At 36.8% G+C, this 72,089-nt stretch overlaps 2 protein-coding genes across 11 annotated transcripts; one reads left to right on the top strand and one right to left on the bottom strand.

Moving 5' to 3' along the window:
* Positions 1-24,416: 24,416 nt before the first annotated feature.
* On the bottom strand, positions 24,417-38,270 carry CEP44 (centrosomal protein 44). Of its 9 annotated transcripts, none has more exons than XM_039700324.1 (12): positions 37,972-38,270; positions 37,105-37,187; positions 36,351-36,493; positions 35,603-35,750; positions 34,530-34,676; positions 33,527-33,634; positions 31,959-32,102; positions 31,392-31,601; positions 28,746-28,815; positions 26,760-26,887; positions 26,470-26,507; positions 24,417-25,673 (listed from the first exon to the last, which is right to left on the bottom strand). In XM_039700324.1, the coding sequence occupies exons 3-12, from the start codon at positions 36,437-36,439 to the stop codon at positions 25,565-25,567; spliced, it is 1,191 nt and encodes a 396-aa protein (XP_039556258.1). In that variant the 5' UTR covers positions 36,440-36,493; positions 37,105-37,187; positions 37,972-38,270; the 3' UTR covers positions 24,417-25,564. The 9 variants fall into 9 exon arrangements, 8 of the variants coding, with proteins under 8 accessions (XP_039556258.1, XP_039556259.1, XP_039556257.1 ...); XM_039700325.1 differs by lacking the exon at positions 37,972-38,270 and adding an exon at positions 37,515-37,643; XM_039700323.1 differs by lacking the exon at positions 37,105-37,187.
* Positions 38,271-39,853: 1,583 nt separating this feature from the next.
* FBXO8 (F-box protein 8) lies at positions 39,854-58,126 on the top strand. 2 transcript variants are annotated; one of them, XR_005626626.1, is made up of 6 exons: positions 39,854-40,215; positions 42,375-42,501; positions 49,162-49,280; positions 50,782-50,978; positions 51,702-56,901; positions 57,201-58,126. XR_005626626.1 is itself a non-coding variant. In XM_039700321.1 (5 exons), exons 1-5 carry the CDS (start codon positions 39,887-39,889, stop codon positions 51,887-51,889), a joined length of 960 nt encoding a protein of 319 aa, XP_039556255.1. In that variant the 5' UTR covers positions 39,854-39,886; the 3' UTR covers positions 51,890-58,126. The 2 variants fall into 2 exon arrangements, 1 of the variants encoding a protein (XP_039556255.1); XM_039700321.1 differs by having other exon boundaries at positions 51,702-58,126.
* The last annotated feature ends 13,963 nt before the right edge of the window (positions 58,127-72,089 follow it).

Raw genomic sequence — 72,089 nt, 5'->3', positions numbered from 1 at the left:
TGGATTAATCAAACATATTCTATCTTCCACGCGCTGTCAAGTTGTTTTCATCCTCACTACAGTTGTGGAGACATATAATACACAAACCAGCCGTATTGCTAATCAGTAACATACCTGTGTAAAGCACTAAAAGCCTCAATACTTCCCTGAAACCCACACAGATTTGGTTGTGCCAGCCAGATAAGAAATAGGCCAAAAGGACAAAGATAAACTTGTTAGGCCTCCAAGACTGTAGCATGGATTTTGTGCACAGCTACAACACAGCAAGGTATTCCAAAGAGATAAACACCATTACATTTTACGTGGTGATGAAAGATGGTTCCTTCTTACTGAAGAACCCCTCCGTTTTTTTCCACTTCCCCACGGCTATAATCAAATCAAGTTGTAGGAAGCCTAACTAAGTCTTCACATTCTGGGTTTTCATTATTGCTATCCTCAACTTGGACCAAACCACCTTAACAGCCAGTTAATGGGATTTTAAAACACAACTGAGTTTGTTACACTGTCAGATTGCGTTGTGTAGCAGTCATCTGGTTTGAATCTGGTTTGAATGCAATACATTCCTCAAAAAAAAATTCCAAGAAACTTTCTATCACTTCTACTTCAATGATAATTTTACAAACTGAAATCAACAGAATTTGTACACTAGAGGTTCAATATGCTCTTAATGCCCTATTTGGACAGCACTGACTGTGGTTTGACCTTTATTCTTTTCCAGCCTTTATAAGTACTTGGGAAAACAGGTGAGGGAAACTTATTTTATTTAAATTCCAGAAAATTAAATAACTTATATTTTACAAATCAGATCACTTAACAGCAAATACTCAAGCACTGTGTGCAAAAAGCCACCTGGAGCACTTATGAGTGAGAAGTTTTTATTATACTGAATAGAGAAAGATATCATCAAGTTAACTCCATGCACTTAGTAAAAAACACCAAAAAACCCCAAGCAACATGCAGGGAAGAGTTTCAAATCACAATTTCTATTATTTAAGAGCATCCTACCTTGCTTTTAAGCTTGTAACATAGACAGCAGTTAATAACAAGTAGAGGACTGAATGCATTATGAGGGCTTTAAGAATTCACACACAGATAAATGGGTATCCAAGGAAAAGACCAAAAGTCTCTACACAGAAATTCTGATTATACAATAATGCACAGAAGTCTGCTTTCAAACATTTGGTGAATGAAATTCAGCCAAAAAGTAGCATTAACTCTCCAGCTTACAAGATTTGACTTTATCAGATGTTTTCAAAATATAATATGCTCATTGCTTAGAGTGGTTATGTCTTCTAACCACAAAACAAACAGCAAGAAAACAGTTAAATGTATTTTAAATAATTATACTAAAACCCAGTGGTAATGGAAGCTACTGAAATTCTGTATCACCAAAAATCTGAAACACTACCAATAATTACACTAAGAAAACAGTTAGTAATTACTTTGTAATCATAAACGGCTAATTTACCACTAATCCTCTCTTGGGTTTTTCAGAACTCTTGAATTCAGGAAAGTGAAAAAAATGCACCTACACTGCCACCTTGTGGAAAATATCCATTTTCCATTGATTAGCTTTCCTGGATAAAACACCCCCTCAAAAGGAAATTTCCTTTGCTTTTAGTACACTGCTCTTACCTATCAGACTGGTAAACATTTTAATTTTTTTAATAGGGCAGTATCAGTTTAACTTCAACTAATTTTTCTATATAACATAGAAATGATGAGACACATTCTGCACCAAATTAGTACTTCAAAGATCAACTCAGATAAAACCAGCAACTCAGAGAGAAAAAAATCATAGTACAGTGAATGCAGCTGTGACCAAATGGAATGTTCTCATTTTCCAGAACCAGATTTGTAAAATCCCCCTTTCAAACACATCCTCTCACTTACAATTTAAACAGCACCTGCTCAGCATCTCAAACAATGCCCCCAACAACACCTGTACAACCTTCTCACCCTGGGAGGAGCTGTCACTGAGCAGAATTCACAGTCAGAGTGGGAATAGCTCCACTGCAAACATGAAGGAAGCACTTCATCACCCTTTACAGGTTAAAACCCACTTCCATTCCACTGTAGGCTGCAAGAACCACAAGGCAGGTATTTTTCACTCAGGGGTGGTAAATGAACATCAATCAGTTCCAAATGGTGTTATATCAGATAGACTCAGCAAAAGAACAACTTTCTTAATTTTTTTTTTTTAATTGAGATGGATGATCTTGAAGGGACCACCCATAAAAGTTAAAAAAGCAAAATACCATAACACAGGATACAAAACTGTGCAGCATGAACACTAACTGCAGCAAAACCACAGCTGGGATCTAGTCTGAAGTTTTGCAAATGTGCTCTGATGCCCTTTTTTTTTGGGTTGTGAATTTGATATACTTAAAAAACATGTATTCCAGTCTTCCATGTTTTTATCTGGACCTTCTCCATCTTCAAGCAATCTTCCTAAATAGGCTCCCTTATCCGTCTCTACCACACTTTCACAGGCCACTATGAATATGAATATCTCTTGGTGCACATTATATCCCCCACACAGCCATAAAATATATATTGGCATTCTTGAGCTCATGAAGATTATACAGCATTTTACTAAGAGAGTGTTCCTCTATTTTCAGCAGGAAGACTATTGAATTCTAAGATCCTGAATGCCACAAAAGAGACAATTTTGGTCCTGTTTGCCCCGAAAACACAAACAAGTCAATTTTTGTCCATCATGTATGGGGCAGAGAAGATTACTGCCCAAAGTGGGGTGGGAGACATGGAAGAGGTTGTACTTGATGGAAAATTGCCAATACAACCAATAAGACCCTCCTTAATTATGATGAACCATAAGAGAGTCACTTAATAGGCCTACCCAGATCAGAGATAATATTTACTACTGGAAGAGCAAAAAGATCTTCTGTGTCAATAAGCAGAGAGTTCAATATGTAGCATAACAATTAGCTGCTATGACATAGTATTTTATTACATTAACAGTGATAAAGAGACCTTAAAATCTTAATAAAATTCTGCCCACCTCAGGGTGGTAGACTTCAGAATGAGAAAAACAACAATAAATTTTCTGACTGAAAGCTGTCAAGGCTATTACAGTCAGAGTTGGATGTAAAACTAAAGTTAGAATCATCCTTATGACATATAGGAGGACCACATGCCTGGAAAAAGGTGAAATTCCCAATCACAAAAATCCAGCTGTTTTTTATTTCAAACACACATTTAAAAACCAAAAACAAAACCCAAGAAACACCCAAGTAGTTCTCTATCCACAACTGCTGGTTCAATAGGGAACTTCAATGAATTCATTTCTTTTACAGCTGCTAAGCTGAGCTGGAGCTTGTATTAGCAACAAGGATAATTCTATCAAAAACATGCTGGTTTTATCCTGCAAATATAAGATCATCTTCTGCATAGCCTATTAAGTTAGCCTGCCTGTTAAATTTGCATGTCTGTTAAAATGGAGATGTTGATGTGCTTTGAAACCAAATGGAAAGGTAAAGCTAAGCTTCTGCTCCCAAAGACAAGAACTAACTGTAAAGCTGCTGAAATTTTTTGATTATAAGAAATAACTTTAAATGGTCACTTATCTAAGGATGTGAATTAGTCTCTACACATCCTGATCTTCTTCCCTCCTCTGTCCTCAGGCTCTTCTACAAGGGCAGCTGCAGCACCACATTCTGAAACCCACCAAGTCAGAAATCCTCATCCCCCCTGCAGCAAATCCAGTTGCGAGAAACAATAACAAAATCATAGGAAGGTTTTATGCAATAAGTTTACTTGTTTAAGTAAATATTATTCAATTAATAATATGTGAATATTGTATAGCATGAAGTTATTTTTCACAGACACTTTGGGGAATGTACTGTTGTCCAAGATAGGTCAACACCCAAAACAGCCTGGGATTTTTGGCACAAGAGAGGAAAGTGAAGTGGAACTTGATTGTGGGGGAGTTTCAAGTAAAGATAGAATAAATCCAGGTAGAAATGAAGGAAATTCTGAACCCACCTGTTTATTAAATTTTAATAAATGGTAACAAGCATGAAAATAATTAATTAATAGAAACAACCAATCTTTTAAAACAGTGTATACCCGTCAATATATATCTGTACATTTGGTCTAAGACCAAACATACTTTCTGTACCTTAACATGCCAGCTCTCTCTGTCTTTGTCTTGACCAATGTATAGCATGCCTTAATATTGTACAAAAAAATCTTCATAAAATAATTTCCACTTCAAACACAGTACTTGACACTATATAAGCAAGAAACATATGTGTAGCATACCAGCACAGAAAATGGTAGGTCGGCAAATCTGCAGCATTCTCCTGACGGCCATTATTATTGTATAAGCCCAGTATTCATACATAAATATTTGAAGATCTATTTTTATTGCCTTAAAGCTGAACATCAGAAAACACTTTAATATTTTAGATCTCTCAACTCAGTGTGTTTGAAAGGACCATGTCTCCATGAGCTATTCAATAAGGATTTTATGTTAGTTCACAATTTCTCTGTATAATTTAAACATCCACCTTTAGGGAATTTTGTGCCCCTTTCCCCCAGAGTACACTTGCATAATTTCTCACAGATTCTTGGGAACTCATAAAAGTTTTATATATGCATGTCAAGATAAAAACCACTTTCAGGTAAGTGAAAGGAGTGCCTGCTCTGAAAAGCTGTAGACATCGAGAGCTAAGCATTTCTGAGCTGGTTTAAGGCCTTGATTTTGCATTTATTTATATATGTATCTCAGGAAAATTCCTATGTGTTGCTTATATTAATGGAAAAACTATACACTCAATATCTTCAGTGCTATACCCTTGGACATTGAACAGGTTTTCCGAATGCAGGATTTTCTTTCTTTAAAAGATTTATTTCTAAAGCATTCCTCCTAAAAGTTTGGTTTTGCTCTGGTGAGGTTGATAAATATATCTTGACCCTTCAAATTCTCTTAAATATTAAATGACTGTGGTGCCCTTTTAAGGAGAAATTGTACAGTTTATCCAGAGTCAGTGATTAGTTAACATGACAATATCAGCACAGACTTCAGTGGTGCAGTGTCAGGACTTATAACAGCAGTCATTCCTGCCTTTTCTGTGACTTCTGAATTAAAATTATTTTATTGGCAGTTTTCTCACAAAAAGTTTCATTTTTGCATATTAAAAAATGCTTAAAATGTTCAAAACTTTCATCAATAATATAATTAAGTATATCCTACAATGTTAATTTTTTTGGACACCATTCAAAAGACATAAGATCACAGTATTTTATGCTCATTAAATATTTAAAATACCAAGACAAAAGTTTTTAGACTGAAGTGTTTATTCTTCAAATATATTATTCTTTATTCTTTCTACATATGCAAATTTATCTGTTTACCTCTCTTCTTTACAGTATAGCCTGAAAAAATGCAGAGAGCTGTGAATGAAAAGACAAGAAGAGACCAAGCAGCAGTGATAATTCTGAATTACAATCAATACCCCTGAAATAAGTTTTCTTCGTGCCTCCCTCCCTTTTGAATGTTGGTTAACATTTCTTGAGATGTCCAGAAAATGTGTCAAAACACATTTATGTGTCTGTATCCCTGAAAGAAATTACAAACATTCACTGTCTTGCTAATGAGTCCTCTTTTGAGCCAAGGATATGCTCATGCAATAGTGATACATATCAGACAAAAATATTACATAAAAAATAAACTAGTTGAATTAAGGATTGTACAAGAGCTCTGAAACTTTAAAGAAAATCCAACAAGTAATTTCTTCAAATAACAGGACTTTTAATTAATATACCCTTACATACCATTCACTTACTATGCAAGGAATGACCTGTCTTAAGAGTTTTTTACACATAATAAAAGACGGAGTTAAATCTGTGAGTATTGGTACTTAAACATCCCTATAAACTTGTGCAAGGCTGAGACAGCTATAAAAACTCTGTTCATCACTAATAAATCACTCCCTTTCTTTATCTTAATAGCACCAGCATAAAACCAAATGATAACAGTTCCTGTCCAGATTTACAGTGATGTAGCTGAGGTCAGCACTTGGATCCATATGTTTTAGTGAGTGCTTATTTCTATGCGTACTTAAAACTATCAACCACATAGACCTAAAGAGGCTGCAAACAAAAGAGAAAAAAGTTCCACTTATAATTTGTCTATAATTTATAATGCCCAATACAAAGCATCTGTGAACAAACACAGAGACAGGTCTCTCTACAGCAGAGAGTAAATATAAAGTTTGAACTTTATATTTAAAGGCGTATACTGAGCAGGGGGAAAGGAAGTATAACACAATATGAGAAACTGGCTTTCACAGCTGTCCTGCTCTGCCTCTGAACAGGCAAGTGACACTAGACTGCAGAAGAAAGAAGGATGTTCGATTTCAAGAGGTCTGTGGAATAGAAAGCAGAAGACCCTGTAGCTCAGCTCTAGAAAGAAAGTCAAACAGTCATATTGAACACAAATAGATCGAATCACCAAACACCACAAAACACAAAACTCCTTTGAACATGCACCAATCGATTGCAGAAATGCTATTGTTTAATTTAGGGGGGAAAAAAAGCTGTAACTTTTTGTTAGGAGCACTGCATTTCATTTCACTTGGGATAATGGAAAGAGAAGAGAGAAAGGGAAGGAGACCAAAACTATTTTTCTCTGTACTCTCTGGTAGGAAACTGGGGATGTGTTCTCTGTGTTACCAACAGAGATAGATCACACATCCTCTAAAAAGGTATTTGTCTCTATAGCTTATTTCACACTCCAGCATTGTAATGCAAAGTACCACAGGACACACAAGCAGAACTTAAATAAAATCAAATTGACAAATTCATTTTAAGTGTTCTGGTTTAACACAAAAGATTTATTCTGGTGTGCCATCAAGAAGGTCCTTCTTTCATAAGTTTACTGCACAACTACATTACTACAACCAACAAATGGAGATAAGGTTCACAATGAAAAATGTGACTGACTGTATTACTACATATCAGCTGTTCAATTCTAAGCTTGTTTTAATAACCTCTTCTTTCTTTTTTTCTTTTTTTCTTTTTTTTTCTTTTTTTTTTTTTAATCCACGAAGAACGTAAGTCAGCAAAGCCTGGTGTGGAATCTGAAAACACTCCTGGAAGGAAAGGAATGCACAACAAATTACAATTTCTGGAGTATTGAATTTGTATCCAAATCAAAGCTTCTCGGCATCTTATTTAAAGACATCTTGTCCAAAACTTTCTTCACACATCTAGAAGAAAATTCTGTAAACACATCTTTCACGTGTGCATAGAGAACAACAAATTTCAATTTATTTAAAAAATATTTTTGAAGAAAGATAAGTTTTCTTTTGCTCTCAAGTTTACACACAGACCCATGGTATTTTCAACAGGTCTTGTATGTCTACCCTGACTAGGCTACAGACTCAAAGTACGGCGTAAAATGTTGTCAAGTAGAATTTCCATATTTCTTCCCAAAATGCATTCTGTTTATAATGAAAAATAGTCAAAAGGTCTCCGAGCCCTCCAATGGTCTCCTCACCAAGCTGACATACACCCTTCCACACCAGTTTCTCTGAAGATGGAAGGATTCCAGAAAGTCTCCAAGGACAGATTTTAGAAGGAGGTCCTAGTTAAAATACTGGCAGCACATATATTTGTCTTTTTATGGCAACCACTTTACATTGTTTAGCACATTTAGCAGGATTTAAAGATGAATTTAATATACTGACAAACTTTCAGAAAAAGCCTGTGAGGTGGAGGGCAGAAAAATGGTGAGAGATGAAACATATAGTCACTGCCAACAGGTCTTGAGCAAGCACTGCATGAGCAGGTGAAAAAAAATCTAGTGACTATGAAGAGCTTGATGACAGCTCTGGGTCTGCTCCCCTTATTCAACTGTTTCCACTTATATTCACTTCTGCATCTGTTATATATTATGGGGTGTTTTTATTAGCAGCTTTGGATCCTCTGAAGCAGGTGAGCATGTGTTCAAAAGACAACTGAAAGAAAATAAGACATTAGAAAGAAAACAAGAAACAGTTCAGAGAAAAGCAGAACAAAGTGTGATCTTTGCAAATAAAGGCAGTTTCATTTTAATTGTTTGTGCCATTTGAATGGAGACAAAATTAGTAAAACACTTTAAATTTAAATTAAATCAGGGAAAGTAGTTGATGCATATAATCTCTCTTGGCAAAGACTGCTCAAGAAGAACAACAAATATACACACTTACCACCTGCAAGTATCTATCATAAAATGATATTCCTTAAGTAATTTTACCCGTTTTTCCATCCTTCTTATTTAAGCAATTATTTATAACTCACTTGCTAATCTTGCCTGTTTTCCTCTGTATTTATGTGTTGACAGACGTCCCAAGTCAGAAAAGCATTTGAGATCCAAGTGCATGGTGGCAGGGAGAATAGTTCATTCCCCACAAAATGTCTTCCTTGAATATGAACTCTTTGGCCAAGGATGATGAAATTATGTTTTTGTTTTAAAACTGTTCTTGGAGGAAAAAAAAAAGAAAAAAAATAACCAACAGACTGTATCCAAAGTACTTATCTCTTGGGCTATATGTAACTTGGGTTGTTTGTTTGTTTGTTTGTGGTTTTTATCTATATTACCTATATTTTAATAACTTATTTGCTGGTTATGAAAATATGCAGCTTTACATTTGAGACTATATAAAAAGGTATTAATTTTTTATTTTTTTTTTACTGTTGAGACTACAAAATTCTGATAGGGACTGTGAAGCAATTCACAGTCCAATAAATTGTAATTTCACATCTAAAAAGTTTAGAGGTGCTGCAGAACTACTTAAGCACTTGACCAGCTTCTCCCTCAAAGGAATACAAACATCTGTATTAGAGTGTAGTTACATGATTCATTGTCTTGTCTTCAGACAGTAAAGCCAGTTTAAGATGTTCCCATGCATTTCCTCCCTGACCCCAGCCATTCCTTGTTTCCTTTAAGCTGCTCCCTGAAATAAACCAATAATAAAAAACTCTCGGGGAAAAAGAAAAAAGAAAAAAAAAAAAAGAAAAAAAAGTCTTTTGCAAGCACTTTCTTATTATTGGAAGGAAGGTATTTTTCTCTTAAAACACATGTGGGGATGACATCTCTAAAGTAATCCAGAGGAAATTGTCTGGGCCACAATGACAAAAAAAATCCATGAAACTCTGGTCTAGTCATCAGGAAGCTCTCAGAGAGACAGTTTACATTCCATTTGCTTTTCCCAAGACTGCTTACCTTCTAGCTGTACATATAATGCAATAAGTGAAAAGTTTTGTGAAACAGGAAAAAAACCACCAAATCACATTTCTTATAAGACCTGTTCTATAGACTGGTGGTCAAGACAGTTCCTGAAAGTAGAGACACATATTTCCATTCCCACCACTGAGAAAACTACTTGTCCTAAGCCATAACACAAAAGGCAAGTCAGAATCAGAATCATTTAAGCTGCAAATGACCTCCAGGATCACCAGGTTTAACCTCTCACCAATCACCACCCTGTCAATTAGACCAGAGCACTATGTGCCACATTCAGTTACTTCTTGAACACTCACCACCACCCTGATGGTGTTGTGTTCCAACACCTAACAATCTTTTCCATGAAGAAATTCCTTCTAATGCCTCACATTAACCTCTGCTTATGCCGTTTGAGGTAATTTCCTCTCGACCGATCACTTTTTCGCTGGGAGAAGAGGCCAACCCCCACCCGACCACACTCTCCTTTCAGGGAGCTGTAGAGAGCAATAAGGTCTCCCCCTGAGCTTCCTTTTCCCCAGACTAAACAACCCCAACTCCCTCAGCCACTCCTGACCATCCAGCCAGTTTTTAACCCAGTGAATTGTGCATCTGTCCAGTATGTGGGATGCCAGCTTTTTCCCAGCAGAATCCTGTGAGAGACAGTATCAGAGGCTTTGCTGAAGTCAGGTATACAATATTCACAGCCTTTCCCTCATTTAATCCTGCCACCAGCCTCGCTTGATCAGTGCAGTAAGGGCTCCAAGGACATCTATCAGACCAAACCCCAAGGAAATATGTGTAAATGAGCTGGCTGGTTTTGGATAATGACCGAGTGAAAAGCTTCTCAGCACTGGTTAGAACTGGACAAAAAGAGATGTTCAAGTTTATCGAGCTCTAGATTATATGACTTTATATTTTAATAATTCTTTTGAATTCTGGTGGCACTTGAGAGACAGCTCTGTGCTTGGGCATCCTTATTTAAGTTGATCATCATTTTGTTCAAACTACAGTCACAGTGTAAAATTAAAAGTACAAACAATTACAACATTATAGTGTATATCAAAATAATTTATAGCACTTTTGCTGGCATGCAGTTAGTGCAAAAGTTTTCAAGGGAAACTAGAGTTGTTTTCATTTTTTGTCACTTATTTGGCAAATTTACAGATACCTCTGATTAAATTTAAGTGGGTCAGGTTTGATAAAAAAAAGTTTGGCAGCTGCTGAATGTGGGGGAGCTAAAACACTCAAACTACTGACAGGTATTGAGTCTATTTGGACAGATTGGGTGTAACCCAAATTGGAGCATGCAGACTGTGACCACCATAGGGTCACATTGGCTGCACAGGAGTAAAACCTGTCCAGAGCACAAACTAGGACAGGGGCAGAAAGGATACAGGTTGAGGAGACAAGATAATGTTCATACATGAATATGAACATGAGTCATGGGGATTTAGGCAAGAAACAAAGAGTTTATAGTCTCTTTAGATAAGATTTGTTAACTTTTGTTAGGCCAGTCTAATACCTGAAAAAATGTGGGTTTCTCCAGAACATATTTATTGAGGCAGACAAAAATAATGCATCACAGCACTGTTATAAAAATAAATGAAAATTCAAATACATAAAAATCTCCACAAAATAAATGAAAAATTAAAGGAAAAATTTTGTCATTTTCAAGGAAGTTACAAAAGCAACTTTTGCTGACTGTCTTAATAGAATTTTCTTGCCCCTTTTGTGTAACCATAATTCATCACCTTCATTTTGAGGTGCAAAACATTTCGCACAGCTGCAGAAACACTGGAAACACTTGTTGCTTTCAAGTTCCTGAAGATATTTTAGACAAGTATATCTCAAAATCTCTTTTCATAGAGAAAAGATCTTGAATAAAAGAGATTGTCCCAAGACATGTCTGTTTCTTATTAAGAAGGTAACCCATCTTGCTTAGTCAAAATATTCAAATCCATGAATGGACACCTCTAAACGGTGCTGTGGTGATTAAATCTACATTCTGCTGCATAGAAAGACAAGCATTATATTCTTAACAGATGTAGTGTTGGAATGGTTTTATATTCTTGAGAGAAATTGCAAAGTATGATTTATCACCATGATTCAAGTGAAATGATACTGAATGGAGTGCTGTCAGTGATGAACAACAATTCCAGCTGATTGAAATTTTCTAAAGAAAGCAAAAGATGGTATCATTTCACTATTTAACAGTTTGGAAAAGAAGGCTGGAGTGCTGAAACCTGCCAGAACTTCTATAACTCGTGGCCTTCTACTATCTACTTTAAGCAAGGGAATTACACAGTGTAGATTATGGGACCTGAGGCCACACAATGTAATTTTCACCTCTGAGAAAAGATTTAAATATGTGTACAGCATTATGCAGACACAATTTTTCTAAATGATATAGCATTACTATACAGAAGTACTCAAAGCTATATGTTTTCCGATCCTTGCAGCTTGAAATCTAGATTTGTAACATACTGGGTCTGAATCTCCCTGGCACAAGAAAAACCTAACCAACGGGCAATTTTCAATGAGGTATTTCAATTGAGAAATACATCAGTTTCAAAGTCTGTGACTGATGTACATAACCTGTCAGGCTTTAAAATATTCACATACTTATTCCAGTGAAATAATTTCTATGGGGACGTAAGGTCTTTACTTTTCATACCAGATCAGCAGCAAATAAAGAAGCAAACTTTGTTCACATTACTATAATATCTCACAAAAGTTTTAAAACTTGACTACTTCTTAACTAAAGGAGAATAAGTAATTTCCCAAGAACAAGTATTTAAACTTACTCCCCATTCCCCCTCCTTTTTTTTCTTTTTGACATTTTAACATTAATATTTGAGGGGGTTAAGTTCTAGTCAGCATTGCATTAACTGTTGCTCTAACAAGTGTTAATGCAGTTCCTGCCTTTCCTCTAAAGAGCTATAAAAACAAAGTACTTTCAAAATTTAGGTAAAGACATAAATCTTGGCTCCAGGTGTTCCTGAATCACTCTATAATCTGAAATGAAACTAGTCTTGACCAACTCTGTGCAAAGTTTGAATGCAGCATAGATTTGTACCAAGTTGAACTACCTGAAGAATGAGTATGTAAAACCAACCAAAACTTACTGACATATTTACTTTCTGGAAGGCATGTTAAATGAACTTTAATACCAGATTTGAAAATCCAGCTGTAAAACGGGTATGCAAACATGATTAATGAGTGCTGAACACCATCCAGATCACATACTTACTTGTAAGAACTACAGAAAGCAAGAAAAATTTCCACCCTTAAGTAACAGTTCAATTTAAATTAGAATTGCAGTTAGTCTTCCATTTTAAGCCAGTAGTTATTCTATACTTGCCATATATCAGAAAAACCTGCTTAGTCAGAGAATAAAACAGTTCAGTACACCAAACATAAGCAACAACCTTTTCAAAGATCATTCCCGAGTCCAGAGTGCACAACTTCTTCACTGCCAAACCCACCACAAATCCTTCTGAGTCTGTACCCACTAATTATGTTTCTATTTTCAAGGAATTTCTGAATGCATCCCCTACCCCCCAATCACTACTACCACTCACTAGAAAATCCTCCCTCATTATCTTGACTGATTGCTTCAATTAGTGAGCAACTCAGTCACTTACATTATGTTCTATGTTTCAATTCCAGGAAAGTAAACCTTCACTGATATACTTCAGGTTTACTTAATTAGAAGGAAAATTAACTTAAATGCTCTACAGACACAGTGCTGGGTTAGACTGCCTGAATAGTGCTGATAAACTGTTTGCCAAGACCTTCCCTGATCACAGATTGCTTTCTCTGGTTGACAAGAAGCTCAATATGACCCAGACATGTGCACTTGCTGCCCAGAAACCAAGCATGCCCTGGGTTGCATCAAAAGAGCTGTGACCAGCAAGCTGAGGGAGGGGATTGTGCCCCTCTGCTCTGCTATGGTGACACCCCACCTAGAATGCTGCATCCAGCTCTGGGATCCCAAAATAAGGACATGGACCTGTTGGAGCCAGGTGGAGTGGAGATTACAAGGCTGCTCAGTGGACTGGAGCACCTCTCCTATGGATACAGGCTGAGAGTGTTAGGCTTGGTCAGCCTGGAGAAGAGCAGGCTCTGAGGAGACCTTTAAGCAGCCTTCCAGTAGCTCAGGGGGGCCTGCAGGAGAGATGGAAAGGGACTTTTTGCAAGGGCATGTAGTGACAGGACAGGGTGGAAAGGCTTCAAATTCAAAAAGGGCAAGTTTAGATTAGATATTAGGGAGAAATTCTTCACTCTGAGGGTGGTGAGAATCTGCCAAGTTTCCCAGAGAAGCTGTGGATACCCCATCCCTGGAAGGTCAGGCTGGATGGGGCTTTGAGCATCCTGGTCTAGTGGAAGATGCCTCTGTCCACAGCAGGTGGGCCGGATCTAGATGATCTTTAAGGTCCCTGAGGATTTCTATCTACATGGTTGAGAAATTAAGGATTCTCATTGTATATACTCACTTTTCAAAAAAATATCCTGCGTTAGGACAGCACAAGAAAGATCCACTCCGCAAGCAAATGTCAATTCAAACTGTTCTCAAGAGTTTTTAGATAGTGCTTGAAACAAAGAAGCAGGGATCCCTACAAAAAGGCTACAAGAGAAAACACAGGTTTTTCGCAATATAAGAAACCCATAAAATTCAAATTTTAACAACAAAATGAACAACAGTGTAAAACATCTTCAGATTCAGCAATAGTTATAAAAACTAGGTATTTACTTTAAAGCTTTTTAACAGTAGCACTATTTAATAAAAGGGAGAAAAAAAGAGACAAAGATCATGTTTTTGCGGGACTCCAAGACAACTCTAAGATTCAGGAGACTATCAGTAGAATATCAGTAATTATAAGGTGACATCCATCATGCTCTATAAACAACTGATAATTAATGGCCCTTCTTACGCTTTTTCAAGTAAATGAACTGTCCCATCTGAAGTCAAGAGCAGCAGTTAAGCTTTCTGTTGAGGTGACAATGATTATCCACTGTTTTGTTAAAAACAGCCCTTCACTTTACCGTTTTTCCCTATTTGGAAATGCAAAATGAAGTTCTATTTCTTAGCTCACAGCTTTCAGACAAACCTGAGCTTTGAAAAACTTCTAGAAGCATCTGAGTACCTAAAAAGGTGAGAATCTAAAGGAAATAAAACCATCCTGTGACAAAGACTGAATTAGCAAACATACAGATTACAGCAGAGGAAGAAGTCACTAGGAATATAATGGATAAACAGTGGAATCTTGACCATTTTAGAAAAGGAAGGAAGGGGATTCTGCTGGCTTGCTGTAGTACATAAGTATGGAAAGGAGATCAGAAGTCTTCTACTTATCTCAGAATTATTAAATGCTTAATTGCTTTACAAGTGAAAACTAGCACTTTAAATTTGAACAGTTTTAAAGAATGGCACAATACATTCATATGCAGAAAATTTTTATAATGTGAACATAAACAACAAGGCCTAATGAAGAAGAGTTAATCAGACTGCATAAATTAGGTTGGACAGATTATTTCTATTGTCACAAGTGTGGCCTACCAATATATCAAAGAAGTGCTGAAGCTTTGTCTAAGCAAAAGCAGTTTGGACCAGGTGTCCCTCATTATGGGTTTCTAGCTTAGCTGAGGGTTAGACCTCAAGTCTCTGCTGACAGATGTTTGAGTAATACTTTATTTGGTTGCTTTGCAAGAAAGGGCTTAAGTGATTGCCTTTGCTGACAGAAATCTTAATATTAACTTGAATTTGCAGTGATACCTGTTTCTCGCAGGTCATCTGATGCAATTTTAGCTATGTAAGGAGCTTTGAATCTTCCTCAATTTCTTCAGACGTTTCTGTGTAGCCCTAAGGTCTCAGGCAGACAAGTTGTTAAAGAAAGGGCCAAAAAGGCCCCAGAAATCCAAAGAAAAAGGAAAAAAATTCCTTAAGTCCTTCATACTAAACAGACACCATGGTTAAGTGAGCTGTGTGGTCAGTTTAAGGTGTTTATCTTTTTAATGGAGTCTAAATGTAAAATCATTCCCTCCAAGTTAAAGTTGCTATTAAGAACCAAGTAATAAGTTATGTTACACTACTGACAGTATGAAATTCAATTCCCTTTGAAGGATGCTGCACTCAAAGTTGTGCTGCAATTATGTGATAGCTATGCTCATTCCCTAGAATCCATCAATTTTTTTCTGTGACAAATATCTAATTTTCTTCATGTCATATAAACATTAGGTATACAATACCCCCAAAGGACTCAAAAGGAGAAGCAGAACCATTCTTCAACATCTTCATTTCAATGGGATTTTTAGGTTAGAACTTCTTTTTAATATTATGCTTCCAATATTCTCCATTACAAGTCACATTTCATATATACCTAATATGCCAAAAAGAACCCAAAGTTTGACTTAAGGAAGGTAAAAAAGAAAGGGAAATATAAAATTGTTTTGTTTGGATAAATCAGGAGGAACAAGTAAAGAAAGATAAATATAAGGATACAGAAGTCTGCTATTTCAAAGAGGTTCTGATGATTGCAGACATTCCTGAATTTGGGGAATTTTTCTTTCAGACAATTCTCAGAAATTTCTAGAATGACATTTTGTTAAGAGTCAGACAACAAAAAGCTGAAGAAAACTTAAAAGAGGCTTTTAGAACAAGATTTAATGTGTACTGCTCCTACTGTTATAAAGTAGAAATATAAAATCCAAATCTAATAATAAATGTTCTGGAAGAGGTGGTTATCTTGCGGCATGATTATTTTGGCTAATAATATTCATCCTGTTAAGATGAGAAATGCTGAAAAAATATTTACTGAAAATACTGAGTGAAAAAGCAATTTGCTGAAATAGTTCAATGCTGACAAACTTTAAACAAGATATATGACAAATCTGACTTTGCAATGAGTTCTAAGTTAATGTTCTCTCTTCAAAAAGAGATACTGGATGTGCAGTATCTCACTGCACAGAGGCAAAATAGCCCCTTTGGAAAATATCAGAGACATCACATTTTGCTTTGAAGAATCCAGGTTTCAAACAGAATATGGAAGACAAGGATGTATTGGTATGATTATACAGAATCTCAAGCTAACATCTACCTGTCCAAATAACACTGGAAATATTCAGGTTCCTTTCCATTGACCTCTTCCTATTCTGCAAACAATGTTTTCATACTTGATGTTTGCTGTTTATGTTTTTTGTCTCTACTGTTTCCCTCCAGTAATGCTAATTATGCAGATGTAGTCACAATCTTACTAGTATGCTTATTTACAGCTTCCATGGAATATTTTCCAGATTTACCTTTTCTAGACCATGACCTCTCTCATACTACACATTCTGCAAGAGCCTGCATAATGTCCCCTGTGGACATTTTTGAAAAATTATCCTAATTTATACAGAATTTCTACCAGTAGAATGGAATTAGATAACAAGAACAGCACTTTTGTCATGGTACTTGACTGAACCTGTTAATTTATTCTCTCCCTTGTCCCTAGATTCACTGGAACACAAAATCCATCACAACTATATGTCTCTTTCTGAAATTCAAGGCATAAAAGAAAGTATTAGCAAGTAAAATACTCACAGACTGACCTGACACAGTAATAAACACCATTAAAATTTTCTTCTTTACTGAAGATAAAAATTGCTTAAGGCTAATGCTATTCAAAAAAAGTTAACACAAGGGCTTGAAGTAGCAAGTATGTGTTAAAGCCATGTTACAATAATACAGCCAGAACAGTATTTCTGACATTTCTTAATGCTCCTGCTTTGGGATATTTTTTTTTTTAATTTCACATGATCACAAAATTAATTCTGCTATTCTGCTTATAGTAGAGTATGGACAGTGTTGATCTTTTTCTTTTTCAACAAAATGCAAATATATAAAGACAAAACTAGAAAGGAGAATCAGCTTTAGCATTGGTAGCAGAAGCAATGAGCTTGCTCTTCTCTCTTTCCCCAGATATGTAATCCAGACATTAAACTGAAGAAGCAGTTTCTGAAACAGAAAAGCATAGCTTCAATTTGTAAAGAAGGGAAACATTAGTAGGCCAGAAACAAGGAAGGGAAGTGAAAGGGGAGTAAAACTCCCTTTCAGCTACAAAAACAGTTCTTACTGAACATGCAACAAGGACCAAATGACATACATACTAATAATAATAGCAAGAGAGCCGGAATCATGTGCAGTAATGCATTCCTCACTGACGTCAACAAAATCCTCCCTAGCAGGGGAGTAGATACACATTTAGAGATGCAAGAAATGTAGCCCAGCAACTTCTATAGAGATCTTAAGGCCATATTTTTGGATATCTTTTCTTAGACATCGGGATTAGAGGGAACGTAGACTCAATGTTACAAATAAGGGCCCACATAAACAATAAAAATTATTGTTCATGAATATTAAATTGAATTTATCCTATAAAAAAACACATAATTTTGAAATATTCTCTCTATTGCAGGCAGCTTTATAATTTTAAAGATTAAAAGCTTAAGATTTTCATATAAAGCTTTATAATTTAACATCTTTATCTGAAGTTCATATTTCTAAGTGATTGAGAAATTTTATGTGGGAAAAAAGGCAGATCGTCACATTATTGGGAAGTTTGGTGTTTCATCTTTTTCAAACACAAGGACCTTGTGGAGCACCATTGCTTCATTATTCAAAGTTGTTCTTATCTTCTCCATGACTCACAGAACTGCAGCTAATCCGTTTCCTGATAAGAGAACATTGGCTACTGTTATCTGGAAAAAGCAGCAAATGTCAATCTTTCATGAAAAAAATGTAGCTTAAAGACTAAATTGTTTACATTATAGTAGACAAGTCCATCCACATTTTCCAGTAAAATACACCAAAATAGAAAATATGTATCCTACTTTATATGTTTTATTTAGGATCTCTTTGTTAAGAGTCAACTTTTAATTTTGTGCAATGACTAGCACTGGAGCAACAAAAAAGAATGACCCTTTACCAAATTGTCTGACTTAATATTCAGATTTAAAAACATTCAACTCTTGGGAATGGTCCTTCAAAGGGCCAGGATGACAATGTTTGTAGGCCCCTTCCAATCCAGGATATTCTGTGATTATTTTTGCTTGAACTACAGACTTACTTTACATGAAAACAGGATATTATTTCGTAAATCACTCCAAACACTACTTCAATTTTTTACAGGAAGCATTGAGCCCATTTAAAAATAGAAACCTTGAGTTCAGGTTATCCTTACCTGATTTTAACATTTCTGTTAGAAACTAGTATCAATTATGTTTCAAATATTTTATGAATATTTATAAACATATTCATCCCTTCAGTTCCCATAGGTAGACAGAAAAGCACACATAAAACAGTCATGGTGGGATGCATGAGACAATTCAACTGCACAACATGAACACCATTTAACCTCAGCTCTCACATTCAGTTTGTGATGTATGTGCTGCTGTCCAGGATGTTAAGACTGGAGCCACCAAACCAGCCCGGTTATCAGCAAGAGCGCAGTTATGCAACAGAGATTGGCGTGTTCTGACTCACAGACTTCCTGGGTCCTGCAGCCTCTGCTGACCTCAACATTAGCCCCAGCAACAAGTCAGGACCTGAGCTCCTCAAGTTACTGATAACTTAGGAATGCTCACACTGGCTACAGTTAACAATTTTATTTACATGGACTTAGAGTGATTACCTGAGCAGCCATATGCTTCTGAACTACAGCTGTGGTTCAAGTGTTCACATTAAACCTCACTCAGGTAGACAGAAAAAACCACACCAGTCATTCTTCGCTCCCCTCCCCCCTCAAACATTAAATGCATAAGCATAACAGAAATAAATACTGTTAGCATGCCTGATGGGACTCAAATGGAAGACACTGTAAATGAGGAGCTAAATGACAGCTTAATTTAGACAGACATTTTAAAGTTTGCTATGTGCCAAAGTGCATTGCTGAGACCAGTCAGCACAGGTCTGGAAGGTCTATTACCAAAAGCTCAAAAACCCTCTCTGACACCTGTGCAGTTTTAGATAACCTGTCAAGTTGTCACCTCTCATTTACAGGTCTGTGATTTGCACAAGAGTCAAGATACTGTCACATTCCATCTCATTTTATTGATTAAACGTTTATGTAACCATTTGCTGAAGCAATGTTGCTGTCTATGCTGGTTCCAGCCAGGACAGAGTTAATTTTTTGCAGTAGCAGGGAGTGGGTGTGATTAGGACATGGAGGTTACTCTATATCACCTTACCTCATTGCTGAAGGCAGGGAAAGGGACACTTGTCCAGGGAGAAGGGGTTCCTTCTAGGCTCAGTGAGCATTTTGCATGGAATCACTCTCTTTTGAACCCTTTGGTTATTAATCCTGTTGCTATTACTGTTTTTCTTATCTCATCACTGTTTCTAGTAAATTGTTCTTTTTTCAGTCCATGATCTTTGCCTTTTTGCCTCCCATTCTCAACTTCACCCCACCCAGCAGGAAAAGCGAGAGCAAAACGGGGAGAACGAGCAGCAGTGTGGTTTTGGACTCTCAGTGGGGGCACTGAACTGGGGAACACCATTCCTAAACCAGGACAGCCTTAATTGGTGCCCAATGTAGGGCATGAAGAGTTGAGATAACAACAGATCTGCCCAGAGGTTGGAAACAATTTTGATCTAAGCATTAGTGTATTAGGTATGGAGCCACTGGTCACAAGGTTGCTTGGTGTGTTCATATGGGTACGGTACCTAACCCTGTCTTATGCAGATGACCACCATACTACAGTGTATTTTTCCTACTCATTTGAGCTGTTTTAATTTCAAATGGTTCTCAACATGAGTATACATTTAATTAAATGCACCCCACTGGCATTTTGTGTTGCTTGGTTGTCAGACACATTACATTCTGAAGGCAACTTTTAAAGCATGACTTATAAAATATGTCCTGCTGATACCCATTTTTGGATCATGCAGAGCCTTTCCCTGCTTCCCTTGTAGTTCCATTTTTATCTCCTCCAGAGGAATTTCCTGTGGACCTTACTTCAATAAGAGGAAAGTTGTCCATATTCTGGGTTTTGATATTTCAAGGCCTCACCTCTATGAGGACTTCAGTTTGCTCTTTACTCAAGACAACTTCTCTCCTTAAGCAAGAAGGGATTCACAGACAACTTATCTTTATGTATTGCTAAGGTGAAACTACACCTGTACAGCAAAGCTCACAAACCCTACTAGTACCCAGAACACCTACAGATCACTGGTGCTGCTTGTACTTACTACTAGATCAGTATTAGCACGTATTTATGTCAATCTTTAAAATGAGGGCAAAACCATCAGAAAACTCACTTAAAATCCAAACACTTATCAAAGACATTCCTGCAACAAAAATACTTTCACTTAAGGCTGAAGTCTTTAAAAGAACAAAGAAACAGCATTAATCTCAGTGCCTTCTCAATCATTAGCTTGGAAAGAACATAAGGTAATTTTTCTAAAGTAACATAACTATTGCATCCCTTCCCTCTGTATATTTTATATTCAAGACAACTTATGATCAACACAGTCAAAGTCAGTTTCAAACAAAAATATTTACCTTTTGAGTATGACATTCAATCACAAAATACTTAAGAGTAATATATTGTTTGCTGGAATATCTTCATGAAAAAGGCATATATAATAATAATAAATGTTCCAGCAGTAATACAAGAAAAAACCTACCAAAAAAAAATTGAGTTGCTGATCTTTGTTATATCTCAGCTTAAAATGCAACTTGATAAAGCATTCAGGCTAGTAATCTTCTACCATATCAGCACCTATTTTTCTGTAGTTCACACAAAAGCACAACTACTTCAACTGAAATTATCACAGCTGTCAACCACTTTTATAACTACAAGGAGCTGGATCCTCGGTTACCACCAATACATAAGCTCGAGTAAGTTCATGAACTTATCCTTAGTTCCTTCAATAGGTTCCAATGGGATGGTTTCAATTACAAGAAAAAAAGAGACTACATTTTTTTCCATTGGCTTTTTTCCTAAGTAATTCTTAAAGTGGGCATAAACAATGAACCAAAACACATCATACTCAAGAGAAAAACAAGGGGAATCTCTTAATTTTGCAGTTGGAGTAAGCAGGCAAAGAAATTACCTCAGTGTCTTATGCAACAATACATGGACAAAGACTATGCAATGCCAGACCATCAGTCAGCATGACAGGAAAGGTGTAGTGCTTACATTCTATTAGATCACCAGTGGAGCAAATGAACACACTGCTAGAAATAAATGAGGAGTCTTCCTGCATATTGAAACTTCCACCAGTGGAGCAAATGAACACACTGCTAGAAATAAATGAGTCTTCCTGCATATTGAAACTTGCTTATATTGATAACAATGAAATGCTTCAAAATCCATGAACTATATTGCCTAGTTTATCACTACAGTTAAACAAAGGTTGTAAGGAGAATATGTTTCTCATTTTTATAATACAGTGATTGCCTATGTGAAATATTTTAAACGTGTTACATATTCCTACATATTTATTCCACAATACAAAAGATTACAAAGAATGTTCCCCAAGGATTGGGTTTGTATTTGCCTTTATATTTTATGGTCATTTTACACAGCAAAGAATCGGTTGAGTTTTTCAGGTATTTTTGGACATAAGAAAAATATGCCTCTAAATCCAAGAAAACTGGCCATGGGCATTTTACACAGCAAAGAATCGGTTGAGTTTTTCAGGTATTTTTGGACATATGAAAAATATGCCTCTAAATCCAAGAAAAGGGCCATGGGCGAAAAAAAACCCAAAAACCAAAAGCATATGTATTAAACAGAGCTATTTTGGCTCCTGAAAACTGACCCAATTCCAAATTGTACATTTAGATTTCCTTTAATCCTATTTTCCATGTTTTTCTCAGACACACATTTGCCCTTTCAATCAATTCAAAAATACACTAAACAAGCTCTCATGAATATGTACACTGGGACTTTGCACAGGAACTTCTTCACTTCTACTGCTCTGCAGACTCAGAGAAAGATATCTTTCAGCAGTAAAACACCAACTTGATCCATTATCTCTCCTTTTGCAGTTACTTGTTGACAGCATAGCAGGCTGCTCCAACTGAAAGTTCAGGCACAAACATTTGGATGCAATGTCATAAGCTGATCACAGAGCTGACGTAAATGAGGAAAAAAAAAAAAAACCAAAAAACAAGACCACCCAAAAAATATACCCAATACCCCTCACTATTTATTTTCAGAAGGGTATATTTAAGTCACATCAGTTACAAAACACAGTTGATAACACAGACAGATGGGAATGATCAGCACTGGGAGGAAATCCCTTAAGCTGCCAAAAACTTCAGCTTTGTGAAACTATTCTCAGCATTCGTGGAAAGTATTCAAGGCTCTCTAACTCTTAATCCCAGTTCATATTTCAACATGCACTCAATGCACTGCAGCAGCACCAGGTAAGAGAACAGACACGCAAGTGTGAAAGTTTATGAAGACCTAGCAGTATGTTTTAGAAACAGAATTTCACCTTTGATTGAAATACCCTGAGGCATAATATTCTTTGACACTGCTTATGCTAAAAATTTATCTTTATAAACCTAACACTGGAAAAATTATATTTCTGTTGATTTTGAGTCTAACAAGTGATTTTGCTTTACAGCAAACACTGGAAAAATTATATTTCTGTTGATTTTGCTTTACAGCATAAGTAAGTTTTCTTTAAAATAACTGCATAGGGAAAGGGGAGAGGAAAACCAACACACAATGCTGCATTAGAACATCAGTGCTCCACACCTACTGCTAATTGTTGTGAACCTGTAACTAGAGCAGCTTGCTCCTAGAGAATAAAAAGCTTCACCACTTCCAAATCAAGCATCTGCTCTAAATTGTCTAAAGAGAATGAGTTTTGCAATGACTGATACAGCTTTTTTCTATCAGATAAGGTCACATTGCCTAAACAGAGATACTAACTTTACTACTCCTCATTAAATAAGCCATACGATGCTCAGGGGAAGGAATATCACAGTTTTGGAACAACTTCTTTTCCCCATTTGGGTCACTCAAGTTAAAAGTGTTTTAACCACTATCCTTGTATTGACTGCTCATCTGGCATAGGTGACAAGAGTGCATCATCCCCAGTATCTTGCAAAGACCACAACACAGATCCCTATCACACAGAAATCTGCTTACAGATAGCAGAGGCAAAACACTATCATTAAACCATTTTTGGAGATATAATACTTTTCCTGAGGAAGCATAATTTGCTGTCTGAGGATTGTAAGTTATTTTCACCACACAGTTAAAAAAGATCCTAAAAAAAAAAACTGAACAGAAACTATATGTGGTATAAAGTGTTTGAAAAGATAACTGTAAATAATTAGCAAATAAATAATTTTAAGGTAGAATATATTACAACTGCAACTGCTTGCAATAATGCCTAACAAAACAAGTAGTTGACAGAAAAAGGCTGTTTCAAGACCTGTTCACTAGGGATTAGTAAAGATTTTTAAGCACCTGTAATACAAAGTAACTAAATAATTTCCACAATTAGTAGCTTCTAATATACTTTGTTCACCTTCCTTTCCCGTTTCTCCAGAAGAACTAACCTTTGCAAGACAATAATGCACTGCTCAAACTTCAGTTTTTCCTTATCCTTGATTTTAGCTTTTCAGTACTATGTATGTTGCTGGAAGAAGTAAATATTTGAACAACTTAGGATTTTTCAATTTTATAGCACTAAATAGAGATGATATTGAATTGCACACACAGAGAAAGAGTTTTTTCTAACACTTGCAGCATTCTCCAGATTCACTCAATGATAAATTTGAATTTATCTCTGTAATTTGAATCAAGTATACTAACACTTCTCATTTTTTCCATGACATCAATAAACAAGTCATTCCTCTTGTTCCTGCCACAAACTTTATCAAATATCACAGAGAATAAACATCTCACTGAACATAAAAGCATCATTGACTTCAAGGCAAAGAGGAAAAGTAAGAGAGAGATTATTCAAAATATTTGATCATAGCGACTTAAAGCAGACAAATATTAATTTTTACTTCTTGGATGACTTTATAAAGATTTCCACAAGATGGTGCTGTAGTCCTATTTTAAGACATTAATTGTTCTTACATTTAGATGGAAACCTCATTTCATTTCATTGTTAGAATAAAGAACAGTGATTTGCAAGGCCTATTTTCAATTAAGGAGCAAAACACATTCCTACAATCCAATCTTTATACATTCTTTTATTTTTAAACAACTGAAAAAGTAAGTCCAATCCCAGAAGTCTAAAAACCCCAGAACTAATTTATATAACATAACAGATCGTCACAAGCTCTTCTGTTTCTGTGTAAAATAAAGTCCATTTATACTCCATATGGTTATAGGAAAAAAAAAATCATAATTATTGTAAAACATAGAAATCACTTTTTACAGCATATTAAACAGCTGCTTTTACCTTCATCTGCAAACTCTGCCCCCCAAAAAATTCTGATTGGTCTGTAATATTAAACTCCAAAAATCTTTTCAAGTGAAGTATTAAAACACAAAGGAACCTTGATATGACAGACTACCAATTTAGGAAAAGCAATAAACAATTAAATAAATCTAATCAAGCCTCACACATCTTTGGTTTGATCATATGTTTATGGAAGTCTAACATCTACTTATGTCTCTAAACAGAAATCTTAATATGGCTTCAAATAATGAAAATGTTGTGTTTCTTTGTATACTGACTGGTCTCCATCTGTGCTGCTGGTCTTAAAATGTGTTGGGTAAGAGCACTAAAACACTCAACACATCTCTTGCAGTCAAAGTCTGTAGACTTACTTGCACATTTTTGTGTTTAGGATCAAACTGACCCTCACTTTGTCAGTGTTAATGGAAGCCATAAAGTGTTGGTGCTCTCCAGCTCAGCATGAAAACTTATATTTAAAAATAAAAACCCAACAAAAAAGGTACGTATCTGAAACTGTGTATGTAAGTTTTTTATTAAGACTTATTCAACAGTACAGATGGTAAGATGGTATGTAAGAATGCCTCTTGGGTGTAATATGCAAGCTCCAGCTGGAATGTTTCCAACAGGATGTAAACCACAGTCCCCAAGCCCACACTTTAGAAAACATATTACTTAGCACACTGCTAACAAATGTCAACACAAGAATACACTGCTGTAATGACTTCAATTTACAAAAGTGCAAGGAGGGGGGAAGAAGCTATTTGAACAGTCTTGAAAACCAAGAATTGTGGTTGTGGGGAGGGAATCAATACACAGATGCATGAGTAAAATATTTATTCAAAGCAATAAAGGCACTGGTGATCATTACAAATTCAATATATTAAGAATTGAACACTGTATAAACATACAGATTATTTCGGGTATCCATAGGTCTGCAGAGACCAGGTCTGAAGACCTGTGCTTGCAGGTATTCCTAGAGGTGGGCTTGGCATTTTGAACAATTTGAAGGTTTCTTCAATTCTGAAAATAAATTTTGTTTACATACACTTAATAAAACAGGGTACAAAATAATTGACTGGCTTTTAACTTCCTAATTATCCAAAATACTAATAAGCAACATGACCCCTTACGTTTTCTCTCATCCCTCCCTTTTCCTCTGCAATTGGTTTCTATTTTAAATGCCTACCACATATCAATAAACCTCAAGAAGACAAAAAAAGAAGTAACCCACACAAGAAAATTAAAATCACAGAAAAGGCTACAGCTTTTTATAGGCCACACGCTTAGAGAAGAGAAATCTCTTGCTAGAGAAACACAGTAAAGCAATACATTTCTCTTCAAGTATAATAAAAATATAAGAAAAAACTTTATTCTAGATCTCAGAATTAATATCAAATAGATCTTAATACAGTTATTATAATGCTTAGGCTGAAATTAGTTTTACTTTTCCTTAAATAATAAAAAACAGTTAAGATAACAAATATTTTTTAGGAAGAAAAATTGCAAGTACCAGGGAATTTCAATCAGAAATAAATAATATTCCTATTTCTTATCAACGAAATTCTAAACACTCTTTAATCTCTAGTTAACACTATTAAGAGTGCTTTCTATTGCTTTTTAGAAACCAAAACAGTGATTCATCCCACAAATACAAAACTGTAAGTGGATTTATTATCCAGTAGAGCCATAAGGAAATGCCACACCTGATGCAGAGACCTTTGAGGTTTGGAACACATATGTACATTCTCTGTGTGCCTCAGTCCAGCACAGCTCCCTCCTGGGAAATAAATTCCTGCTGCCCTTTCCTATTACTTACATTTTACTTATCTTTTCCATTCTTTGTCTTATTGTCTCCTACAATTTAAAAGCAACATAGTTAGTGAACTCTTCAAAGCTTACATTCTTCAGATGTACTTTCAACTTAAATTCAGAGAAAATGTGACTTTAAGCACTGTTTACATATGAAAAGTATTTTTATGAAACAGACCTAGATGTAGTTTTGCATAGTTTCCTTGTTTTTCTATCAGTATATACAACTAAAACCAATGCTTACTTGTTCTCTTGACCTCAAAGGAAATCAACCAAGCATTCACCAGCTTTACTTACCTTTGAAATGTCTGTCAGATCATGAGAATTAATGGCCATGTCTTTGGGAGACTGGTCTGTGGATAACAGTGAACTGCATCCAGACGACTGAAGATGACTCTCTGGCATCTCCTCATTCCTCTCTGTATCTATAGAGAAATGCTCAGTTTTATGTCACCTTTGCCTTTTTGCTCTCTTTTGCAAGGTCAGCTATCAAATAACTTGATTTACAGTAGGCAATAACAGAAGAGAATGCATTGTTTAGAGAGGGGAAAGAAAAAGCTACTAGAGAGTCCAAAACAGGCTTCTCATTTTTTAAAACAAGTGCAATATGACACTATGTATAATATATTTAATATACAAAAAGCAAATTCCAAAGATTACTAAGAAGATTAGAGTAAAACCAAAACTTATGAAGATCTGATTACAGTGCCAAGCATTTAATAGTAATTACATATAGTTTACATTATTTTTATTGTAAACAGCCACCAGTTCAAACATGTCTTCAATTTGTGCTAAGTAAGCTGTCCTCTAAGTAGCAGAATTTTTGTCTTTTTTTTTTCATTTGGAAGGCTGTGATATTCTTTGCCATTTTAGATTATTGTCAGCGAAGAGAATTTAGTATCTTGAAAACACACATGTTCCCATACCCATTTTTTATTAAGTCACCATCTATATATCATACCTTTGGAACAAACGTAGCTACACCATTTTGTATCTAAAATTCATATTAAACTGTTTTAAATACCTAAATTTAAATACCTAAAGTTAATAATATTTTATTTGGTACAGCTGTGATTTCTGAAGAGTGCTACAACCAAAAAGAGCCTGAAAGGATTCCAAGTACTATACTCTCAGATAAAAGAGTTAAGACTGTCCTCATACCTTTTATGTCTAAAATTTCCTGAATTTTAGAAAAGCAGGAATAAAAAATTCAGAATTTGGGGACTCTGAAAATTCTCTTTCAAAAACCCGCCTGTTTACTTATTACGAAGTCCTTAAGTGTCAGTAACACACCACTAAACTTTCACAGAAGTAAACAGGTTGCAAGCTTTCTGAGTCCTGTAAAATGAAGGTCTCTTTTCTGAAACTCCAGGATAAAAACAAGCTTTGATAGAACCAAGAACTGCCTTCCTAATTTCCATGGAAACTGGATTACTGTGTCTCCTTTTTAATTACAATTCAAAAGCCCAACACTGGACAAAAATGCCTAATATGTGAGAATGGAAAATAGAATATCCTCTTTACCACCGGTGGTAGGAATAACAGCTGCCACAAGGGAAACAGGCCAAATCAAGGAAGAGAACAGAGGGAGCTAATAGAGCTAAGAGCTACCATTGAGGAAGACAGAAGAATTACTCATGGCCTGAGCAGTGCTTTTAACTTCTTTCCCACTCAAATCTGTTTCATTTACTTCTTGTAGATTATCAAAATTAAGCAGAAGTTGGAAAGGGAAGAAAAAGATTTTGACTTTTGCTTCAAAACAAGAAAGTTTATCAAAAATGCCAGTTGGACAGCTGCTAACTGCTTCAGAGATGAAATACAGAAAACGTTCAGCAGTGAGTTGAAAACCAACAAAGATTATGAATCATGATTTGTCTGAGCCCCATTAAAAAAGAAAACAGCAACCTAAAAGATATTAGTGGCAGCAAAAAGAACTCCATTTGTGCTTGAGAACAGCGCATTTTTAAAACATGATAAGAGCTTTAAAGTCCAGATTGACAGACAGTATTGTTATTCATAGCTTTAGTTACAGAACCTTAATTAAAGTTGCATCTTTGATATTTTTAGTAGCTATTTTAAACTATTACTTACTATGCTATAGTAATTAAATCATCTAAAAAATAAGTTAGAAACTTGAAATGATGAGGAGGTTAACTTCTAATCTGCAGTTTTAAATTCAGAGGTCACTAAATTGCAGTTACCTACTTAAACTATTTTAGTCAAGGTTAGCAAGAAGTGTTTAGTATATTTACATTAATTAAAAGGAAAATCATTAATACTCACCAAAAGAAACTGGAATGCTACTAGAAGTTCTTTTTTGATTTATATTGCTGAAGTCTTTAGGTAAGTCTCTCTGAAATACAAGTTTACTGCATTTTAGGCATACACCCTGTTTAAATCATCTTCTGACTGAACAAAAGTATATGTAAGTACTTGGTATGCATGTATTTGCTACACCATCCAGATATGCTGGCACTGTACCAACATCTTCACAGGACGAAAAAAATTCAACATTTCTATAAATGCACTTTGTCAAAAAACCAATCCATATAATGGCTTTTTTTTTTTTTTAAATATCAATATTGCTGTTCATGAAGAGGTTGAAACCAGGCCAAAATACAGTCCATATAACACATTTATGAGTAGAATGGACAATCAGAATTTTCTTAGCCTGTACTAATCATTTCATCTCAACACTGGTTGCCATTGCCTGGTTTCCCAGGCTCCTAAATGAGAGAGGGCTCTTTTAAGAAACATTCTCAGTTTAACTTGATCTAACTTTAAAAAGGTTGTTCATAAGCAAGGAAACAATAGTATTTTTGAAAAAATGCAACACTCAAACAACATCTAGACTTTTTTTACCAATGAGTTATCATTATGATTTGACATCGCAGCCTCCAAAATATGTCACTTTATACACTGGAGTAGCTACATCAGCTAACAGAGGAATACTACACCCAAATAAATGAATGAAGGAGAAATAGTAGGTATTATATGGCAAAATTCTGGGAAAAAAACTGTATTAATCTCTTATCTCTTAAAAAATACAAAAATAGAATCTGCATAGACTATGTCTGTTCAATTCCTTTCATTGAAATGGATTTGGTAGCTTTCAGACTTTCCCAGAGCTTAAATGCACAGCTGCTGCTACTCTGGCAGCAGCAAAAGACAGATCTTAGTGCTCCTGTTATGTTGGCTAGATGCCAAAAATTTCCTGTAAAGTGCAAGAGTAAGAGAGGAGTAATTCTGAACTGTCTCTGTATGTGTGAAGCACGACTTGGATGCAATTTCATTAAACAAAAAAGCAGCAATTCTGTGGCCCAAAGGATTATTTCTTAGCAGTTTTCAAATGTCTATTGCAAAACAGTTAGCTTTGAAGACTATGCATACATATAGATAGTCTTATATATTTGTATATACAATGCCACGAACTTGTTTCTGCAGGTGAATTCTTTCATAGATAGTCTTATATATTTGTATATACAATGCCACAGAAACTGTAACTGAACTTGTTTCTGCAGGTGAATTCTTTCGTTAACGTGCAGTACAAAAATATAGTTATCTCTGGAAATTTCTGAGTACTTTTTGAGAGCATTTTCCAAATATTGATCCAACCATATGAACAACTGCAATAAACATGTTAGTGAAGCAGTAATAAACCAAATTTTAAAAACAAAAGAACAAGTCTAGTCTGAAACATGAGCTTTCCCATGTGCTACAGTAATTTCTTGAAAAGAATACATTTGAAACAGGAGAAAAACTGTCTGTGGCTGTTCACCTGAAGGCCTCTTGAGACTGCTGCCAGAAAAAAACCATTATCATTGGTGGTATTATTTGGATACACGTCTACTGATCTATAAGAATCTGGTTTCAGATGGTAAAATCACATGAGCTACTACTGACCTAAAACTTTTTTTTTATGTGATTGAGACTATCTATCCTTACTAATTGAGCTACAGCTTTTAGAAATAACCTAGTGATCAGTCTGAACACCTGTCTATTTCAAGACTTAGCATAACCACTACACTTGCAAGGCACAAAGTAAAACATGTAAGTATTATCAAACATTCTAATACAAGTATTAGAAGCATTTTCAAATTTGTGGGGTCAGCAAAATGTACAGGGCTCCTGGTTGTGAACAAATTCAATAGTTTTACAACTGCTAAGAAAAATGCAACATCAATCAACTATTTTCCACAAGGATTTTCAACTTCTGGAAAGCATCTGACAGTATCTGAAGGATACACAAGATGCATGAGAGAATAAAATTTTTGGATCACATGACTAACTTCAAAGTGATGCTATGGTTCACTGCAACTCAAAATATTTACATGTGTACATATATCAAAGTACATAATGTGCACACAAGGAACTTTCAACAACATGAAAAATAACCCAGTCTTAATGCAACAAGAGGCTTTATTTGCCATGCCAAATTCAAAAGTGCAATGAACATCAGTGACAAAAATTAGGAAGTGGAGGAAGAGAGTGGGAATAGGAGAAAAAACCCCATTGATTGGACTAGAAATGTCAAGGACCCATAAATTACACATTTCTTAAAAATAAGAAATAACTCTTTGATTAACCCTGTATTTTCCACTGTGCATGCCATCTATTTTTGTCACTATTTGTTGTAGGGAATGAAGAGTCCATGTTCAAAAACGTTCTTCTATAACTTTAGTAGTAAATAAAATGACACTGAATCATTGCTAATGAGAACGGATGGAGAGCTTTGGTTCATAGAGTCTCTGAGAATAGAATTTAACAGTTAAGAAAAAAGCCCCATCAACTTCATAAACAGCATCTGCATTCAGACTGTACCTTTAAAACCAGTGAAAAAATCACATCAGGAGGCAGGGAGGGCAGAAACAGACCAACAAGACTGTTTGGGTAATTTTTGTTATAGAATTAAAAGAGAAGTTAACACACCTTTCTGGATTGTAACAACAGTTCTGTTTCAAGAAGCAAAACTCGATTCAGTAAGTTATTCCAGTCCTTCTCATCTATGATCACCTTTCCTTGCAGCTTCTCTTCTAAAACTTGTAGTTTATCTTCCATCCAATCTAGCTTATTAAGCTTTTCCTGGAAATCTGCAAGCTGATTCTTCAAAAACTCAATTTGTGAGTTTTCTTCTATGTCCTGCAAATACCGATAAGAACATATCCTCTAATTTCAAAACAGAAACAATTCATAGCTTGATAAAACAAATTAAATACAATTTTCAAGTTCAGTAGCCACATCCTGCTACATTAGAAATTTTTTTTTTTGCAGAATTACCAAAATAAGCCTACTCAGGGAACACAGCTTCTAAAATAAGCTGTTGACAGAAAGTGTCTTGAAAGAGAGTACAATTTAACTGACTTCCTTTTTCCAACTTTTTCAATACATTTATTAAATATCAGCTGCATGCTCCTGAAGCATAGATATAATGTAAAAACCTTTATCATTTTAGACAAATCCTGTAATAAAAAGACATCTTAAAATAGAAGTTCTTACTTGTTCACAGTTAACTTCCACAATATCATGATCTGGGCACAATTCTTCCTCAGTCTCTCCCTGTGCTGGAAGAGGTAGTGGACAAAGATCACGACTAACTTCATTTCCTGAGTGCCGTTCGACTAGAGGCTTCTTCTGAGTATGCTAAAAAACAAACAAACAAAGTGCTGGTGTTATTTGTAACAAGAATATTTCAATTCATTAGCAAAGTAATAACACATAAGATCTACTATTTCAATATTTATTTAAATGTAACTATCTTATCCCAACTGGTTACAAAATACAGAAAGGAAGAGCAGGCAGTTTAATTTTTCTAAAAATCACACAGACTTGAAGGAACTGTAAAACAAATATGCATGCACTTTACCATATATACTGTGTACCTTGTTTCCATAAACAGTAATCAAGACTTCAAAGTCCTCCCTTAATTTAAAGGTTGTTAGATTTCTAAGTGTGGACTGAAAAATACGTTATTACCTACAGTGAATTTCATGTATGGACAGTTTCTACATCAAAACCATGACTAAAACATTAAGAACAAAAAAGGTTTAACTAGGAAGATGAGAATTCTTCCTTCTTCTTGACAACTGTCAGCAAAATAGCCCTATGAGATATTAATTAGTTTCCTTTGAAGGCTTCCCTTAGAGAAAACAAGGAGAAATTTTGCAATTCCTACTAGGTGGATTAAATCTTATGATACTATCACAAGATGAAATACTTAATGATTAAGAATGCATAATTACTAGTTCTGTGCAGCATCTTAACATGGACAGATTCCTCAATGTTTTAGTTAAGCTGAAACTCTCCTCTGCTAGGGAATTCTTAAAACACATGTATCTATCCCATTCAGTGCTATTATTAAACAACTAGAAAAGATAGAGAAGCCATTCCAAATACTTTCTTCATGAAGTTTTCCTTGATAAAAGCAGTATTTTCCTTACAAATAGAAACCACCAGCTATTAACAGGCAGTCATAGACCTAAAAGTTTTCTACAATTTTATTTTGCACCCTTTTAGCAGATAATATCAGGAAAGCTGCCTCCTTCACATGTCAAGAGTGGCATAATGTATAGACATTTTTACTTAATGCATAATCATTTTACCTTTGTCAAACCAAAGCCACAAGGAATGCTACATTATGAAAATTTCCTGAACAGATTCAGATAAAACACCAAACAGTGTTTTGAAAGCTGTGTTGAAAACACGTACTAGGCCAAGCACACTTCACTCTTCAAACACCATACAACTTCTTTGTCCCATTGTATCTTTTTCCATTGCTCTCCCTTACACTTGATATAATTCAAATTTGCACTAACAACAGCACTAGGTCATTACCAGCAAGACTCTGAGATCAACCACTCAGTTAAAGAGAGGCAACATCCTCTGTATTTCAGATATTATTTCAGCCAACCACACTTTGGGGAAAAACAAACAAACACCAGCCCACCTCAAAACTAGTTTGATTAAGTATTAAAACTTAAATGAAAGAAAAAAAATTACAGCAAGAGCCTGACTTACTACAAACAAGACTAACCTTTAGACATAAAACATAAAAATTATTTTCATACCTGTTTGGAATTCAGAGCACTGCGACTTGGATCAGCAAGACCTTTACCACAATTTGACCATACTTCAATTTTAAAAGGTTTGATTTTTTTTCTCGTTTGGGATTTAACCTCCAAAGTGAACAGAAAAAAATAACACAGGAAAATTTTCAGGATTCCACATCCCACTTTCTAATACCATCACTGACTGACAGGAATATTTCATGGCGTCCCCACACAACACATTTAAACCTCTGTAGTACAATAACATCTAAAAAAAAATTAAATAAGACCCCTATTTATAGAGAATACAGATCCAGAAGTAAATGCCATACTTTTATACTCATTACTACCTATGCTAGGTTGCATCAATAGATGGTTATAAATAGAAAAGACAACTTGCAACAGAGTTGAAAGTAAAACAAATTTTAAAAATGTAGTTATGTCTTCAAAACTGACAAATTAAGTATGCAAAAGTCCTGCAGACTTGTTACAACCTCAAAGGAAACAAAATCCTTTAAAATATAAAGACTGGAAATTCCTTTCATTAAAACAGAGACCAACACACTACACACACTGATAAAAAATAATGCCATTACAAGTATTGTTAATGAAAATAATCAGATTTGAGAAACAAATAAAAGTGTCATTTTTGAATTGTTACAGAAATTCAACATATGAGATGATTTTGTTTTGCCTTTAAATTTATCTGAAAAGTTTATTAAGTCACATGTTCACTGCATCAAGAAGTGTAAAAGAAAATATATAACTTACTGTAAAAACAACAATTAGATTTTTCTTCATTCTAATTTTTTGTCTACTACTACATTCTAATTTTTTTTTATCCTAAAGTATTGGCAGCTTCATGAAAGCATTCAAGCATCTTACAATGGAACTTCATACTAAGTTTCCATTATTTGGTCCATGAGCAATGCTGCATCTTCAAATAGAAGCTGAAGACCAGTTTATCTGCAGCCCCAAACACGTCAAAAGAAACTTATAGAAAAGGTAACCATTTGATCAGTACCTTACTAGAGTTACTCAACTCCTTATGTTTCTTCACCACACAGTTGATAATGTCACAAACAATTTGCATTTTTCTTTCTGCAAAGCCAACCTGAAGAAACTGCTCTTTTGTTAAAATTGGTTTATACTGAAATTGATCTCGAAGAAACTGCAACAAAATAAGAGTTTACTTCACTTTAAAAATCACCTCACAATTTGCTGTAGAAATGGCATGCCCGTATTCTTATTTTACTACAATCTTGTCTTTCATTCAATTATTTTTATATGTAGCAATAAATAAACAGCTGTTTCTTTTAACTAGGCCTTAAACATCTCTCCTCTACCATTCACATCACTCTTGTAAACTTCAACTCACAGTCTTAAGATTCAAGAAATAACTGACTATAGAAATTAATACTAAAGAAACTTTAAGACATTTTAAAGTGAATTTACAAAAAAAAGTACATTAATCTCAACAAATACATCAGAGGGCTACATAAGGCTCCCACAGAAGCCTGTAAAGCAGCCTTTCAGACGGAAAACCAGTCTGAATAAGACACTATTTCTTAATTCATCATTCCACCTTTCATGAAAACATGCTTTTGTATATTTTAAGGATAGTTCAAAATTATTTTCAATCAGTTAAGAATTTGATTCTGATTTATAAAAGGTTAATATTCAACTTTATGTATTAAAATGGCATATTGTTTCAAAATATCTGTATTTCTAAACTGTGCTTACATTACAATTTTTTGAGTTCCTTGTGATTTTTTGGTGGTTAAGATTTTTGCCAAGGTCACTTCTATAAATCTTATTGTCCAATAAACATTTCTGTGTTCTTCAAAACTAACATCTAACAATATTACTGTTTCTGCAAATGTCTCAAAATTGAGATTTGGCTACCACCACCCATTCTTATTTTCATTAAAACCCAAAAACTTGCACATTTACTACTCACCTTAAATCCTAACAGACCTAGAATTCATGATCACAACCAAAAACTTTAGCTTTCTAGTAAAGCTCATAGTAAATGTTTAATTTCTGTGAAGTTGTACTCAAACCCATGTTTCTTTAGCAAAGAACATGAAGAGATACCTTATAAACAGCTTCGATAAAACGCAAGTCACTCTTGGCTGTCAGTTCCACTTCACACTTTACCAAAAGCTCTGCTATGCAAGTTGAAAAAGATGTAAAACAATAGCTGATGATAGGTAAAAATGCAGCTGGATCACCCTTTACTAACCTATAAAGAAACAAAAGTATTTTACACAGCAGAAGGTAACAAAAGCTTTTCATTACATGAATTCCAACATTTAACCTGAAAGGAATAAATACACAGAATGTTCTATCTAAATATATTTCATTTTAAGGCTTGTTTGTCTGGACATCTCTCACTCAGCCATCTTTGCTGTTATCTCTAAAATGCTCAAAAAAATGTTTCTGTGATCTAAATATAATTTAAACATTGTCAAGTCTAAAGCCCACCAGCATTTCCAGCTCAACATTCAGATCTTTTTTTTTTTTGTTTCTAATCTTTATAGGATGAAATTTCCTGAAGGAAGTTTTGCAAGCACTTCCAAGGAAATCCAAACGGTGAGATTAGCCAAAACAAAGACAAGAACAGCAGAAGAGGAGCAAGACAGTAATACAGCCCAGAATTGTTCTAGGAATTGCTGAGAAGAGCAAAACTGCGTACTTTTATATTCCAGTTCACACAGACCACACCCCAACTTCCCAGTCATATTCTGCTTATCACTGGGTGCAATGCTAATACTTATACATATCTTGTTTACACATCTTGCTGTCATCATGCATTGGCATAAGCTTTCACACTGACACTTACACTGTATAATCCACATCTCTTGGATAATTTAACAAGCGAAGTCCTTGTTCGATTTTTCTTAAACTTCCATTTAGGTCTCCTGTTGCCATTATTCCAAACGCTAGTCTTCTTTCAGATTATGAAATAAACGTAAAAAAGTGCATCTGTTCAAAAAAAGCATGTACACAAAAATTACAAAATGCAATAATCACTTAAATTCAACTTTCTGCTAGAACCTGGGAGATAATTACCTGCCACTATCTTCACTACATTTCTTTTCTTGCTACAAAACAATTATTTTGAAGCCTACCAATGCAAGCAGTGAAGAGATACGGTCACACAGCCTATAAATGAAACTATGGTCTCAAGAAACACTTAAAGCTTCCATTTACAGGGGGCTAGGTTTGTTGAAAGTGTTTTTCTTCTTGTGCTTCTATGGTGCTTCTTGTGCTTCTATCAGCAATCTTCAAGATTAGGCTCTTCCTATGTGTTCTGCCCTTGTTAAAAGGATTTTCTTCCTACTTAATCATCAGGTTCTTTTATTTTAATCATTAGGTCCTGGGTTATTGGTTGCACTAAACAGAAGTACACAATACTTACTTTTCAAAGCTTGGAAAAGTTTAACCAATTATTTGAAAACTGAGGCAGCTATGCTTCCTGCATTATGCTACAATGTGATCCATTCTGTGGTTTTGCAATTTTAAATAGCTATTAAGACAAACATCAAAGAACGTGACATAAAACTGAAGTCCTAATCTGCAATGCAAATACTCACAGAAGACACTCTCACAGGATTTTGTCTAATCATATATAGGTTGTTTCCAAATGTATCAACAATCCTTTCTTTTTACACCGGACCTGTGGATGTAAAAACTGGTAACTACTATCACTACACGAGATCATAAAAGTAACAGTCAAGTTGGCAGCAAATCTTGGGAAGGTGCACACAGTAAAATAGGATACATAGCTTTTGTCTGCATAAATCCATAGCAGAAGTTACAGGGTGCTAGCTATCAAGAATAAAATCGAGTATAACAAAGTTTAAAGAGACAATATAGAGCTTTGAGGAAGTGGCTCAAAGAACAGCTCTCAAAACTGTGTATGACATTCAAAGGATCAATGCAAAAAACTAAACAAAAATACCAAAACAAACAGAAACTAAAAAAACTACCCCAAGCAAGTTACCAAGTATGTCAACACTGTAAACGCTGTCTTTGAAATGCCCAACAACCAGACTTTTGATTTCTTCCAACTGGATCTAGGCTCTCCTGTCGCGCAGGGCGGGGAGCTGGGGGAAATCGCAGCATTCCGCCGAGCTGTACAAACGTCACCGACAAATGCGGGACCTCGGCGCCGTGCCCACCGGCTCACCAGCGAAGGGCACAAGGGACTGCGCGTCCTCGGCTGGTTGCCCTGGGCACCAGCGGGAAAAACGCGTGTCGCAGCCAGGACACGGCACGGCGGGCTGCGGCGAGCTCGCCAGAGAGGCACCGGGGCCAGCTGCCCACCGCCCTTCCTCGCCCCTACCACAGCCGGAGACCGGGCCCTGCCCAGAGCTCGCCGCCTCCGCAGAGAGCCCGGGCTAGGAGCCGGCCGGCACGGCGGGGACAGAGCCCGCCCCGAGAGCGATGCTGACGCTCACCCGTGCGGCGGGAGCCCCGCTTTCCCTGGCAGCGCGCCGGGCTCCGCAGCCGCTCCCGGAGGCGGCGGGCGCAGACCGAATCTGCCGCCGCCGAGCCCGACGGGCACTTCCGCTCCCTGCGCGTCCCTCCCCGCGGACGTCACTTCCAGCAACAACAGCGGACGTCAGAGCTGCCGGGCAGGAGTCGGGGCGGCGGCGGGCTCGGCCTCCCTGCCGAGGCTCCTTCCCCGGGCCTGTCCGCCTGTCCCCGCCGCCGGGCCCGCGCAGCCCCTCCCGCCCGGCGCGGCCCTCGCACGCAGGCGGGCNCAGGAGCGGCTCGGGGGCGGCGCGGCTGTGGAGCCGCTCGGGACGCGGTGCGGCCTTGGGCGGCTTCGGGCCTCGGCTCCCGGGGGCGGCTCCGGGCCTGCGGGACGGGCTGTGCCTCCACCCGCCGGCCCGGTTGCCCGGAGTCGGGATTGAAGGGTTTTCCCCTTACGGGGTCGGGGACCAGCGGGCCTCGGCTGCAATACAGCCGCTAGGAACGAAACTTCAGCTTCGATGGGCTTGCATCGAAGGAAGGAACGTTTTCCTGTTGGAATAATCGTGGCTGCAAATCAGCAGCTGTAAGGCTCAGTTACTGTAAAGTGGAGAGTGTTTATATCTAGAATGTGTGTTGGTTTTTATTGAATAAAGTAGAATCCAATACTAATGCAGCATTAATCTAGATTACTTTTAGCATCCTATCATGCTTGTCAACACTGCAAAAGAATTTATTATGCAGTAGCAAAGTAACATGAGGAAGACACAATTAGAATTTAAACCAGACTTTGACAGATAGCAGACAGAGCTAGAGAAGATCAGCGACAAATAAACAAGCTCTGTTTTTACTGTGGTAGCTACTCCAGCCAAGTTATCAAGAGGGTTAAATTACTAGATAAGATTACATTATTAGAAGTTTGAAAACACGCATTTGAGTGGTATACTGAATTTGAAGATTGAAAATATAGATTCAAAATGATTTTAAAGTATAGTCTTTGACACCATTACTTAAAAGGCTGCATAACAGTGGGTTTGCTCATCTTTTATTGTGAAAGCATTCATCCTGGATTTCTACAAAGCTGAAAGTAATTACGTGATTGGGAAAATTATATGTGTTCTAACAAATGGCATATAAGCTGCTGAGTAGCTACACAAATAGCAGAGCTTGTGGATTTTTGGCAGCTGGTTCTAGGCTGCTTTAAATTCTGTCTCATTTTGTTTCTTCTGTGAATTTTCTTCTATTGTCCTTAAAATAGAAAATATGTTTTAAATTTATTTTTTTTACATTACAAAAGGGCTTTTTATACTATTTCTGCAGTGATATTCTCTGTATAAGTATGTGTGTATCTTGTCATAGCTTTATGTTATGCTACTGCTAGGTAAGAAAGCTTGAGAAGATACTTATTCTCTTGTTTCTGAGCGCTCAAAATTCTTACTGCATTATCACTGAAGTCATTAAACTTTGTTTCAGTGTCAGTGACTGTGTTATCCAATCATTGACTCTAAAGAGTCCTTCATTGACTCTAAATAAGGTCTTTTTATGAAATTTTGAAGGAAGTCTGAAGATTCCGAATGTTCTGAAGGCTAAGGTTTCTTAAGTTCCATGTGATATAGATAATATTTGGTACTCTTTGAAGAAGCTTATTGTTAACTTTGTAGCTCTTCAATCATGGAAATTTAAAAAAAAAAATCTAGGTTTTTTTAATGCATTTTGTTTTCAGTATTTTTCAGTTCCCCTATGAAGACTGATTACCTGGTCAACATACCATTGCCAGAACTCACTTTCTACCTATTCAGATCAGTCCTAAAATTTTACTTACATGCTGAGTCTGTCTTACAAATGTTTACAAATAGCTGTCAATGTCTAATTTGTATTTTATGTCCAGCAGGCTCGCAGATGGGTCAGGGACTGTGGAGAATTGCTAGAAACCAGCAACTGCAGCAGCAAGGATACAGTGGACAAGGCTATCTTACCAGAGAGCATGGTAGGAGGATACCTGCTAACAATGTTTCCAATACAAGCCATCGCAAACAAGCTCAAGGAGGCATTGACATCTACCACCTGCTGAAGACGAGAAAATCTAAAGAGCAAGAAGGATTCATTAACCTGGAAATGTTGCCACCAGAGCTCAGTTTTACCATTTTGTCATACCTGAATGCAACTGATCTCTGTCTAGCATCATGTGTCTGGCAGGATCTTGCTAATGATGAGCTCCTCTGGCAAGGGTAAGCCCGATAAAAGAACTATCACCTGGGCATAGTAAAAAGTATTAGATTTTAAATTTTCCTCAGTAAGTGCTTTTTGTCTTCCTAACCTAGCAAAGGTTTCCTAAGTTAAATGAGATTTATATAGAGCAAATATATATCGTTTAAAAATGTGTTATTCTGGATTTCTAATTAGTATGGGGTGTTACTGGAGATTACTGCATACACAAGCATGCTTGGAACAAGTATACATGTGTATTGTTAAACACCTGGTGTTTGAGATAGCACGGGGTAAAAACAGGGACCTGTCTTCACTTTTGTATTAGCTCACAGCACATCTCAGGTGTTTGTATCATTACTTCTCTGAACTTTGAACAGTTGTCTAGCTTAAGCAAGCAAACCTATTCAGCCAGACTTCCAAAGGAGGAGAAGTGAGAACTCATCTACTACACTTGAAGCAAATTAGGTGTACCTTTTTTGGAAGACGGTTATGGAGGGAGGAAAGAAAATGTCGTTTTTTCTCAAGTGAAATTTCTTCAGCCTAACACTTGAAACATGTTTATATATAACATACGCAGAATTTGTATGTCTGGGAAATAAATAAAGGAACATTTTTAAGATAAAATAGTGTAATATCAAAATGTAATTAACATATTCTTTGGTATTTTATGTTTTACAGCACTAGGAAACAGTTATGAAATCATACTTACCTTTAGAGTAGGTAGTCAACAAAACTTTTCACTTTTTTCACAACATTTTCTGCTCCCTTATCAGACAGTATTACTACTGTAGCAGTTGGGTTGCTGTTCAGATTGTTTATTTACCTTTCATTATGCTCTACATCTGTTCCTCCCCTCATCTGTTTCCTTGCCCAGCTGAATTTGAATTAAGCAGCTTCCCTTCTTATGCTTTTGAACCTAGCAAAAGGATAATGTAGCGTAACTTCTTAGTCACAATTGTTCTGCTGTTGGGGACTGTTGTATTGACAGGAAACAGGAATTCTAGTGAAGGATACCAGTAAGCTTCTAAGTTTACCAATATGCTTTGTACTGTGCTCAGTTCTTGGTATCAAACCAGCCTAAATAAAAATAAAATCCCTAGACCAAAGCTTGAAGATAGTAGAGCTTCTTAATTACATGGAGTATATATTCTTAACATGTGGGGTGGAAATACATATTTTCCTTGAAGTTCATTCTGGGAAACAGTTCAACCATTTTTGGTGCGGTCTTTCCAAATAATACTCACATTCATACCACATTTCTTTTGGTACTGAAAATGTGTCCTGATTTAGCGATAAATAAAAACCTCAATTTGCATAATCTCTGTAAAAATCTTCCCTATTCCACACGTGTAAGGGTGTGTTTAAGCTTTGGCAAGTACTGTGGTTGCAGTTCCAAACTCAGTCCAAATAGGAGCCAGATTCCAGAATTGAAAACAGAATCTTTGCCATGTCTCCAGTGACTACCTGCTGGGTCCTAAAAATTGTTCCTAATTAGTTACAGGGCAGGTGTGTTGAAGCAGAACTACCCGTTCAATAACGAATCTAGAGTCTGTAGAAAGGGAGTTGCAGATGGTATCATCAAAGAAACTGAGATGAGGGACAGATATTGATGAAACTGATGTGGAGTCAGGGTGGAATAAAAAGTAAAGAAGCTTAAAAGTTATAGAAGATGGAGAGGGAGGGGACTGGATCTAGTTGTTAGGACTGGCCAATTAGGACAAGAGGAAGAAGAGCTGGGTGAAGAAGGACAGATGGGGAAAGTGCTGAATTATTGGCATAATTGTGTGCAGATACAGTGTCCAATTCACTAGGACACAGGAAAAAAAACACAATGTTTTAATCTGTCATAGTACCCCAGGAGAACAGCTTGTTGCTGTTCTCCAGGTTCTAGGAGTGCCAGAGGTCTCTGCTGTGTGGTTGTCATTATAATGCCACCTATTGGGATATGTTTTGATATTACACTCAAATACACCAAAGGCTGTATGAAGAAAACGTTAATCATATAATTGAAGATTTTAGAAAAACATGGCAAAAAGACTTAATAACTGTTACAGCAGCCTACTTCTAACTTTTCCTATGGCTCGAGTATTAGCTTTGCAGTGTTGATTACATTTTGCTTCTGTAAAATCCATGAAATTCGGAAAGGAATTTTTATAATAGATTAATTCTATTTTCATAGGTTGTGCAAATCCACTTGGGGTCACTGTTCTATATACAATAAGAATCCGCCTCTAGGATTTTCTTTTAGAAAATTGTATATGCAGCTAGATGAGGGCAGTCTCACCTTTAATGCCAACCCTGATGAGGTAAGTGAACTGTTGCTGACAGTAATAAACAGTTACAATAATTGTGATTGGGTTTTTTTATAATTATAGCCATATAAAAACAAAGTTTTGATCATTGTTTGTTTTACTGTAGGGATGGTTAATACTGAGCTACAGCAGTATTCTGGTCTCTTTTTTTGAGTATTGTACCTGTGTACATCATTTACATGACTTGCCTGTTAAGTGCTCTGTACACTTCTGTGGATGCCAGAAATTCATTACCACGTATTAACTTAGGAACAAGGCAAATATCCTAACTGAAGAGACAGAGGTGAATTGTAAGAGCATAACAATGAGCTTACATAAATAAAAATGTTGAAATGCATAGTATGAGTTTGGTTCCGTTTAGGCAAAGCAGGATGAGGTATAAAGTCTGATTACTTCTATCGCAATCACATTTTCTTGTAGGGGATTTTCACCTATTTCCACTATCAAGGAGCAAATCTTGAAATATGAAAAAGATCTACTGCTGAACTATCCTGAAAATCAGTTTGATTTAATTTCTGTAGGTGTTTGTTGTGCATAATCTTTTCTTCTAGAGCAACATAAATTTATCTTTTAAAAAAAAATCCCTTGTCAGACTGAAAGGTTTCCATATATAAGTTCATGTAACTAACTGGAAAAGTCAGTTTCTGCTTTCAGTCTGTCAACTTTCAAAGAAGAAAACAGTTTGAGAGTAGACAGCTTTTGCCTGGGAGATAGACAGTTAATGCCCAAGTGGCAGAGAGAGCCTTTTGTGTATGAAACAAGACTCCTGCTTCATGTTTCCTAGGAAGAGAGTGTACACAATACTGAACAAAATGCTGTTAACTTCCTGCATATAGTTACACATATGCATGGAAGTGGTAATTGAGTAAATCTCAAGTAGAAAAAAGATTGAGATATGAAAAGAAACACTTCTAGAAGCAAATTTCACGTAGCTGAAATGATACAGAGTGAACTTGTGACCATAGGGAAAAATAAATAAACCAGTTCTCTGAATCATTGCAATAATGTAATTTCGTTTAAGTTCTTGCTTTATCTCATATTCTGCTTGATTAAGAGACCATTACTTTTATCACTCACAGATAGACTATTTTGTAATTTTCAAGACATCAGCACCTGGCCACTTGAGTGATTAGTATTGTTTTCTGCAGAATTTTCACAAATTTGGTAATAAATGTGAAAGTTTTCAAACTAGATGCAATATTTAGGTAACTTACATGTTTTCAGTAATATATCAAGTATATTGCTAGCAGCATTGCCCGTCCAAACTAGCTCAGTTTACAATGTACCATTATATTTCAATCTTATTTATAGTAATCTTGGTATATTTAAAGCATTTGGAGCCTTCAGAAAAGGCATGTAATAGAAGATTCATTGTTTTTAAAGGCAATTAAGATCTGCAAATTAGAGCTAACTTATGGTATACCTAAAATAGTTATTAACTTTATTCTGTTACTCTTGCTTCTTCATTGTGGTTATATTTTACAATAGAAGTACAAACACTCTGCTTCAATGAGAGATGAGAACCTCAGGGTATCCTAAGGGCTCTGTTCCTCTCTCCCTGTGGAGCACCGTAGCCTGGTAGGAATCATTCAGGGCCTGAGTTTCAGGAGAATTCACAAATACTGTTGCTTTTACTGTTTACAACTGTGATATTGGCAGAATTATTATTATAAGGACACTGTGACTGGAACGTATGATATGACATTCCACTATTACAAATTGTGTCTCCGAATTTCCTGCCAAACTCTGCTTTACATTTGATAACAGACCTGATCAAAGTACTATAAAAATAGGAATACTTACAGCCACAGGAGCAAGATTCTCCAAAGGACACCGCCCATGTCATGAAAATGGGTAACCAGGCTCCACAGCAACAGCTCCAGAGCTAGCGGTGGCTCACGGGGTAGGGAAGAGCATCTGCACACTTTGTGGTAGGATTCTCTGGTTAGCCATTGTTGTGTGCATGGTGTTGTGATATCTGCTGTAATTTAACGTGTTGATTGTGTGCATGAGCTTGCATAATTCATAGCAGGTGCTCACATTCTGCTAAAAGGATGTGCCTAAACACATGACATGTAATCTGAAAAAAAAAAAACCTCCAGTGCATGTTTGGGATGGGCTTTTTTTGGGGTTTTTTTTGTTTTGTTGGTTTGGTTTGGTTTTTGGGGTTTTTTTGTTGGTTGGTTGGTTTTGTTGGGTTTTTTCATATGGCACCACCATTGTAGACAAGATTTTGTTGTTTCTTTGGTGAGAGGGGATAGTTTAGAGGTAGTATTAGCACTCAAATATAATTACGTTGTTTAATCTGCCACCTTGGTTTAAAGAGTGTATGGTGTATGTGAAATGTTTCTCATGCAGTGCTCATTTCATCTTGTGTGCTTATGACTCAGAATTTGTAAGCAACCAGAAGTTATTTCCCATTGTTTTGTATCCAGTTTGTAACTCCCTACAAAATATTTTGTCAAGTTTATTACATGGATCAATGCTATGTAGCTAAAATTGAAACTAAAGGTACAAACAAGAATCTTCTGGTCAGGAAAGATTTTTTTTTTTTTTTTTCATCCTTAATGATGAAAGGATGGTTCTTAGTGGTTCTAACTGATCTATTTAATAGCATTATTTTTATGGACCTTCTGGAATCTACTGTACCCAAACTGTCTTTAGTGAGGTCAGGATTTCCTTTGCATAGCATAATAATAAAGTACAGTAAGACAGTGCTTATACTAAACCTGTCTTTACACTATTCTAGTTGTCTCATTCTGCAAGCTGCCCTTAGTTTTTGACAGGGAGGCCAGGTTTTTCTAACCTTTCCCTGGTTATAAATTGTTAGCTACCTGTGTAAAGCTACCTTACCTGACTTTTAATTATAGATAGTCTGTGGATGATGGATTGTTCACTGTGCTGTATTTGTAAGCAGTTTTTTGAAACTTACTCTGTTTCATAGTGACCTACTAAGCAAGCCAGTTTTGAGATTTACTGGTCTGAGAAATAGTATAACTGTGTGTATGTTGTAGAGGAAAGAAATTCTTTTGTGTGATTTATCAAAAAAGTTGGAAAGGAGTATTGAGCTGAAACCTTTTGATATTTCTATGTTAAAATCAGAGTGGTTTAATCTTGTAAATTATTAGTTATGGATTCTGTGTAACATGAAAAATACTTCCTCAGTCTTTTTGCGATTTCTGCTATCCTGTTTGAATCAGTGAGACTGTATTTTAAAGACATACAGTGAAAGAGACACTGTTTGAAATGTATGTTACATATTGTGTCCACATTTGTTTCCAAATGTCTTGAGTCCTAACTTAGTAAAATGGTCTTAAAAATTTGTATTATACAATAGTTCATCAATACTCTGCATTGTTCCAGAAGATACACCATTAGATTTATTAAGATAGTGTACTTCCCTAGAAAAATGAGAACAGTAATACCATATGTATCTAATTATTATTTACTAATAATGTCAACGTTACCTAGAATAACCAACAGAAGTTGAGACACTGCTATACTAGATACTGATTCCAAAATTTCTGTGCCATTAACTTAGGATATGTCTGGTTTGTTTTGTATGCATATCTAAACAGAGGTGTCAAAGGCAACTACAAAAGTTTTAATGTTGACTGCTGTACTGAAGTGCTCTGAAAGTACTCTTAGCAAAGAAGATAGTCAATGTAGAAGTGGAATTAACACTGAAAATGAAATGTTTTCCATTTTAGAGATCCTATATGGATGTAAACAAATCCAAAGACTATTGGAAACAGGTAGAAAACAAGCCAGGAGTGTCAGTGCCGTAATAGAATAGGCAGGCAAAACAAGCATTGTGTGCGAGGAAAAAAAAAACAACTGTAAAAAATAACATACTGAAATACAACAAATGGCTTTTGTTGTTACTGTTAGTCTATATTTAAAATTATTGTTTGCATGTATAATTTAAATCAACACTTCCATACATTAATATTTTATCCAGAGCTGTCTGAAATTCAGAGATAACATGCTTGCCACAGAGGCACAGTTTAAGGCATCCTTCCTAATTCTCTAATGCTAAGAATATTACAGTCCTCTGAATTAGAATTTAAAAAATACTGTATGTGCTCATTCCACAATGTTTCCCAAGTGTTAAAAAGGTCTCTTCAGAGCTGACAGATCATGGCACAGAATAGCCTACCAGACTGCAGTCAAATGTTTCCTAAGAGAATCACCAGCTGACTGATAAGTAATCTTAGTATAGGTTTTAATAGTATGTAGGGCTACCTACTTCAGCTAGTATATATGCCACAAGCGACCATTTTAGCTTCCAGAAGTGATTTATTTGAAACAAGGTTCTGAGAGGTTTTCAAGGTAGTATTTACGGTGTTACGAAAAACAGATTCAATGACATGCTGTAAATCTTGTAAAAAAATTTCATTTGCTGTGAGACAAAATTTAACAACTTAAAAGAGAAATCAGGCTTCTACTGTTGCAAAGTATTTTTGATAGCTTAGGATTAAACGAAAACAACTAAAAACCATGGCATGTGGCGAACTATATTTTATTTGTTTAATTGTTTACTTGTGAAGGAGCTGAGGAAAAGGCATTCACAGGGAAAGATATTGTCAAGCATTATGCGTGGTAGGGGAGAAAGGAATTAGAGATAGAGAATAATGCAGTCTTTGTAGCCTGTCAGATGGAGATCCTACATTGAGTTGCAAGCTAGTGCAGGAGAAAGAAACTGCAGCATTTACCGTCACAGAGAAACAAACCCACTATCTTAAAGAAGGTGTTATATTCATCCTGCCTCTTCTGTGTCATGTTAGGTATTTTCTGGATGTGTTGCAGAAGTGTTTGTTAATTGCAGCAGGAATGCTATTCAAGACTTCCCCACCAGCCTTCAGTTTGTATTACCTTAAGCTAATACTTCTTACTGAAGCAAACACATAAATCTTATTTACTCAGGATATATGTAAAGGAGATACTGTGCTACTCATCTTACATAAATTGCCAAAATCCTTGCTGTTATCTCCCATTTTTAATTTCTTATTTAGCTCTGACTCAAGAAAGTACTTAAAATGTGGTCCATGACAAACTTAAATATGATCTAATTTGGACTGAAATGCAAGATGATAGAGCAGTACACATTACATTGTCATCCTAAATATAGATTTTTCTTAAAATTGGGGCATAACACTGCTAGATTTTTTGGTTTATTCTAAAAACCTTTATGTTTTTATTTATTTGTATAAACCATTATTTTAACAAAATAAATGTATCTTGATTAACTGCTGTTTTCTATAAATACATAAGCAAAAACTATGGATTGGTAAAAACAGCTAGTTAATACTACACGTTTCTTGGCTTTTAATTTGTGTTCTTAAATGTATATTCTAACTATTTACCTGCTTGATACAGCTAAGACTTTGCTTTACTAAGATACTTCACAAAATGCTCCAAACCTGTGCTCAGTCCTTTATTTCTTTTTCACGCAAAATTCAAGAGCCCTGGGAAATTTAGTTTATACATTGAATGACAGGTTGCCCCTACATCTTTGTGGCTGTAAGGTAAACTAAAAGGTCAGACTTAAAAAATATTGTGAAGTTTGATATCAGAAGATTTATGAAAAAAATATTTCAGAAATATTTGAAAGGTGATTTAGGTTGTGGCCTTGGTACATTATTCTATGCAGAAATGCACTATCTTACTCATTTTACATTTCATTCTTATGCTATACTCAATCTGTTGTACTTAAGTATTGCAACACTTCTTGGTAACAAAAGCTGAGAACTGCTCCCAGCCCCTGTCAAACTGAATCGGAAGAACTTGGTTAGTTATTCTCAGGTTTAGATTTTTGCTGTTGAAAAGTGTGAACATTTTTAAAATCAGTTAGTTGGGTTTTGATTTCTGAGATTGTAAGGAAAATAGTTTTAAGCTTTGGGATATTTCAATGACCAGAGAGAATCCAGAATATCACTGAAATACTTTAAATTTGCTGTGTTTATTCTATAAGAAATGTGTGTTTGGTAAAAGTGTAAAATTCTGGAAATCATGACTATAAATTATATGCAATGCTGTATTTTTAAACTATCTTTATGTTAGGCATAGTGTTCTTATTTATGTGTATGCATATTTATATATGTTGATACTTACCTATGCTTTGAAATCAGCGTGCTTGTGTTTATTTGCATTATTGCACATTTAAACAAATGCATTTAATGCATCTATTTGAATGTGATACATTGTATACATGTGAGAACATTACTGTTTTAATGAAAGATTTTGAAGACAAAACACATTATGGCTAAGATTTTCTTATTTGCAAACGTTATGAAATTACCAGTTATGGTCCCTGCAACATTTTAAATACCATTACAATAGTATGAAAAACAAAATACGGATACACACCGTAAAGAACTTATTAAAGAACCATCATGCTCATTATGGGGTTCATAATTTAAAATTTTCTACTATGACTGTGTGTAAAATCTCAACCATAACACTAAATTGTCTCTTGGCATTTGATTTATAATTTTAGAGTGTATTCTGCATGTTGAAATGTGATTTAGAGGAGGAGAAGTCATTCTGAAAAACCAGTTAATTTGTAGGATTACATTCCTACATTGTGAAGTAAAATACTTGTTCCTAAATACATTACGAAGATTAAACATATTTATATGTATTTTATCTCAGGGAGTCAACTACTTTATGTCCAAAGGCATACTAGATGATTCACCGAAAGAAATAGCTAAGTTTATCTTTTGCACAAGAACACTGAATTGGAAGAAGCTGAGAATCTACCTTGATGAAAGGTAATTAAAATTTCTCTTAAGACATTTTCTATTAATTGTCATTGTTTATCCCCATTTGTCAATATTTTGAATGTAGAGATGCCACTTCAATGATGTAAAAAGGCAAAAAAATGCAACTAAGTAATGATTCTTCTAAATCTGAATAGTTACTCCATTGAAGTATTTATGTGCTGTAGCACTTAATAAGAATCCTCAAAAATATCACCTATAAATGATAAATCTCACATCCTCACAAAATCTTATAAAGATATTTGCTAGTTTTTTTGACTGACGGTTTGTTTTCCCTTTCTTGTGGGTCCTTTTTAGAAAAAGTAATTATCACTTTACTAAAGGATGATAGCTTTTTAACTAATGTTGAATCATCTCACCATTACTTGGTTGTCTGATATTTCTTGATTGGAAGTTGCACACGCCTCCTGACAGGGAAGGGAGCAGCCTGTTGGAGACATGAGAGCTGCAGAAGGGAACTGTGTCCCTGCTGTAGAGTGCTGTTGTCTCCACAGTGCTTTCTCATGCCAGCAGGTTGGGGGAGGGCAGTATCACGAAGGAGAACAGTAACTGCACCTGAATAGGAAGAACAGAGGGCCAACAGCACTTCAACAGGAATCCTCTCCTGCTTCTCCTCCTCCTCAGCCTGTACTACTAAAGGAATAAAAGGAGTCTGTAATGTTATCACCACTGGCAATCCTGTGCAGTAAAATTTCAGATTTGTGAATCTCTTAGATAATAATAAAAATGCAAAACCATTTAATGGATGAGATTGCATGTTAAGGTTAGCGACTCCTACTGCCATTTATCTTCCCTTCATAAACAGAGTGTGATCAGACAATAAATACAAAAACTACTTTTTTAAATATTGAAACTCATGAGCAAGATGAAAATCAGGTTAAACATAGGAAAATACTCTTAGGTTCACTTCAAATTTGCTTCCAATTTTTTTTCTACTGTCTTTTGCACATCTGGTAATACAGATGTAGTTTGAATCTTTTATATGTGTTTGTGTTCAGTGCAAAACACTTGAGAACATCACATTCTGATGGACTTGCATGAGCAAATTTTGCCTAGCTGAAGACTGGTTTTAACAAGACAATCCTGTAACAGCTTCTACTTAGACATCAAGATGTGTGACACACATCAATTTATTCCCTTTACTGCCTTTTTTAATGGTTTTGTCACAGATTAAAGGAATCAAAGCCTCTGTGTAGACCTTGATTGAATATACTTACAAACTTTGAGTTCTGATTCGTGTATGTTTTTATAGTGTTTGGCTACAAACAGGCAAATAACGTGTTTATGTTATCTTTGTTCTAAAGATAATATATATATATATATATGTTTATACTATCTTTGTGCTTTGCTGTTAGTGATAATTTTGCCTTCTAGCAAAAACAAAAGCTCCTGCTATTCTAAAGATTTAATTTTTATTTTTAACCTCTACACATTTTCATATTGAAACAGATAAAAGAAACTTTTCTAATGCTACGGGTTTTTGTTCTGCCAGGAGAGATGTTTTGGATGACCTTGTGACGCTGCACAACTTCAGAAATCAGTTCTTGCCAAATGCACTGAGAGAGTTCTTCAGACACATTCATGCTCCTGAGGAGCGTGGGGAGTACCTTGAAACTCTCATAACAAAGTTCTCTCACAGATTCTGTGCTTGTAATCCTGATTTGATGAGAGAGCTTGGCCTTAGCCCTGGTAAGCAAAAATGAGCAGTGGATCAGTCTTTATACTTATGGATGATGCTACTGTTTCTGATAGCTTTGAAATGAGCACCTAAATGTGTATATCTAAAAGCACAAAATGGTTCAGTTGGAAAAAAACAAAAAATCAAAAAATGTACAGATTCTTTTTTTTAGCTGATTAGTTTGGTTTATGTCCATGGTATCTTTCCTTCATTTTTATATGTACTTTGAGCTTTTTTCTTTTCTGAAGTTTCTCTTGCAGAGTCTTACACGCGTAACATTTTACCTTGTGGATAGTCTCAGAGAAATGAAAGGGGATATTGGGCCACATTCAAGTTAACAAGCATTTCTAATTAGTTGGAGGAGGCAGTTTTCAGCAGTGGAACTGCTTACATATTTAAAAGAAAAGCTTTTGCAGGATGTTGGTTTTAGTTTATACAAACTTCAAGAATCTGTTTAAATGAAAATATATAAAGCCCTTAGTGGCTTTTGGATTATGTAGAAATATTAAGAGATTTGTAAATTCTCATTTAGCAGTGTGCTGACGTTATTACTTTGAAATTTGCTGTATTAAGTTTTATTTCTATGGATATCGTTCTGAGTAGTTGTATGTATATATATGTAAAATTATGAGCCTAGATGATAAAGACCATAAGATTCTTAGATAGGGAATAATACTTTTAATGATCACAGTTTCTTTTTTAAACTTTTTTTTAATTTATTCTCTCTTGTCTAGATGCAGTTTACGTACTGTGTTACTCTTTGATTCTACTTTCGATTGATCTAACAAGCCCTCACGTGAAGAACAAAATGTCAAAGAGGGAATTCATCCGAAATACCCGACGAGCTGCACAGAATATCAGTGAAGATTTTGTAGGGCACCTTTATGACAACATCTACCTTATTGGCCATGTGGCTGCCTAAAAGCACAATTTGCTAGCACTTAAAATTTGTAATTTTCAAAAACTACATCAATTCAAGATATTACTTATTTTGTAGAGATGGGGGTTATTTTAGTGCTGGTCATTCTAACCTCTGTATGCAATCAAAAGTTTGTGTGTGTAAGTGTGTGTATGTGTAAACTACCTTTTCTATCTATTTACTGTGGGAACAGAAGGATTTTCTTTTCATAATTTTTTTTAGTTTTGCACAAAACAATGCCATTAGTCTGACACAGCCGTTTATGAATGTTAAACTGACATTACAGTCTAAGCTGAAAAAGTGGTGAATTTGTGCATTAGATCTGCTTGAAACTTTAATAAGTTCATTCTTTTTAGAATACCATGTAATGTGTATATATTTAACTAAAGAGATTTATAATCATAATTATTTTATTGTAAAGTATTTTAACTAAAATTTCTCCTTTTATCTCTTAAATTAGTGTTTGACTTTCGTTTGCATTTTTTTACAATGCTAACTACCTCAAATACTTAAGTTCAAGGGACATTGATCTGAATACTACAATAAAGTTTATTCCAGGAGATTATAGAACACTTGTAAAATATCTAAGCTAGTGTTTTATACTATATTTATTAACTTGAATTACCATGTTGCCAATCTGCTATTCACTCAGTTTTAAAGATTACAGCCTCTATTTTAAAGATGAGCCCTGATGCCATACAGGGTTAGCCAGGGGAAATCATGCAGTGTACAGAGAGGTTTACGTTGTTTACATACACAACCTATTTTGCAGATAACTGGTTTTTGGGAGACAGAGCAACTACAGTCACCTGTTCAACACAGTAAGCAAGAAAAAATCTGAACAGGGAAAGTGGTAGGAGTAACGTGTTGCTGCTTTCAACTGGTTCCCTCAGTCTAGAAGTGTCAATGATGGAAATGCCTTGGCAAATGTATACCAGATGACTCGTTGCTAAAGCTGTAAAAACTGACAGTGCAAGATTAGAGCAGTGACTGTGCAGGTTTGGAGAGCTGTTTCAGAGTCAGATACTGAATTACTTTCTAAGTCAGTCATGTAACTAGATTTTAAACAGCTCTAAATTTGTGGAAATACTTCAAAAATTACTTGGTCAGGTTGTGTCTTGACATTTTCTGAAGTGTGGAGAATATTAGCAGTGGAACTGCTGTGCTTGTGCAGGAATTGACTAAGGATTTGCCTAGTTTTTGTTCAGACAGCTCATGGAGCAGTTGACACAACATGTAGTTGAAGTAAGAGCTGTTGCTGATTATGTTTGTTTACATGATATTCAGCTATCAGTAGCATCTGGATACATCATGGTAACAAGTATATTTTTTCTTTTTCCCTACTGTACCATGAGATGATGTGGGAAGGTATTCTTAATCTGTAAAACAGAACTAATCTGAGTTTTTGCATAGAAAGCTTATTGCAGAGCCAAGAATTTAATTCAGGAATGACCCCTCACAGCTATGCCCTTTGCCTATGCTGCTGCTTTCTGTTTAGCACCTAGGGAGTGTTACATTTTTTAGGTGTGAGAAGGACAGTCCATACAAGGGTCACGTAAATGATGGGAAGATGTAGCTATTACTGCTATTTCAAGTGTTTATCTCTCTGCTCCACAAACCAAAATGCATGCAAAAAAGTACTTTTTTATTGCATTACCTTTGATCAAGTGTAAATGCCATTGCATTTATGTAGCATACACAGCCAAAGCCAGGAGCCAGCAGTATTGTGGTGGTCGTGTTCCAGACAGGTTTGCAGTATCACCTGCCTTGCTCAGGATAACTACTCCTCACCCAGTGTTGTTTCATCTATTGCAGAAAGTCCAAGGATGCGTTCTGCAGTGGTCAGTTAATCTCAAACACAAATTAGGAATGTGTGACACAGTGGAGAGCTTTGTTTAAGGCACAGGTGTCTGCTTCTCTATTACAGAAAAAAAAAATTGAAACCTTTTAATGTAATTTGTAAAACCAGTTATAAAGAACAACATTCTCTGGGCTCTTCAAAGTGATCTGAAGTGGAGACAGCAGAATATACTTTTCTAAGAAACACTCCTTAAAGGTTACATATTTTAAAAGAAGAATTCAGTGAATTTTGAAATTAGAACTTTTCTTTTTAGATAATATTTTCTTCTCAAACCACAAATGCAGGGCAAAGTTTAATTCTCTTCTGACATATGCTTAGGTTGACATTAGTGATACTGGTTTTGATTTTGCACTAATAAGAGAGTACAAATTGTTAGTCTGCATTTGTCCTAATTTCCAATTACCCTGATACAGTACAAAACATTCAGCCAGACAGAACATGTTTTTTTCTGGAATAGATGAGTACATCTAGCAAGGTCTAGAAAACTGCTAGAAGGCCAGTGTAGCAGCCAAGAAGATAAATTAGAAACAGGATTATACAATTCAAGTTTCCATAAGACAAGGCCAGAGCAAAAGAAAACAAAACCCTAATGACATTCAGATAACAGCATCTGATCTTCACAACAGGATTTTGAACAGTGTTAGAGGATTAGCACCCAATTCATGCTCTACATTATGTTATTAACTCAGAGTGGAATAGAAAACAGTGAATGCAACATGCCAAGTGTGAATTCCCTCAGAGGCAATCACGAAGCAACTAATTAATACAGACATTTCGTCTGTCCTTTTTCCAGTTTAAGTCTGTCTCTAAAGTGGCTGAGAAGTAATTTTTTGCATTTTAGCAATCTAGACTTTACATGAAGTTAAACAATTTTCTGTCTTCAAAAGAAAAAGTCTTAATTAGGTGTAACAGTACTCTTAAAAGTTGACAAAAATTTTCTTGGTTGTCCTCCAAAAACTCTTTAAAAACCAAAGTTTTATGCAGTTTTCTTCAATGCACTCGGTGTCTACACACACATTTTAAAATAATGATGCTTCATTGATCCATGTGTCACTAAATCATGGATGTGGAAATAGCTACTTGATCGAGCACTTCAGAAGACTTAGGCAGAGGATCTCAAGCCGAATCACATGAGCATGATCATGCTTATAACTGTGAAGTGTTTCCCAAGCTGGTGTGATTCCACCACTGCATGTCCTTTGAACTTTGGCCATGTGGTGTTGCCTTAACTCTTAACTGTATGCACTATACACAGCACTGAAGGAAGAAGTGAGCCTACAGCCCATCCCCCTGCAAACACTCACTGTTCTGTCCTAAAAGACACTAGAATTGTTCTGAATTTCTGAAAGTTTGGTAACTTCAGTATACACAGATGTGACAGAAGGAAAACTTTGTGTTGGGAAAGTGAGTGTACCTGTGTCCATGTAAAGTGTCACACAAATGCAGCTCGTGTTTGCTTTTATTATAAAGTCTGAGGCTCTGATTGCATTTATTGAAGGAAAATGGCATATATTAGATATTCACATAGCTTAGCTATAGACAGCATCTGATATTATCTCTTTTCTCAAACTCTATTTCTGTCTAGAATACTTTCCATTCAAACTCTAAACAACACATTTATACAGCTTTGACTTTTTAAAATAAATCAAAGCTGCTAGAACACACAGAAGCCCAAACAAATACAAGTTTGAGACATGTTTGTCAATTCTGAAGCAAGTGAGAAATTTGCATTCAGGGAAAAAAATTCAATTTGTTCTCTTTAACCTTTCCTTTTCACCCCCCACATTGGAAAAAGAAAAAAATGTAAACAGTTTCAAAATACAGCTTTAAGAAAATAAACTGGCTAGCTGGACAAATAAATGTTACTATTTCTTCTTCAGTATTCTGCAGTTATTAATGTTCTTAACATAAACAAGTTTATCAATAAGGAACTGCTCTTTTTCAAAGTGGTAATACTTTTGTACTCTCTGTAAGGATGTCATTGTGCAATCTGATACTGTTTATAGCTCTGTTTTTAGAAAACAGGTATTGTTTTAAGCACTTAAACAAAATTGAGGTATACCTCCTTGAAAATGTTAAAATGTCAAAATTATAATAAGTATTTGGGAAAGTCAGATTTACTTGCCCTCTATTGAATTGGGATTTTTTTTCCTTTTAAAATATTTCATGGATGTATTACAGCTAATAAACATTGAGGCTGATGACTTGTTCTCTGCCATTGTAAAATCTCATCCTCTAAGCTCAAAAGCACTATTAAAGTGGGCAAAGAACAGATTCCTGTGTCTCCCATTGGCATTTTATGGTTTCATTTTGCCTTGAAAGAGAAATACAAACTTTTATATTCTGCATTTAATAGTGATTTCAGTAAGATAAAATTTTATGTGATAATCTAATATTATTTATGAGATGTTTAAAGTTCAGACTTGCCATGTGTGATTAAATCATAATCAAATAGCTAGGAGTTTTTACAGAAGTGTGTCTGTAAAAAACCTAAAAGAGATCACATTGCTTCCTTATCACCTCAGGTTTTTTTTACTAATATTAATGTTAGTAAATTTGCAGTTTTCCTTTCTTATTCATATAAATATGAATATTTGGAAAATATTTAAAATAGAATAGAGAATTATTAGAGAAAATATTTAAATGGAATACTTCCATTTCTTATGTGAAATTTACTTGAAAAACAAACTTTCTGTACTTGAAATATTAGAAAAGAAAAAAAAAAACAACTTCAATCCGTTGAAAGAAAAAAGAGGCTCTTAATTTTCAGTTGTGTGGTTCACTCATAGACCCTAATAGAGAAAACAAGCAAAAAGCACTTTTCTAATTCCCAGCAATGAAAAAAATGACTTTTTTAAGCTTAAGAATAGTGTATGTGTGCCTAACAGAAATCAAGCATGGTTTTGTGAAAGCAATATGGTCAGGATACCAGTTATTTTCAGAGAGAGTATTCATTTGTAAAAGTTAGCTTTCTTCTTGGCAGTGTTGGAGTGGAATGTTGGATTTAATTTAAAATGATTAATGAGATTTTGTCAGACTCCCTGCCTTTACCACCACTGCAGTTTGTCAGCACAACAACCTGGGAAACCCGGACGCCACTCTGTCGCCCAAAACTGCTTACCAGGAAAAAATAAACCCGAGTAACTAGTGCCAGGTACGTGTCGATGGTATTGTCTTTCAGCTGTTGAAAGTTTAACTCTAAGCTGGGACATCTACACATTCTGAGGAAGTGAACCTCATTTGTTATTTCAATAGTCTGTTTTTGACAGTGGATACCAGTGTGAACTTAAATTTTTCGAGCAGGCATAGCCATTTTTTTTTACCTTGTGGAAAATCCTATAATCCGTGCAGAAGAGAAAGACTTTAAAAGGGAAAAATATGTCTCAAAGCTTATTTAGCTACGTTTTTCTGGAGCAAGACCATCTACTCAATCTGCATACTGTATTCTGTTAGGAGGAGCTCATCCTTTGTGCGCTATGCATGCCAGTAGCTTGCTGAGTGGCAAGGAATGTTCTGTTGGACTTGAGACAGATGCATCAGTGTGTATGCTGACAGCCAAAATCTGACAAGTTTGCAATACTTCTCATATATGACCAGAACATAAACAGTGAGTAATTCTTTTAAAATGTAAGGTTGATACTGAAAATTATTTCCAATTTTTCTTCGTTTTCCTTGTGGAAGTTTGTTCTGTTGGTCTACAGCTTGAGTGTTGTGTTTTCTTACACATTAAATACTCAGAAAGATTCTTTCAATTTCAAAAGCAGCCTTCCCCTTCTGAGAAAACATGCCTGCCTGTGCTGTGCAAGTCCAGCAGTCACATAATGCTGTATCAAAAAACTGACCTTGAATTCACTCCTATGAACCCCTTTATACACCAGTTCTATCCATTAACTCAGCACGCAAAAAATCCTGTAGGCTTCACAGAGATGAAGGTGGTGAAAAAGTTTGTACTGCTCTGCTGCACTAGGCAGAATGTACTCCGTCAAGGGGCATGATGGCACATGGATTCTTTGCATTGCTTTTATCTTAGCTGGTTTTTAGATGTTAAAAAATATTTTCACAACTGCAGTTTCCCTGTCTTCATATCCAGAATTCAGGCTAATTGTCATAATTTCATGTAACACAACAGAACTGAAATATATTTTTATAACTGGAGAACTTTTGAGTTTACTTGCCTTCTGCAGCATAAATCACCTGCATGACAAAACAAACAAGGAAATCACAGAAGTTCTTTACAAGTGCTAAAGAAGTGCATCTCTCAGCGTGCTTCTTAGTAACCATCAAGATGCTGTACTTTTTCACATTAAATGTAACTTCTTGTTTCTATATTCCACTTAGGAATTTATATCAATAAAAGTATTTATTACTGTTATTCCACACTGTCTGAAGTCTGACAGTACCATTTCTGATTTGTACTAGCAAAAGCTGACTCTTTTGGGTTTTTTTCCCATGGAATAGCAAAAAAAATAAAGTAAATACTCAACATTCATCTATCACTGCAAAAATACAGTAAGAAATGCTTGAGTCTTTTTTTCCCTGTAAATAAAGTTTCTGTATGTAATAAAATACAGAAGTTACATGATTAGTAATCAGCTTTTGTTGAATTCTTTTTCAACTTTTTAATAGTAAAATACGATCTCCTTTTCTTGGTATTAAGTCTTCACAATGTGTGTAGTGCTGCATAACATATACTGAAAATCACAGCACTTAAAGGGCTAATCTGAAGATCTAAATGGAACATAGACATTATTCTGGCTTCCTATGTAAGATAGATTTTATTTAAAATCATAAAGACTCTGTATTGAAAATTACTTTTAAATTAGTGATATTTAATAATATTAAGTTAAATTGTCAGTCATAAATCAAGATGTATAGCCTGAGTCTAAAGACTCAAATTAGTAAAACAGAAAAAAGCAAAGGAAATTTTCTGTGATAAGACTTCATTAAAGCTAAAATTTGTTGGTTTTAATGTAGTTCAAGACAGAAGTTTTGAAGAGGTGAGACTGATGGTCTCTCTAAGAGGATACCGGGTCCCAGACATATTCATACCTCATCCTCCCTCTTTCCTGCAGTAACGTAGCAGCTTTTCTGCCCTGCCCAACGCATCTGTGCCCCTCCACAGCTCTCCACAGGGAAACAGAGCAGTCTTTCTTTGCAAACTATACCTCTTCCCCCCAAATTAGTAAATAGCATGTAATCTTATTAATCTTATTATTTTTAAAATATAAAGTGTTCTCTGTAATTTCTTCACAGTGGTTAAATAACAGAAACGAGAAAATAGCAGATGAGAGGTAGTCTCAGTGAGTATCGGTGTTTTCTAAGTACAGACAGCTCTATTATACAAAAGCAACAGAAAAGGAAGCCCATGTTGCAAAGTGTACAGTTTTATGGCAATAGCTTCCATCCATTCCAAAACCATTTGCTAATTAATTTCATGCTAATTAATGACCTTTAGTCTGCTTTAGAAGTTGTTCACCACAAATTTGAGCTAAGAATTTTATACAGAATATGAGAAAATACTTGGAGAAGGTTATCTGCATTTTCCTTGCCACACCCACCTAACAATTTACACCCCAGTAAAGTTGTTGCCCTACCTCTGTCAAAAGCAAATTGGTAACTCAAGAGAGGAGATTCAGGATATCATTGCATTGGAAGAAGTAAAGGTTTAGAAGTATCTTTAATGACTCACCTCCTAACAGAGCCATGGTCAACACACTGTGAAAGGTAATAGATGTCACTGTGTTGTTACCAACTGGAACAAAGCAGTATTCTCACATCTTCTTGGATGACGTATTAAAGAAGAGGAGCCAAAAGCAGGCTGAGGCTTTGGAGGCTTCATGCTTACTGAAAGTAGTGCTAGTAATACTGTTACTTCATACAAGTAGTGCCAAAAAGCATTTAACCTCAGAGAAAAGAGAATTAGTAAAATTCAACGATCATGATGCAAAGGAGATCTGTAAAATAAATTAGTCCCACCTGTACAGGTGCAGCAGTATATTGGTGTAAAAGAAAAGGTGTCTCAATTTTAGTATGTAACTATATGTGTTAGATTATAACTATAATTTTCTCAAGCAGTGATTATTGTAGCCAGGCCTCAGTACATAGGTGTACCACATAGTGGAGCACAGGAGAATTTGTGTGTCAGTAGGCTGATGAGGTAACCTGTCTGCTGTGGCAGGCACTTCTCACAAACAGCCTTTGGTGCATCAGTAGCGTTGTAAAACCTTCTGGAAAGACATTTGTCTCTTGCCATATTACAAAGTTTAGAAGGATACTCAAAGGCAGAAGGAAGCCAGATTATGGTGTAGAAGGGGTAGGGTGTTCATACTTTGAATACATATGGTATATTTCTATCCCCCTTTCTTCCCTTTTCACTTGCTTCATTTCCAGACAAGATTGTTTATATTAGTATTAAGAACATTTTAGCCCAGAATACAAAAAAAGCCCCAACAAAACAAACTGAATCTTTGAGGGTAAAAAAAGTGTGTGAGCTTTCACAGTTTTTCCACAACATTAAAATAACACCAAAATTATTAAGAATTTACGGAGTCTACTTTCATTTCTATTTATTTCATATAGTATTTTAACTGGGGATTGTCAGTTAATACATTTATCACTCATTGTATCAGTCTTACACGCCACAAATCAAGGCAAGTTTTGCTGAAAGGCCTCCATAATATATTGCTATGAAAAATAATACGTTGGATCCACAAGAATGATTAAGAATTCACTTACGTGGTGATAAGCATAAATTATTATATAAAAATGAAACTGCTTTTAAATAAGTAAGTGATCCCATCCATTTTAAACCCAAGTCCTTAAAAGGTGAAGGTCTTAGATGTAAACCCAATCCCTATTCTGCTGACCGTACACATCTTTAAACACATTGAGTTTCTGAGAAGGCAGTGACACAATTTTGTAACTATTTATAACTCCAAAACCCAGTCAGCTTGGAAAGTCATTACCAAAACCCATTCTCCTGACATGAGTAGTTTTTGACTTAGGCTCCTTATAGGATTTGTTTTGACAGATAACAACCACAGAGTGAAATGACCAAATACCAAGTTTATTCTTGATGAGAAAACTTAGACCGCAAATGCAGTAATTTCAAAAAAATAAAATTGTTCCTGACAATAGTGCCATAGAGGCAATGAAGTCACAATGTCTTTCCTGAGCAAAACCAATACTCTGATCCTCAATTTTACAAGCTTGTTTGGCAGGTTTCACCAGCTGGGAAAAGCTTCTCTTGATGCTCTCTCCTACAGCACAGCTTCTGCTCTCTGAGCGTCATTGCCCAGGCTTTCCTCACTGCTCACTATGCAGAAGAAGGAGCCACTGTTTTGGATCATAGCAGCATGAAAATAACACTCAGTTTCTGCAGTACCAACCAGTCATCTATTTCAGTGGAACTCCTAATTTACACCAGAACAGAATATGTCCTTCCCTTGTAAATCCAGAAACTTGATTATCTTTCTCCTACCTTGATGTGCAACTATTCTTTCTGCAATACTGGGATGTTCGAACCTGTTGCACCCTTCATTTTATGGGTTCCTTGTTCACACATGTCCTTTAGCAAGAAAAAAATGCAGTGAGAGAGAGAGCACAAACTCCATGCTGTGCAGAGCTCTTATTATCAAAAGATCATTTAAAAAAACAGAACAAAACAACACAGTGCATTTGCAAGGACCTATTCCTAGGTACAAAATATGTTTCAAATTAAGACTAGAAATGGCAGCAACATAAAGAATACTTTGCTGACTAGAAAATCTGGTAAACTCATGTCTTTTACACATATATCTATTGCATTGTATTTTAAAGTGGTCAGATTTCATGTTTTCAGCCACATATTCTTGAAATTGTCTCTCTGACTGTAAGCATAGTATTTTATGTTTTTTATAAATCTTCGACTTGCTTAGACACTTTTTTCTTTCTCTTTTCCAATATTTCTCTTGCTGGTATTAAAACCTACAATGTAACATAACTTCCTAACAATACCTTCTACTTTTCCACTGTGATTTCCTGACTTGTCAGAATCTTTCTAGATACGGTTTCCCTTAGGCTTATAGAAAAAAAATTGTAACTACTCCAAAATTGACAGGGTTTATACGTATATATTTATGCCTTGTATATATCCTAGGCTCCTGGTCTGCTTGCTTGCCAGCATGATTGATTGACTGTGTCCTGAAAGTTGTTTATGAAAACCGGCAGGCCCCGTGTTTGTACAGATCTGCAAACGCCCGAAGAAAACCCAGCGCCCGGTGATCCCGCTGTTGGCTCTGTTCCTGCAATCTCGGATAGGAGTGCTGGCACGGCGGTGCTTATAACCAATGCCGCCGGCCAGCTGCCCTTCCTCCTCCTCGTCCTCCTCCTCGGGCCGCAGCTGAGCCCCGCAGCCGGACGGGTTGCGCGGTCGCGGATGGCGGAGCGGCCCCCGGGGATTGCCGGGGCGACCCGGGAAGATTAATCAGCTTGTCCTCGCTTGGGCTCCGAGGAGGCGGGGGATGGCGTGGGGGGCAGTGAGATGGGGTTTGGTTTTTCTTCTCCTGTTTCAGGAGGGTCCCCTGTTCTCCCAGAGTGACAACCGGGTCACTTCACAGCCGCGTCACATGGAGCAAAAATGAAATGATGACAAGTTTCCCGCGGGTTAAGAAGGCTTAGTCCAAGGCTTTATTTATGTTAGAGCCCCGCCCCGCCCGTCTCCACCTGCCAGGCCCAGGGCCGGGAGGATCCCTGCCCTACACCCCCATCCGGGGGTCTTCCCATGTGGATCCCATTATCATCATTTGCTCCTAGTATAATGGGGATTAAGGCGATTAGAATGAAAATAATTAAATGATTTTTCAATTTACCCCCTCATGCAAAGGGAAAGAGAAGGAGAGAGAGGAGAAGGGAATCTATCTGGAGAAACAGAGATAGGGGCTGTGATTCCATTTTGAAAGGGCTATCTTTTAAAGGAACGGAAGGAAAAGGGGGAGCCCTCACAACTGTCAAATATTTTCCAAACACTAGATTAATGCTGGCCAGACCTTTGCTGCAACGTGGCCCTACTGTTTTCAGATAGGTTTTCCAACCTGTAATTGTTAAATTCCAGCACTAAATAATGAAATCAAAATAAAACAAAAAAATTCTCTGACGCTTTGGGGTGGTGTGTTTTTTTGTTTGGTTTTTTTTTGGGTTTTTTTTTGTTTTGTTTTTTGGTTTTTTTTTGTGTTATTTAGGAGGTAGGAAAGTGAAAAAATCTTTTGGGGTGGAGTAGTTTATTTCTTTGTTGGCTTTGTTGTTTTTTTGTTTGTTTTTTCCTGTTAAAAGTGACATTCCTCTATTTCATCATTTGGAATACAGCCATATTCCTGATGAAAGGATTTAAACATTTAAAAATAACAGACGGCTTTTAATCTGATAAAGGGATAATCATTTCGTCAGCTTCTCTTGTTTTTCAATGAAAGTACTCTAACAAAACTGTTTCTATCCATATGAACACAGTCACACTTTGTGTTCATTTAGGTATCTTTAAAAATCCGTACCTCAGAATTTACAGTTTTCGTTTGCACGGATAAAATTTAGATATTAAATTGATGTCCGGGAAAAGGCAAAAATTCAAAGGTAATTAGTTACAAGTGCCTTTGCTTTCCTCTCTTTCTCTCTATGCCGCGCCCCCCCCCCCCCCCCCCCCCCCCAAGGTAACCTTAACATTCCAGAGTATATTAAAATACAGTTTTCCACCTGGGGAAATTTGCGTGAAATATTTTCAAAGACAAGAGGAGATCTTCCCAAGGACAATGGAAGTCGCTCCGATGGTCGCGCTATCCGATTTTGCCAGCAAAGTCACTGCAACCTGTCTATTCACTTCAAATGGGCAGAGACGGCGACATAACACATCCCTTCACAGCTTACAAGGAACTAAATTAAAATTTAACCCCCCTGAAAAGACCGCTGCTGATGGAGGAGGAAGGCGAGCCGGAGATATGCAGAAAATGCGAAGTTTACAGCCCTAATGCCTCTGGTACCTGAAGGCACAGCGCCGGAGTGGGTAATTCCTTTTACTAATTACTTGACAACAAGCAGATCAAAAAGAAAATCTTGTAGGAAGGACTTCAGGATCTGCAGGAGAGAATAACATTCCTGTGCTCCTTGCATACCCGAAAATCCTAACATAAATATTGTGGATGCTCTGCTCTCACCGGCTTTAAACACGTCTGCCCACAGGCAACGCTGCGGTTTTGGTTTTAAAGGTTCTTCTACATATGGAAAACTGCCCTGCGGGGTGCTGTTATTTTTAAAATAGTAGATCTTTTAGGGTAAAATTTAAGTATAGACGTTTCTTTGAATCAACGAGAAGGAGAAATCCCCCTTGTTGTCAAAAGTTAATTTTCAGCTATTAGAGAAATTTGCAACTTCAAAGATTTTTCTTTCCTCTATAAACGTTATTGGCCCGCTTTCATAGTTACTAAAAAAATTTATCCGTGAGATCGAAGGCTGAAATCCGGCATTCATTTGGCACTAACTCCTTTAGTAAATACTTGTTCCTACCGCGTAGCGCCCTTTGCCCGCCGGGTCTCGCCGCCAGCCCGGCAGTGTAATTCCTACCCGCCGACGCGGTCATTAATGCCAAACCTGCGGCTGCGAGGCGCTTCTCAGTTACCAATAAAACCTTTACTGCCACTCGCCTCGAAGCGTCTTTAGAGAGCGCGCCTGCAGGAGCGCGGTGCCTGCGCGCCGCTCTGCCTAATGCCTCCCTTCCTGATCGCATTACCGGCCGCTCCCCCGCTACTATTTATGGGCAATAAAAGCTCCCGCAGGCCCCGGCCGGGCCGGGCTCTCCTCCGGGCAGGACGCAGAGCAGGTGACCGAACTCGCGGCTTTTCTTTTTCCCCGCTTCAATGCCAACAGAAAATTCCTCCACTTTCCTCCCCTTCATTTATGCACGAAGTCGCGCATGGAGCTTCGGAGCGGACGCGGAGCGCCCGCGGGGCCGGCAGCAAAGGGATCCCGGGGCCGGGCAGAGCCGAGCCGGAGGAGGACGGCAGGCGGAGGGGCCCCGGCCAGCGGCTCGGGCACTCCGCGTCCCGGTGTTCCCCGCCCGCGGGGACAGGGCGGCGGCGCTCCCCGGGATGCCAAGGGCTGCCTCCCCACGGCAGGTCCGTGCGGTTCAGAAAACGACGAGAGGAGGGAAAAAGAGAGAGAGAATGAAAAAACATACTCTTTTTTTTTTCTTTCTTTTTTTTTTTTTAATCACACACAGGAAAACTCCCACAACAAAACAAACCACCAGTCCAAACAAATTCAAAGTTCCAAACAACAACACCACAACCACAACAGAGACCAAATCGCATTTACCTTTCGTGGCCGGGAAGGTTGCTATGGTGCTTCCTTCTGGCGGAACGGGGTCTCCTCAGAGATCCCGTCTCGTCGGCTCGGTGTGTCCCCTAGCTGGACACACAGCGCGTGTAGCCCGCGGCGGCCCCGCACACGCTCCCCGGGCCGGGGCTCGGCCTCGCAGCCGGGCCGGGCCCCCCCGCCCCCGCCATATAAGGCGCTCCGGGAAAGCCCCGCAGGACCCGCCGGTGCCAAGCGCTGTCCCCGGCATTTCGGGTCACACAACCCCGCCTCAGCTCCTTAAACACGGGGAAACCCTCCTTCTGCAGCCCTGGTGGGTTTGGTGTGTTTTCTGCTGTTGGGGGTTTTTTTGCTGGTGGCTTTTCCCCCTGAGGGTATGTACTGAGGCTGAGCCCCTCCCAGCCAGCCGGCGCTCCTCGCTCAGCCCCGCAGCCGCGGGAGCCCCCGCAGTGCCGAGCCCAGGGTCAGGCGCCCGGCCGGAGCGACGGGGTGGTCGGGACGCGTCTGTCTGCTGGGTGTAGGAGTAAGGCTGGATGGAGTCCTCCCTTACACAGGCATTTGATTTAAATCTGCCTCCGGGGAAATGCAAAAAAAAAAAAAAACCCAACCAAAAAAACTTCATAGGGAGGAGGGGGTGGGGGGGAGAAAATCAAAATACCCAATCCCAAAGCTGACAGGAGCTACAGACACCAAATACGTGTAGGGACGGGAGAAAGAGTAAAAGTAAATAAATCTCGGTTACCTAATTGAAAGGCAGAAGCGAGCCCTTTGTGTACACATGGCTTCAGGGAGAGGAAAGCCAGAGCACGGGGAAAGCGGGGGGAGCTCAGGGGCTCCCCTTGGTCCTGCCCGCGGCAGATTTCCTTTCGCCCGGCCGTCTCCCCCATCCAAAGAGAGACAGACAGAATGTTAGGAGAAGCCCGGTAACCGGGGCGAAAGGCTGGGCGGCGCGGAGAGCTGTCCCGAGGCACGGAGCGAGTCAGCCTTCGCCGCGCCGCTGGGGCGGAGCGGGAGCGGGATTCTCCTGCAGCACCAGGGACAAACGGGCAAGGAAACTGGAAAAGTGCAAACAAACCTGGTGAAAAGATATAGCACTTCTGGAGTTTTTCTCTTTAAATGAGGTGCCTTGGCTTCCCTGCATAGAAGCCAAAGGATCAAACAGGGTCTCCAAACCCAGTTATATTTAATTATTTGTGGACAAAGGTGAAGCTTTGTCAAGCCAACCTAATATAATAATTGACTGGAAAAAAAACAAAACCTCAAGACTTTTTGGTGTCTCACCTACAACCACAAGTTTTCTCCCTGCATTTATAATCAATGCCGAATAATTCCCCAAATGTAAATAATGAATATGATCAAACCCTTTCCTTAGAAATGTGAATTTATTCACAATGCACTTGTTTGAAGAATTTAGCTCTTTAACTTTAGGGAGTGCATAATACCAAAGTATGCTCAGGACATGTACTTTTGTGTAAACACATGCATATCAATCTTACTCCTGTTAATCCCTCATTCACCCACAGTAACAACTGTGTTTTACAGCTCCAATTTTCTATCTCTTAGTGTTTTCCACATAAAAATATACTGATGATCTGCAGTTTGCATTGTTACTACCACAACTCTCAAACATTCCTCAAACCAAATGTGACCTTTCAGGTACCCCTCTCCCTGGTATCAAGGGGAGCCTTCCCCATCAGTCCCAAACTTGTTTGCAACAATTCAGCCTCTTCACAAGTCAGCCTCTTCCTGGACAATGCTTCCAGCATCATTTCCATAAAAGCATAAGGCTGGTAATGCCAAAGACAGTACAACCTGTTCCATTCAGCTGTTTCAGTAAAAGAAAAAAAGCACTGTGTTATCGGATCCTGAAACTAAATGTACACATATGCATATTTCTAACCAATATCAGTACTTTTTCTGATACCTCCCTTGCACATTGTGGACGCAGTCAGAAGTGTCTTTCACAACTGGTGTGGAGTATTCTTGATGTGCAGGTGCGTATCTGGGCTGAAAAAGGCCTGTTTAGTGTCATCAGGGCTATCTAGAGCCATGCCTACTCTGCTAATCAGATGGTGCAACTGCCTCTGTTTACTCTAGGCCATTACAACTGTGACTGTAGAAAGTCTTCAGAAAAATAACTGTCACCTTCATCTACTGTCATAATTTCCTATCATCTTAATTTTCCAACTACCAGAAATAGTCCTTGGAAAATGCAGTTTTCATGTAGAAATCCGAAGCTGATAAGATAATAATTAAAGAAGGAAATTTAGTATTAAAATAGATGTCTCCTTTCTCATGAAATCTGAAACCAAAAATATTTAAGGTGACTGTTTAAAAATTTTTAAAATATTCTTCTTACTAAATTTTTAAAATATTCTTCTTACTAAATTTCTCATATTCCCACTTCTAAAATTAAAGTGTGGATTTAATTTTTAGTTAATTTATAAGTTTAGTTATGGAAATGTTATCAGACTATTTGATGCACAGACAGCTATAGCCTACAAAAGATCCCATTGGTGACTTCCAGTCCTCTTCAGGGAGCACAGCAGCAGTTTTTCAGTAGTTAGCAACATTAATCAGTGGTCTACATCCCACAGTTTAAAGCAGTGAATAGGTAAGGTAAACAGATATAAATCCGCATGTCTTAGAGAGAAATCTTGCATTGGTCTGTCACATGAAAGGGCAAGAAAAAGAAGGGGAGGAAGGTGAAGAAGGCCTTTTGAGGCTCTATTGTCAATATGGAACGTTTCCACACTAGTCCTAGCACTAGGCAAGAGAGTGGCTGAAGCATGTGCTGCTGTGGGTCAGAATTAGCTCTTTGGGCAACTGAAAAGGGCAAGGTCAACAGAACATTCACGGAAATTTTATGCCTAAGAAGAAGTCAAGGGAGAAGTGGCTACTTGTAATTGTACTGGTACTTGTAATAATACTGGTGTATTGGTGGCTACACTAATTGTAGTGTCAGTCTGGCTATCCAAAATCCTTACGTTTTCCTCCTGTTTTTCTGGGAGGCCAATCAGAGTTGCCTTAGGTCCCTTAGATCAGCCCCAGGTGGTCCCTTACTGCTCTGTGTGGTGCAATGACAAATCTGGGCACGGGACACTGCAGGCGGTTTCCTGAAAAGTCAGGAGTGGAGTTTACTGCTGATTTCTCAAGGTAATCTGATCTGCTACCTCACCCTCTAAGCTGGTACCATTGTGATTTCTCTTCTTGCTTCTGCCCTACTGAAATACACAGAGAAAGAGGGATTTGAGAGTTATCACAAAAGCCATTTTAATGGCTGGACACTCATTGTTCTCATCTCCCTGAAGTCGGAAAATCTCTTGATTTGATACAGCGCTTACTACCTAGCTACTGGAGGGCTGATTCCTGAAATGGTTACATAGGACTTTGCAAAATAAAAAGGCACAGCCCTGCCCTCCATGTTTACACTGGCCAGAGGGTTGTGTTTATCATCTAACTTCATCCCCACTCTGGATACTTGCTTTCTGCTCTGAGGGGCAGGCACTGACATTTGTTAGCCAAACTGAGACCCCAGCTCATTGCCTGACGTTATGCTGCTGAGAAACCCAGGGGCAGCTACTTCACATTGCAGCATGCAAACTGGAAAAAACAGAGAAAAAGTGAGGCTGTGTATGCCAGAGAAGGACTGAGGTGCTCTGTGAAGGCTTGGGCAGCACCAACTGCACCTGGACAAGCAATTGTAGCCCTACTTTTGGAAAGAAAAGGCAGAGTGTCAGATGGCAGTCAACCAGAAGAACTGCAATCTAAACAAAAATCTTTAAAAAGAAAGAAACAAACCATACATAGGCAAGAAGTCCTTTGGAGTAACACAGATTTCATTAAGAGGTATTAAAAAAAAAGAAGTTGCCTGTAGTGTCTCTTGCTTTTCCAAAGGGCACATTTTACCAGATACCTGCAAGAAAAGTACCGTAAAACATTACCTAGCTTATTCAGAAAGCCACTAAGGGGAAAAAAAAAAAAGCTTTCTTCAAGGGGAGTTTGATGTGCTGTTTAGCCTGCTCTGTCATTTTTCTTGTCTCTCTTCATAATCTCTATGCAACCCAGAAACAGCCAGTAAAAAAGAGAGACCCTCTGCTTGTTTAATTACTTCCTGAAAATTTGACAACTACTACTTCGGTCTCATTGGATAATCTACTTTTAAATTACCTAGTCTTTCAAAGACAGCATAATTTGAGTACATTTACTTCCCTAGCTATACATCATGCCTATCAAAATTAAATGCTTCCAACATACCAATGCAGTGTTTTAACATTTCACTTCTCTAATACATTTAACAGTAAATTTAACTTTTAAACAGATTTTCATGCCTTTAGCAGTAAAGCACAGCTAGAAGTAGATTTTTTTTTTTCTGATGACAAAGTAAAATTATATAAAAAACTATAGCAGTTTATAAAATGCAAAGCTTGGTGTAAAATTTTGTGGTAATAAAAGGTTTTTCTTTATTCCTTCTTAAGACAAAACCTATTTTATTAGTACAATTAATTTCTGAACAAAATTTGAACACAGGCAAAACTCACTGAGTTTGCATTTTTGCTCTACATATAATCAAAATTATAAATGTTATCTCAAAAGAATTCATACTATTTTCTTCTGAATTTTTTAATACTTATTTTTCAAAACAATAAAATTATTTTCTGAAATTTAGAATAAACTGTTCAATGCTCTCCTTTAGCAGACTATTCAACTGCTATTTTAACTGGTGAATATATCGTTTTTTAGAAATTTCTGTTTTTCTGTGACCTGTACAATTATTTCTCCTTCTTTATCAGAAAACCAAAAAGTATCTTAACAACACGTATTGATTATCACCAAAATATGCAACGAGCACGTATTCGGGGTGCGGTCTGTGCAGGCTGTGTGTGTTTTTCAAAGCTGAAAGACTACCCCACACAGTACTGGGATTCCTCCTGTAGAGAAACGGGAAGTGAAAAGCAGTCACAAAAACAGACCTCTCCCCCAGATATCAGCATTGCTTTTGAGCATTCCTCTCTCAGGAAACGCTGAATTTGAGGTTGTTTTTTTCTTTTCTTTTGTTTGACTGTAGTGACACATGTCAATAAACCCTATTTTTAAATGAGAGCAGTTTTAATTGCAGGAGTGCATGCAGATCTCGTGGTGGATCCTCTTGGTACAGGCACCACATGTGTGTGTATGTATGCAAGCCAGAGGACTGTCTACAGCACATGTGCAGGTCAATCCAACATGAGCTAAACCAAAAGCAAAGGAGGTAAAGAAACAGCACGTAAAAAAAAGGAAAAAGAAAGAACCCCCCCTTGCTTCTAAATCATCACAAAGACTGCAATATCCTGTTATCTGTTGTAGTAAATTCATATACAAAAATAAAGAAACAAATGTTGCCCTTCTGTGAAGGGAGGTAATAAAAGACTGATCCTTCAAACAGGAAAAAAAATTCCAGACAGAGGAGAGAAGAAATATGTTGTTTTAAGCTATACTCAAGAAAAGCACAGACTGACTGACATAACATTTAAGCAGCTCAAACCTCTTGATATTGTCTGTTGAAGTTGTTTTATGGAGTAAACACTATAGACATGAGATGAAAGGCAAGTAAAAGTCACTGTATATCTGTTGCCACTAACCTGTTTCTAAACTATGCCACTCACCTAGTGAAAATAAGATTTCTACGCTGATCCTGATTTATTTTTTCCTACAGCAGAGCTAAAAGGGACTAAAAAACACCAAATGAATATACTTTTTATGGAGTCCATAACAAATGCATTTTATCTTAAAGAAAGATTACTTCTCACCAAGAATTAGTCTTGATTTTAAATATCTGTCCTGAATGCCTCCTTAATTCTGTTATTATGGTTACATAATTGTAATTAGGTAGATATAAGAAAGGCAAAAGTGTCAAGTTATAACATTACATGATGATAAAACAACACCACCACTTTAGACATCAATATTTTTTAGTTTAACGTCAGGGAATTAAAATCAGTTACCTACCTGTTTCTACAATTTTGGTTTCTGATTTCATTGATCTACCACCTCAAGTTCCCTCTTCTCTCATACTTGAACACATTTACCCATTCAGAAAATATTAAAAAAATACAAATAATATTAAAACTCATGAATTTCTCGCTGAGATATCATATAAAATAAGAAATGGTACGCACAAATAAATCTTTCTCCTTTCTCTACTCCAGGATCACAGCAAAACGTGCAAAGTGAAAACTGATACACATGAAAATGTTTAGGCACCATTTACAGAACTCACATGAATAATCTTTGGAAACAGGAATATTTGGAAAGAATAACAGTAATCAACCATGAATAGATGAAGAAATTTTAAAAGTTAAGGCTGCTGAACAAAATCATCAGAGGTATATGCCTGTGCTTGAACTCTCAGAATCTTATTTAGCCCCCAGTTGCAGTCTGGCCAACAGCCCCCAGTAATGGTAGTGGAAGTGTCCTGCACATTTGAAAACTGCAACACTTATTGAACTGCCTAGCTAAGGTGCTTGGTTAGGCAGAGGGCACACTGAAGGCCCGGAGTAGCCCTCCAAATCCTAACATTTGCACACATGATTTCAGTGTAGTTGGTCTGCTCCCGTGCATAGGTGATGCTATTTTTCTGTGGGTAGCACAGTAACACCTTTTACTCTTATATATTATTCAATAGCACACACAGATTGGCTCTGCTTCCAAACATTTTATTAATTTTGTTTTATTTTAACGTGTTATCACGTGTTAGCTGATACATTACAAACACAAACCAAAACATGATCATTTATTTGAATGTAGTGGATTTTGATTGCAGTTAGTTGATTTTTGCATAACCACTGCCAAACTTAGAAAATAAACTTCAAATTTCTGTGAAAATATAATTTATGCTTTTTATTTACTTAGAAAATACTTAGAAAAGTATTTTACTTACTATCCCAGGTTTGCATGTTATTTAAGGTCAGAACAGTCACAATAGAATTAAATCACTCTTAAATGAAGCCATGCTCATCCAATGAT

The sequence above is a fragment of the Passer montanus genome, unplaced genomic scaffold (genome assembly GCF_014805655.1).
Source record: "Passer montanus isolate IOZ18808 unplaced genomic scaffold, ASM1480565v1 scaffold14, whole genome shotgun sequence".
NCBI lineage: Eukaryota > Metazoa > Chordata > Aves > Passeriformes > Passeridae > Passer > Passer montanus.
Note: the sequence above shows the minus strand (reverse complement) of the source record. Positions and strands in the feature narration are given on the sequence as shown.

What these genes read in the sequence shown, in the direction of transcription:
- CEP44 (XM_039700324.1), bottom strand. Translation starts at nt 36,439, where the DNA reads ATGGCAACAGGAGACCTAAATGGAAGTTTAAGAAAAATCGAACAAGGA. An exon ending in AGAGATGTGGATTATACAGT is followed by an intron (nt 35,751 to 36,350) that starts GTAAGTGTCAGT and finishes GTTTCTTTATAG; the next exon opens with GTTAGTAAAGGGTGATCCAG. An exon ending in TTATCGAAGCTGTTTATAAG is followed by an intron (nt 34,677 to 35,602) that starts GTATCTCTTCAT and finishes ATTTTGTTGCAG; the next exon opens with TTTCTTCGAGATCAATTTCA.
- FBXO8 (XM_039700321.1), top strand. Translation starts at nt 39,887, where the DNA reads ATGGGTCAGGGACTGTGGAGAATTGCTAGAAACCAGCAACTGCAGCAG. An exon ending in TTAATGCCAACCCTGATGAG is followed by an intron (nt 42,502 to 49,161) that starts GTAAGTGAACTG and finishes ATTTTATCTCAG; the next exon opens with GGAGTCAACTACTTTATGTC. An exon ending in AGAGCTTGGCCTTAGCCCTG is followed by an intron (nt 50,979 to 51,701) that starts GTAAGCAAAAAT and finishes TCTCTTGTCTAG; the next exon opens with ATGCAGTTTACGTACTGTGT.